General features: G+C 51.0%; 1 protein-coding gene and 1 pseudogene across 1 annotated transcript; both read left to right on the top strand.

Annotated features, from left to right (window-relative positions):
- The first annotated feature begins 27,928 nt into the window (after positions 1 to 27,928).
- MYT1 (myelin transcription factor 1) lies at positions 27,929 to 67,547 on the top strand. Its single transcript, XM_006873324.1, has 22 exons — positions 27,929 to 28,021; positions 36,249 to 36,303; positions 36,977 to 37,007; positions 44,836 to 44,898; positions 45,454 to 45,701; positions 46,790 to 47,524; positions 48,541 to 48,675; positions 49,080 to 49,170; positions 50,024 to 50,137; positions 52,110 to 52,324; positions 54,133 to 54,257; positions 55,141 to 55,401; positions 57,275 to 57,429; positions 58,706 to 58,768; positions 58,893 to 58,961; positions 61,661 to 61,723; positions 62,001 to 62,084; positions 64,561 to 64,782; positions 65,607 to 65,698; positions 66,204 to 66,307; positions 67,030 to 67,173; positions 67,407 to 67,547. Exons 2-22 carry the CDS (start codon positions 36,249 to 36,251, stop codon positions 67,545 to 67,547), a joined length of 3,210 nt encoding a protein of 1,069 aa, XP_006873386.1. The 5' UTR covers positions 27,929 to 28,021.
- On the top strand, positions 39,160 to 39,417 carry LOC102834765 (annotated as a pseudogene).
- Positions 67,548 to 70,477: the final 2,930 nt, after the last annotated feature.

The raw sequence follows: 70,477 nt of genomic DNA, 5'->3' as shown, positions 1-70,477 counted from the left end.
TTCTTTGGCCTCTGCAGAGCTCATCAACCCAGCCCCCTCAGATGTCTGTCAGGGGTCGGTGGTCCTTCCTTCCTTCCTCCCACACACCCATCTGCCCAGCACTTTCTCTGTGTGGCCCCACACTGGGCCTCTTTGGACACATGGTGATTCGATGACATGCAATTCCAACTGTGACCAGGACTGTCAGACAGAGAAGGGAGCAGGGCCGTCTGCTCAGGTGGGTGCAGGGGGTGGTCACATGTCCAGTAGTTCCCTGTTTCACATGAGAGATACCATGTGGACAGAGCCAACGTGGTGTACAGGCATGCTCCAGGGGTCTATCCTAACTGGAGGAGGCAGGCCTCTTGATCAAAGGAAGCCAGCCCTGCCCCCACTTGTTACGTGGACTCCAGGGCCACCCACCCTTCAGGGAGCTTCACCAGGATGGTGCCTTGCGGAGGGGACCCCAGTTTCTCACAACCCAGCACGGGCCCTGAGAGGTCCAGTATCTCACAGCACTGATGTTCAGAGATGTCAGCTCCACCCAAAACTCCTGTCTTGAGTCTGTGCTGGGTCCTGAGGTGGTAGGTATGCACTGGCACACACACAGATGAACACACAAAGGCACACAGATGTGAGAAAGCACTCATGTATATATGGCATGTGCACACACACAGCCCATCTGTGCAACTCTGCTTTTGTACCTGCCTCAGGTTGGAGCCATTCGGTGAATGTGCCTCCCGCCTCTTCCTGCCCCGTGACCTCTGGAGCTCTTGTCTCATCTGTGCTTGGCTTTGGAGCTTTGCTGACAGACGCTAGCAGAGGAACTTCCCTGTCATGCTGATGATCACGTGATGTTGACCTTGTACAGGGTGGGCTGGGCATTGAGGTTGGGAAGCAAGGGTGTTGATGAGGGTCCCAGTGCCCAGCAGCCCCTGGGTGGTGGCATTCTTGGCTCAGACACAGCGGGTATGCAGACTCGGTTCCCTCTTGTGGTTCTGATTGGTCCTGTCCACCAAGCAGCTGAAGCTCAGCAGGCTGACCTCATGCCAAGCTCACATAGACCCCACATAAACCCTTGGTGTGGGGCACAGCTTCACTTCCTGTATTGTGCCCAGTTCCTGCTCATTCTCAAATGTGAGGAGGAATCAGTGTCACAGAGTCCTCGGGTAGGGAGAAGGTTCCAGACTCCTCCTCCAGGATCCTGCTGTTCATCCTTCCTGGTGCAGCTCCAATGAACTTCTGCACTCTGGCCACCGGCCATCTCCCTCCCAATCCACATATAGGTGCTGGTGGGGTGAGTGCAGCTGATGTGTGTGTGTGACCTGGAGCACAGGTAGCTGGACAGTGAGCTGGATCTTGGTAGGAGGGGTAGGCTGAGGTGTCCGTCAGTAGGACCATTGTGTGCCAGGATCATGGGGCTCTGGGGTGCCACTGGCTTGACTGTGTGAAAGGAGCCCAGACACTACAAGGGTAATAGGTGTATAGTGGTGCACTCCAAGAGGGGTGTCTGCATGTCAGGGTAGGGATCCCAGCAGTCGCAGGGGGACCTCTTGGTTCAGGCTGCATGTTCACAAATGTCCTCAATGAAGACTTCAGGGTTCCCTCTGAAAGAGGTGGCACACAGCTTGCAGATCCTTGGACTGTGATGTCCAGGGTGCCTCCCCCAGGGTGTTCTTGATGAACTACACAGTCATAAGAAGGGATGGATTTTAAGATGTTGCTCTTAGTACCCCCAGCCCATGTAGCTGAAAGTTCTATGGAGCCGAGTTCTGCTCTCTGACCTCCTCAGGTCCTGATGTGACCAACTTGCCTTATCTTGTCACCAGCGTGAAGGTTCTGGACACTGGCATCCTCTCTGCTGGCCATCTTGGGCTTGGAAAGTGTTCTCCACTCCTTGCCTTACCTGGATGTGTTCAGGGCTATGGTGTGTGGTGGTGGCCAGGGACTGGGGCACTCAGGGCTCTGGGGCCTGGAGAATGGCGCACAGTTACCCTGCTTTTCCATCCACATCCAGGTGTGGGTTCGTGTACAACTCCTCATGTCCCCCTGAGCCTTCTGCTGGAGAAGGAGAGCCTTATGGAGCACAAGTCCAGACCCACCAACCTCCTCATGTCTAAGCTGCATGTGTGATGGCAGGAGAAATCAACAGAAGCTCTGCAGAACTGAGCCTCATTTGAATTGCCAACCCACAGAGTTATTGTTGTGAACAAATAGCATGGTAAATCACCACTACTACTTTTGAATGTTTTGTTATGAGTTAATAATTAACTGACATGCTGTCATTTACCCATGAATTCAGATTTAGGTTGCTCCGTCCTGCCTGCTTGGGATAGGTGGTGACATTCCAGGCTCAGGTGGGCTGCCCTGTCAGGGATGTATTTATTTTTATGAGAGACTCAGAACTCTGAGTGTATGGTGAAAATAGGCAGTATCCCTCCTTCCATCAATTTATTTGTGTCAATGATTTGTCAGCTGTCTTAGGCTGGGTTGTCTAGAGAAGCAAACTTACATATATATGTATATAAAAAAGTTTATATATATCAAGGAAATAGCTCACACAGTTGTAGAGATGGGAGAGTCCCAAGTCCGTGTCGGATGAACCAAGATCAGCAGGTCGGATGGCAGGCAGGCAGGTCAGTCAGTCAGTCAGTCCGTCAAGTAGGTAACAGAGCAGGTCACTGGCTCAAGTCCAAAGAACCGGAAGTCAGAGGATGAATCAGATGTAAGATCCAGACCCAGTAGAAAGCAAGTCAGCTTTGCCTGAATGTCTAAGATATTGGAAAAAGGTCACATCCCTGAGTAAACACCCTTTCAGTTGATTGGCTGTTCACGGAAGACCTCATTATGGAATTAATTACATTATATTAGATCTTGTTATGGGAATAACTAACTAAATCTCAGCTGAGATCCCTGATCCAGTCAAGTTGACCCCAAACCTTAACTATCACATCAACCCCAACATCTCACCACCTGGTCATCCATCCATCAGTCCATCAGTGCTTAACCATCTGTCTGTCTACCCACCACCTTTCATCCATCCAATCATTCATCTCTCCATTCATCCATCAGTCTACCTTTTCATTCATTCATCAGTTCACTTACTCATCATTTCATCTATTCCACCATCCACCCACCCTTCCATCTACTCACCCACCCGTCCATCATCTGTCAATTTATCTATCCTTCCTTCCACTCTATCCATCCACCCATTTTTCACATACCCAGCCAGCCACCCTTCCATCCATCATCGTCCACCCAAGTGCCCACTCACTTTTCCACTCATTCAACTATCCATGTGTTCATCCATCTACCTACCTTTCCATCCATCCATCCATCCATCCATCCATCCATCCATCCATCCACATACCCACCCATTTTCCATTCATTCAACCATCCATGTGTTGTTCATCCATTCACCTACATTTCCATCCATGTGTCAAGACTCAAGGATGTTCAAGATGGAAATGTTGGGCATGGGAAGTTCAGGGCTATCTATCAGAGCCAGGATTCTGTTCTCTCTGTGTATGTTTGGATTTGGAAGGTTTCAACTTGCAAAATCTGAGAACTTGAATGGGGTTGGGGTTTAGAGCAAGCTGTGGCCTTGAGACCCAGGGTAGAGCTGTCAGGTGGGGTTTAGCTCAGACACACTGTCAGTTGGGCAGTTCCAAACTGACCAGAGCCAAGGCCCTGGAAGTTCCCCACAGGAATTCTGTGATTGTCCCTGTAGGTGTGTCCTTCAGGTATTGTCCAGGCCCCCTCAACTGCTTTCTCTCCCCTCCCCCAGCTACCCACCCAACTTTGCTCATGTTTTCATTCTAACCTCTTGCTTGCTCAGGGGTGGGAACTAGGGTGAGGTGAATGAGAATATGAATACTTCCCTGGTCCTGGTTCTGCTCTTTAAAGTCTAGCTTGGGACCCCCTCACCCAGAGCCTGTCCTTGCCTGTCCCAAGAACCCTGTGTGGTATATAGACCCAGCTCCCAGCTTTGGTTCTAGACAGCCCTGGGTGCCTGACTCTGCCACAGGCAGCAGATGTCTGCAGATTAGGGGTGACCCTGTGACCTTACAGGACTCACAGACACAGTGCCGAGTTCTGAGGAACTTTCTCTGACTTGGGGGCAGGAACACAGGGCGAGAGGGACTGAGCAGAGAGTCTAGCCCAGGGGCTCAGGGTATGAGATGGCACTAGGTTCTGGGTTCCCAGGTGGGAGAAAGTCCCTCAGGGCCCAGCACATGTCTGTAAGTCCCATCAGCAAAACCGTAAGGTCGCAGGATCATTTCTGATCTGCAGACTTGGATTCCTGTGGCAGATTAGGGGTGTAGACTCAGGTTCCCTTAAGGGTGTGCCTGTGCTGACCATGGGGATGGAGGCTGGAGCTGACCGGGAACTTCACTCACCCAGGAAGCCATTCTTGTCACTCAAGTGCAATGTTGGGGGTTAGCATATCTATCTGGGGATAGAGTTTGTCCCAATGTGGCCATGCCATCAGGAATGATCTCCAAACCTTGACTGAGCTCTGTTTTTAAAGTCTAGCTTGGGACCTCCTTACCCAGAGCCTGTGGGGGTGGGGCCAGGACCCATTCCTGTGAGGAGTGTTTCCCTCTTGGTGGTGAGGAGGTCTGGGTGCCCCTCCCCCTGGGCCTGCCTTGACCATAATGAGCTGACTCATCAGCCCAGGACGCCATGGCAACCACCCGCCAACCAGCAGCTTATCTCCAAGGCCATCTGTTCTGGAGCACAATTCCAAAGTCATTTAAACAGGCTTGGATCAGGCAGGCTCAAGCCCCAAGTCCTTTTACACGCTTGTGCATACGTGGATACACATACATAGGTATAGGACCTCAGCAGAGTAGAGGGAATGAGAAGGCACACCGGCGACGCCACCCACCTGGCCACTCCTCCCTGCTGCTCCTGATGGTGCTCAGGAGCCATGAGCTCTACTGTCTCAGTCTGGGCCACCTCATTCTAAGCACTCCCTGCCTGGCCGTCCACGCTCATTCCTGTCCCCTCCCTCTCTCCTGTTCCAGTGCCCTTAGTTCTCCTTCCCCTGACCTCTTTGTCCTGGCAGGGCAAGGTCCTCAGGGGGCTTCTGGCCCATCCTCCCATCCTGGGCATTCTAAAACTGTCAGTCCAGGCCTGGCCCTTGCTGTCTATCTGACCACAACAGCCAGGCCAACTTGAGGATTCTGGTTCATTACCTTCAGCTCCCTGGACCTCCAATGCCCAGGGCAGGCTGCCTACCATGCTCTCTCTGAGCCCTCTCCCACCCACCGAGTCCCCAGGGGCCTTCCCTGTGCACTAGCAAGTCTTTGGAAGCTTCTGTGTTCTAGGGTGACACCCTGTCCACATTAGAACTCCTGCCTGGAACTTATCCCCTCTAGGAGACTGTGGGTAGATGGGTGTGGGAGGTTTCTTGCCCTGTAGGTTTCTGTGAGCTCCTGCACACCTTGATGGCTTCTGGAATGGCCTCCTGTTCTCCCTCAGGTCTGACCTCAGTTGTTTCTGCTACAGAGGTGTGCTGGCCACCATGTCTGTGACCTTCCAAGCTGATAATAGAACCTCCTTCTGTTCGCCTAGTAGCCACTACTTGTGGGGCTGGGGCTCTTGTAAGATCTGCTTTGAAATGCTTGGGCTCAGACCCCCACTTAGAGGGCTAAGGGCCTGAGTCAGTCTGGCTCAGAGTCTGGGTGGGCTTTAGGCTGGCGCATGCCAAGGTGTGGGGCAGCAGTTCTGCCTGTGTGTGACTCCAGCCATCAATCCTAGGGCCCCTCCCTTCTTAGGAAGGGAAGGTCCAGGAGGGTAGGACACTGGCCTCTGGAATAGCCAATGTTGAGGCCCCTCTGGAAACATCCTTGTGCATGTGAAGAGTCCTGGAGATAGTTGCTGGTGGGCCCACCTGTGCATCCATTGCCTGTGGGGTACTGGTCTGAGTAGCCCCCAGGAACTTTCAGAGAAGCAATATGTCCCTGTCTCTCCTGATTGTAAAGATGTCCAAGGGGCTCTCTGAGGCGATGAAGCACGAGCTGTTTGTTCTATTAAAACCCTCATTCACAATCCTGGTGCCTCATGTCATTTTAAATAATCAGTCTTAATTCCAATATGGATCATGAGAGGATTGGGAACCACCAACTGGAGCACCTGATATCTGATACCAGCAGGGAGCCTGGAGGGGGGGGTCAAAGCAATCACTTGACACCAACCCCTCATGGTAGCCCCACAAGAAAGATCCCCCCGCCCCCTGTCTTCAGTTTACAGATGACAGTATGAGAACAAGGGGTGGGAAACCTGGCCAGATGCAAACATATCATCACTGATAGAGAGACAGGGGGTTGGAAGAAGGGAGAGAGAGACACAGAAGAGGCATAGAGGCAGATGGAGAGGAAGACAGAGACAGGGGAAAAGAGAGACAGATTCATAGAGAGAAGCAGAGACAGAGATATAGAGACCTAGAGAGACAGATTCAGAGAGAGGAAGAGAGACAGCAGTCCCAGGCCATCTCAGGACATGACATCCAACCCCCTTCACAAGCCTGGGATCACATGGACTTTCTCTACTCCCACATCCAAACCATTGGCCACAGTTACAATAACACCCCAAAAAGCTTTGTCCAAGTCCTGACCATGAACCTATGAACATGACCATATTTGAAATCAGGGTCTTTGCAGATGCTGTCAATTACCATGAAGGAGAAGCCACGTGAGCACAGAAGCAGAGGTTGGAGCAATGTGGCCGCAGACTGAGGAAGTTTGGAACCACAGAAGCGGGATGAGGTGAAGCAAGATCCTCAGGAAGGAGCCTGGACTTCTGACCCCTGAAATGTGAGAGAGTAAGCTTCTGAGGTCCTAATCTTAGGACACTAACAGTCTGTTTCCTAGCCAGCTTGAGATCATGTGACCTTGCACCCATGTCTGCCTCCTCAGGGCCCCTGAGAGAGGACAGCCTGACTGACATAGCCCTGCCTTTGCCCCTGCACTACCAGCGTCCCTCCTGTCCTCACACTCAGCCTCATGGTGTCCTTGTCTTCTGATTGCTCTGCTCCTGTCTGTTTCCAGTGAGTAGGAGGTTCGGAAGACCTACCATGAGAAGCTTCAGGATGCTTTCTGACTGACTTTGAGAACTGTTACAGACCATATTTAGGCTGTGACTCTCTCCCCACCTGACCTCCCATGGTCCTTCATAGCCCCCTTTGCCCTGGAGTTGTATCTTTTCCATCAGGAAGTTGAGCATGCATCTGCTGCCCCATCACGTGGCCTGGGAGAGTGGGACCCCAGGACCCAGACCCTGAAGGAGGTGGCTTCCGAGTTACCTTGAGCTGGGAGGAGGGCAGTGAAACTGCTCAGCTTGGGTGAAGCATTCATCACCCTGGGACAGCTGACTCCATCCACCCCAACTTCTATGGTTTTCCCCTTCTGTCCCCTTTCATCTGTCCCCAGAACTGGACAGAGTTTCTGGGAGGTCCAAACCCAAGTTCCTCCCAGTGATGCTAACACTTCATCCACTTGCTCCCTTTCTTGAGGTAGCTGGGTTCCCCCCACCCCTTCTTGGGATGTTCTCCTTCCACAGTCCTCCAGGACCCCAAGTCCTTGAGCTGTGAATGCTATGATGGGGAGAAACCCGGACTTTCCCTGACCCATGTTTACCCCAACTTGCCTGGCTGTGTGGCCCTGAGTTTCCAGCCTGCTCTGGCTCTAACAGCCCCACCCACAGACAGGCAAACTTGGGAGAAGCCTGTAATTATTGGGGGCACAGTGGGGAAGGACAGAAGTCTCATCTCCATTAGCACCCCCTCCCCATTAGTGGGGCTGCGCCTAGGCCTCCCTTCCCAGGCGGGGCCCATTGTCTTGCCATCTTTGTGTGGGGCGGGGCTTTACCAGCAGCTGCCAAGCATCCTGCGTGATTGTCCGCTTAGGTCCTGATTGGCTGCTTCTGGACTCCCAGGCTCAGGGGCGCATAAGTTTGTGCAGAAACTTTTCCAGCTTCAAGTGAGCTGTCCCGGCTCTGGAGTGGAGTCCCCAGCCAGGATGACTCTCTGCGGAACCTTCCTGGGTGCGTACACCTCCACTTGTGCTCCCTCCCCCAGTGCTTCATTTGCTTTTTCCAGGCAGCTTCGGAGGTGACAGACTGCTCCCTACAGATGGGTGGGGTTCTCAGGCCAAGTCTCCTAACTAATTCATAGGTTCAGAGATACTGAGGCCAGAGCTCTGCCAAGGGCCCCTGATCAGAAGACTGGAGGGGGGCTCCAAGGGGGTAGGGGGCAGTCAGTCAGAGCATTCTTCCTGGTGCTAGGCAGGCTGGAGCACAGATTGGGGCTTCAGGCTCTGAGAGGGAGGATTCGCAAGTCCATCTTGAATCTGAATGTGTGTGGCAGAGGGGATGCCACCTGCTGGGACCATTGCACCTCAGCGTTCACCTCATCCAGGGTTACTGTGTACTTGTGCATATGTGCACATTTGCATGTGTGTACTCACATGTCTATGTATGTGTGTGTTCACACGGTCAGCCTAAAAGCCTAGCGTGTCTCAAAGCTCAGGTGTGTACGTGTGCTTGTGTGGATGGGTGAGAGACAGCCACACAAAGTCAGCCTAGAGTGTCGGAGAAGTGGCTCCGGTTTTGTTTGCTCCATCTGCCACGGCTGCCTGAGGCAGCACCCCCCCTCCCGTCCCAGCCCTCAGCTGTTCGTATACAATATTAATGCTGACCATCTCGCTCCGCACACAACGGCCCTAATTGTAGTCTGCAGTACTAAGGCAGGCGCCCATCTGCGGGGAAGCTTTCAGAAAGAAACAAGAAAACTCTCACCCCCAGCTGGTCACTGGAGAAGGTGGTGCCAATTACAGATGCAGAAAGTTTAGACCAAAATTACTTGAAAGAGTTTTTATAAAGCAAATGAACTGACACTTGGAATGTCTGTGTGCAGATTTGCACAAGTAATTACACTTTATTTGAAATGATCTTACCAGTTAAGCGGCCATTAAGCCTGTCTCCCCCGCTCCCTCCCCACGGCTCACACAAAGCGCTTTCCCAAGTGAGTGCAGTCTGCAGCCCCAAGTTTGAGTCTACAAATCTCCCTTTCAACCAGGGTGTAGAGTCCCAAGGCCCACCAACCAGGCTAGGTTTGCCTTCTCCCCCGCCCCCACGGGTCTTCCCAAACGTAGAAACAGAAAGTCATCTGCCCGCTTATGGAAAATAGAAAATAGCTTACTATTTGAAAAACCCTGACACTTTTTCAGCTCATGAAAAGAAAAAAGTTTCAGATTCTACCTGCTGATGCATCTCACAAGTGGTTTGCCAGGGTCTGGAGCCGTATTTGGATTCATGTCTCCCAGCCGAGGACAAAGGCTCTGCGCACGGGGAGCGCTGTCCAAAGTGCTGATCAGACCCCGACGCTCTCCCCAGCTCTCTCAACCCCATGCTCAGGTCTACCGGCCAACCCGGCAGAGTCCCTCCCGCCCTGCTCCTGTCCTTTGTTCTGTTGGCGTCTCAGCTAATGATTTTGAAGCTTTGCTCATCAAAGTCATCATCTGAAGCGGTTTGTACAATTTTTACTGCCCAGTGTGGCCCAGAACTCCCCTGGATTCAAACACAGGCACCGATTTAAGTCTCCAAGTTTGTTCTGAATGCTCTGGAGGCCCCGTGCGCAGCCACCACAGCCTCACACCTTGGGAAGTCCATTGTTATACAAAGAGAGGACATTAACCGCTGAAAGAGTTGGGCTTGCACAAATAAAATTTCTGTTACCTGAAAAAATAACTCTGCCAATTGAGGTATTTTTGGTGCACATATGTATTTCTCACTGTTGTCACCTCTGCTTTGTTGTTGTTTTTAAGTTTGATGACTACATATCTGAATTAAATAGCTTTCATGAAGCACTGGGTATTGTTGGGGAATAAGGCTGATTCAGCACCAACCTCCCTTTGATTCTATCTTTTCGGTACAACAATGGAGTACTGAGCTGCCCCAAGCCTGCAGCTTGCCGATAAGAGTTTAATAGAATTTCTGAATGGCAAAGATTCAGGAAGTAAAATATCCCAGCACTCACAGCGTGTCCAAAGGAGGTGGAAAATGGCTTTTCAGGCATGCTCTCAGCTGAATATGTTCTTTTATGCTAATGGATATGAGCTTAGGAAAGAATAAAAAAAAATGGTAGGCAATCATTGTGGGAGCCCCAAGCTAGTCTCATTTGGCTAATTAATATTTCATTCTAAGTTTGACCAGTACAGGTTTGTGTTTATTCCTTTTTGCCTAATCTAGGAGATTGTTGTGTATGCATTGTGTATTACATTTGTTGAAGATAATGTGTGTGTGTGTGTAAGAATTAAAAATTATATGAGCCCACGCTGTGTGTCAAAAACCAGTGCTCTCAGAAGAGGAGTTTTAGTTGATTTTCAAAACATGTTCTTTTAGAGAAAGCAAAATATTTGAGTTCTGTTTCCTTCATGTTTTTGGTGGCCTGAGTTCTTTGTGCCAATTAAGTTGGGGGCGTTTGTTCCTGCATAATTTGCCAAGAAATAACATTTTCTGTGAATTGAAATCTGTGCACTGGACTTTTGTGCTAATGAGTTTTGCTGAGCTCCCATGCTGGCCTATTTGGTTGTAACAGCAGCATCTTTGCAGGGTCCAACATTTGCTTTGTTGGCTTGTATTTCTAGTATATCCTACCCTTATGAATATGATAATGGACAGTTCTCAGCTTGATTTATCAGAAGGAAGAGAAAATGTGGACAGTTAGCAGGAGTAGCCTGCCTCTTAGGCAGTCTTGGGAGGAAATTCTTCATTTTTTTCCCCTGAATGTGAGGGAAAGGAATCACAAACTGACAGATTAGGAAGTGGATCGTCAGGTTTGCTGAGAGTGGGTGGGACTTCCATTGTGTGTGTTACGGATTTCCCCCCTCTTGATTTTCATTGGGTAGCTTATTTCAGGATGTATAAAAAAGACTAGGCAAAAAACAGAACCCAAAACTTGAGCACCGTGCTTCCCTCTGGTGGGACAAATGTGATGTTTTTAGGGTTAGAATGTCTGCCCCTCATGGAGATGATTTAATTCTTGTAAAAAAAAAAAAAAAAAAAGAAAACAAAAAGAGAATGCGTGAAAAAGAAAGGTGTCTTTTCCGAATTTGCTCTTTGGTGAATGTAGTCCTAGGTGTCTTTTAAGTGATTGAATATACAGATTTGCTAAGATGTAGTCCTGGAGTTCATTCTTTACGATGGTAGGTCATATTCCTAACCACCAATAAATATTGTGAAGTGCCTTGGAGGTAGCCAGCTCACCCAGGCATCTGTCATCCGGCCACTGCTATTAGGAATTATTGGACTGAACCATCGGTGAACGAAGCAGAGGGGGGTGCATGCGGTTGTTGTAATGATCCCTGCCCTTTTGTGTGTTTTGCATAAAAGAGCTCCAATCATGCTGCATATTAACTACGAGTCAGTGTGGGCCAGTGCAGGTCTCACTGCTGGTTGTGGCTCTGGATGGGCGATAGGGCTTCTGTCGGCCGGGGCGCCGCCCGTTCCCAGAGTCAGCAGATCCATCTTTCTGATGCTGTACTGTAAATTTATTTCACCTCGGAGAGTAAACAGATATATTGGAGCCCCAAGGGTTCATGGGTAGCGTATTTACAAAGGAGCCTCTCGCCAGCCCGTGCCACTGCTGCTAATGAGCGCAGTCATTAAGTAAATGAGAGGACTCGGCGAGCTGGCTTCAGAGTTCGCACTCTGAGGGGAGAAGGTATTTAATTGAGCCACACACGGTCCCCCACATGTGACCCTGCGAGGAGGCAGCTGCCTCTCTTCCAGCTCCTGCACCCCCATGTAAATTTCATGCTTGCTTCCCATGATGTCATTTTGAAGAGGACAGACAATAGCTGTGGGGAAAGGTAAGTCAATATTGTCTTCTTTCACTGACAAAGGCTTTTCACCTTGGGCCGAGCAGGAGAGGGCGGGGAGCAGAGTTAATTTCTAAGATGAAGGCTTCCTTTGCTGGGGAGGCAGATTGGGGGCTGGCTTTTGAAGCAGCTTTGGTCTCTGGGCTGCTTTCCTCTGTCTGCGTCCTGGCTCACGCACAGCCCCTCTGGGATTCTAGTGGACATGTTATGTGCCTGACAGAAAAGACGCTGAGCTGGGGAGCTGGTGTGTCAAGAGTAGAAACTTTGACTGTATTTCTGGAGGAGGAACGCAGTTGTTCCTGCAACCTAAGAGCTTGGAGGTACACGTTGGAAATGCTAATCCTGAAGTACAGGTGCTGTCATGAGGGACACCCCCCTCCAGATGGACTCACAGCGTCCTGAGCGGGTCCTCCCTGTGAGCTTTGGATGTCTGAACTCGTAGAAGAGCGTCTCCATGTGTGTCTTTGGGATGGCAGGGATGCCCATGCCTGTTCTTGTCATGTTTGTGGAGCTGGGGGGTAGGGTGTTGGTATGATTCATGCAACTTTCATATTTAAAACTAAGAATCAGGGCTTGCAAGAAGTCATTTGAGTATTAAGTGAACCCATGTGCTGCCCCTGGGGTGTGCTCTGGCCCACGGCTTTGCTGTGCTCAGTGCCTCCTCACCACTGGTGACCTGCTTTGTTGGTGGTTGATGACCCTGGCTGGTGGAGCCCCTGCTCTCTTGTCATGATCTCCCCTTTGAGCTGTGGACATCAGTGGCGGGTGAAGTTGGTCAATGACATTTCTGAGAGAAGCTGTCCTAGAATGGGTGGTAGTGGATGTGGGCTTGTCTCTGGCTCCTCTCTATGATCCTTTTATGGTGACAATGACAGTGATCCTCATAAGGACCCTTTTGGGAGAGGAGGGTGAGGAATCCACTCAGAGGAGCCTGAGGGTGTCTCACAGGCCGGTGGGTGATGATGGCCAAGTAAACAAAGGCCTGCTGGCCGTCTGAGCAAACCCAGAGTGTAAGCAGGGAGGGGATCCCCAACCTGCTGCAGTCAGCACTCTGCATTCTCCTAGGGTGGGCAGAGCCCACCCTGACCTCTCTCTGGCCTGAGGGACTGCCCTGGCCTCACTCACGCTCCTGGCCATCATGCAACTCTGGTGCGATGCAGCCCCCTCCATCTGGCCCCTAATTAGTGGTAAACAAAAGAGTGGGAGTGGAAGTTGAGTTTGCTGTGTTGGGGCTGTCACTAAACGGGAGGCAGGGCCGGTCCGGCTGGCAGTCTCCCCATGGGGGAGGGAAAGATGGCTTGTTTGCCCAGAGGAGGAGCCCCCAAGAGCTCCCAGGTTTGTAGGTTATTGGGTCCTTTGGAGTCTCCAATCTAGGGCTGAGAGGAGCTGTGGCAGGTTGGAGGGTGGATATGGGACCTGGGCCTGGTTGCCTCGACCCTGGACTCCGTCCAAGTGCTCTCAGGGGCCTGAGCGACCTTCTCTGGGAAGATTCCGGCAAAGGCAGGTCGCCTACTGCCTCAGTACTTCCAGTACCTCAGGGTTGGGCCTGTCTGTGACACTTTCACAGAACTTACTGGCTGAACAACACAAGAACATGGCCTTAGGGTCTTAGCCGGAAAAGGCCACGGTTCCCAAAAGAAGTTGGCTGCTGAGCGGTGTGTCCGGTGACAACCTCCTCAGACACCCAACTCGCCCCTGCTCAGGAAGCTCCTTGCCATGGGCTGCCGGAGTCCATGGGTGGTTTAGGGATGAAGGTCTTGGGGTGTTGAGGGCACTCCTGTTTCTAACAGACTTTGGGCTTCCCCAGATGTCACTGAAAGCACCAGCTCAAACAAGGGAGACAGTCCCACCTACTTTCAAGGGTTTTGGTTTCTGGTCTCTGAGGTGGCCACAGAGAGGCCAACAGACCCTCCCCAGTGAAGACAGGCTTGAAGACGTCTTCCCTTTTGTGCTGAGTGCTGTACAATATCCAGTGCAGACCCGAGCCCCTAGTCTAGGACTGTGTGGGGTGGAGCTTCTGCCAGGAGGAGCCTCACCCTCTTGCCTCCCTTTTAAAATTTGCACTTGAAAAACCGCAATGTCATTTTAATCAGATAGATTGAAAAGTAAGCCAGAGGTCCGCACACATATGCAGCTAACGGCTTAGTCTGAAAGGAGTGAGTGGGCACTTAAGTCTGCTTTCTGACCTCCACCCCACTTGGCCATGGACCCAGTCTGTTGGTCAGGCTCTAAGTCTGGGTGGCAGTGTGGTTGTGGGGTCACTGAGCTGTGACCAGGTGGATGTTTGGTGGATAGCAGAGAAGGCATGTCATGTGGTCACAAGTCTGAGGGAAGCTGTGATTGCCTATCTGGCCTAAAAAGCATGCATTGGAGGTGTTGTGAGGTTGCCAGTTGTTGCTCTTGGAATGCCTAGGCTAGGCCTGAACCCAGCATCCCAGGCTCAGAGGTGGGCCACTTATCTACAGAAGGACGGTATCTGGGTCAGGGTCTCGCTCTGACAAGACACACACTGATGTGCCCTGAGGAGAGTCCCCCAGAATGCAGACAGCAGAAGTTGTCGCTCACTGGTCTTAGAGTGACCCAGGCTGGGCACCAGTGGGCCTGTGCTTACCTACTGCTCCCCAAAAGCATCTGACTACCTCATGTCCAGTGCGGGACAATGCTGTAGCCTTCTGCTCTTGGGCTGCCTGTATGACTCCCGAGAGAAGGGGCCCCTGAGCCCACCAGCAGCACACATGATGACCTGGGCTAGGGGCTTCAGGCTTTGACTGCCTGGTTACTCAGACTCGGAGCACCTCAGTTACCAACGACTCTTGGGAAACTGGCATGTCAGCTACTGGTTTGCCTGTGGAATTTGGAATTCTGCACACATTTCACCCTTATCAGAGTTCAGCATGGCACTGTTGGTTAATGCACTGGAGTACAAAGTCAGCTAGAACCACAGGTTGGTGGTTCAAGCTCACCAGCCGCTCCTTGGAAACCCTATACAAGGTTGCTATGGGTTGGAACTGACTCGATGGTACATACCAACAACAACAACAACAACAACAACAACAACAACAACAGAGTTTTATTTAGGCTAAAAACAGGCCTGAAACAGGCAGGTCAGAACACTGACCTTGGAGCCCCCAGGACTGGGCCATTGTCTGCAACAGGGCTCATGGGGACATGTTTCATGGTGATGTTTTAACTGGAATCTGGTACCCATTACTTCTCATTAACGTCCACTGTTGGGGATGAGGGAGGGAGGCTGCAGCTGGGATGTCCTCCTCCTTCCCACCCAGCCTTCCTACCTGGCGCCCAGTTTGTTTTCTTCTCCATCCTGCAGCTGTATCACTCCACTGCCCTCCACCCTCCCCACTCTCTCACACTCATCCTAATAGATGTGTCATTGCTGAGGGCCTGTCCATCACTTGGTGGCCTCCCTGGTGTCTGCTGGCCCACCTTGACCACCTGCACCAATGCAACGTGTGGAATGTGATTCCTGGGGTGCCTTGGAACACGATGACCCCAGTTTTCAATGTGGGAGGCATAGTCTCCCTGAGGGCTGGACATGCCAGGGAGGCTGTGGGCTCTGCTTTGAAGGAATTTCAGGAGGGAAAACAGTCACTTGTGTGCTTAATTATCCCCCTGCCCACCATCGAGTTGATTCAGATTCCTACTGAGTGACTGTAGGAGACAGAATAGCTCTGTCCCATAGGGTTTCTAAGGCTGTAAATCTTCATGGGGACAGACATCCCCATCTTTCTGAGAAACAGATGGTGAGGTCCAAGCGTAGACCTTGAAGATCAACCATTAACCCCCTGCACCACCAAGATGCCTGTGCTCAGTTGAAGTGGTTTCAGTCCTGCCTGCCCCTTCTGGGGTAAGTGTCTGCTTCTGCGTGAGTCTAGACCTCATCTATGTGTGTAGGAAGTTGTGTTGTTAGATGGACCCAAGGCCTGTTTTGTTTATGGTTTTGTTTTATCTAGTGATACAGGTCTTTCAAGGAGCTCTGGTAGTGTCTTGGTTATGAGTCGGGCTGCTAACCTCAAGGTCAGCTGTTTGAAATACCAGCTGTTCTGCAAGAGAAAGATGGGCTCTCTGCTCCCTCAAAGATTTACAGCCTTAGAAATCCTATGCAGAGTTGCAATGAGTCAGAACCAGCTCCACGGCACACCACTACCACCACCACCACCACCGTGGGTCTTCCTGCCACAACTCACTCCATGAAGTCTGTCACTGCCTTGGGTGGTCTTGTTTGGCCTGGCCACTTGGGATCTTGCAGTGACACAGTGAGGTCAAGAGTGAGGACCCTTCTCTGGGGCTTGGGTATGAGGCACTGGGGCTACCACCTGCTCTTAGCACCTCTTCACACTTTCCCGGAAATGCCTCTTGGAAGCCAGAGAACCCTACAGAAGAGGGTTGGGAAGTCGGGGTCTGTTTTCCAGTTGTCTTAGCCAGGAGGAAGAAGGAAAGAGAGTTTTGTCATTTAAATTGAGCATGCAAGGGTGGAGCTCTCTGGCCTTGACCTCCTCAGACTATGGTCCGAATGGGTTCAGAGCCTCAGGCTCCAGGCCTGGCTGGAGCCTTCACAGCCTACATGCTGGCTATTGGAGGAGTCTAAACCCCTGACACAGTAGCACATGACTGTGAGGTCCAGAATATGCCAGAGGGAGACTTTAGGGGGCTTTGGGGCATTAGCTTCAGCGGAGGTGGGTGGGGGATGTTTCTGTCACCTACTGGAGTTTCTCCCCCAACCACTTCATCCTACCTGACCCCGCTCCTTCCTGAGGACACCTCACCTAATGGCACCAGAGTCTTTCGGAGCTCGAGGCTCTTGCCTTTTGGAGGATCCATACTTCACACTCCACTAGGTGTCTGCTCCCTGGAAACTGGGCCCTCTAGTCCAGCCCTGAAACTTGGCATACTTATTTGCTCCCCAGGGGCTGGGTAGTGCTGGGGGCAGATGAGTGGATGGTTCCAGGAATCAGGACCATACATGGGGCCACAGTGAGCACTAAGGCCACAGTGAAGCTTGGGGCGTTCTCTGCCAGGATCTGTGCCTTCATTTATCTGCAGGAGGATCCTGGAAGGCCCTGAGCAAACACTTGGAGAGCCTCACTCACTCATTTATCCCTTAGCTGGGTGTGTCCTAAGGGCCTGATGAATGAGCTTTCCCTGGGCAGTTCTGATGGAGAGAATTTTCTGTTACTCAGGGATGGGAGATGCTGGGATAAAATTCCAGAGGTACCTGCTTTTATCCCCTAGGGTGGGCAACATGTCCTCTGAGGGCTTCCCAAGGACTCACAAACTGACCTGGACATGGAACAAGGTGGGCCATGCTGGATGAGGCCGATGACTCAGCTCTCGGTCACCCTGTGACCCGAGTTCAAACCTAGGATCTGTTGGACCTGGTCTGGTGTTTCTCTGAGCAGTCAGCCTGTTTGAGCCAGGAGGCCCCAGCATCCACCCTTGTGCCTGTTCAAGCCTGTGTGTGGGCTTTGGCCAGTACAGGGCTTGGCCAAGATGAACATGGGTGTTGGAGTGGGGGGCCACATGGTGGACTTGAGGGGGCTGGAGGACAGGGAACCAGCAGATGGGGTGGGTCCTAGAGTCAGGCCCTCGGCTCCTTCCACAGTCTGATATTGTCAGTGGGCTGGTGGCTGTGTGCCCACTTGTCCCAGTGCCCCCCTCCCTTGTTTCCTCGCCATGGAGGGCTCCAGACAGCCACCTTCCTTTCGGTTCTAGGTCACCCCACACCCCTCTGACTTCCCTGGAAGGGTGTCATGGGGGTTGGTCTCATCAGTGGGATAGGGATGTGCTGTCTATGGGGCTGGGCCCCCATCCCCACCCCCTACTCCCTGCTGTCCTGCCCCCACCTGCACTGCCCCTCAGCAACTGACCAGTAACTTGCAATCTGGTTTGAAAAGTCGTGATCGCTGATGAGCAGCTAGCTGCTGTTTTTACAGCGCTGGCAAGGTTAAAAGAAATAATAATAATAATAATATAAAAAAGACTCAGCTCAAAAACTGCCTACAACATGCTATTTGCATGTTTAAGGGAAGGCTTCTTGGAGACAGGCTGGGTGAGAGGTTAGCATTTGCATATAAATGGAAAGAAAGTGTGCTACAGGAAGTTACATCTGTATTATTTTCTCAGCGGTGAGCTGCTGTTGGGGAGATTAGGGACACGGCTTGCATTTGGCTTTTATTGAATAGAGAAAGTTCCAGCAAGGCTGGTTTAGAAGCAAAATAATGAGAGAAATGTGCAAAGCTGTGAACTGCCAGCCCCGCCCCATCCCCCTTCTCTCGCTTTCACCTAAACTCAGCAGAAGCAGGTCTGTCTCTGATCCACTCAGCAAGTCTGCTGTTATATTGCTCCCAATTCCAGCTTAAAAAAAAAAAGGAGAGAAAAGAGCAAAGCTTGCCCTCATTTCCCTCTAGGATCTGTTTGTGTTTTTCTGCCCAAAGTTGCTTCAGTGTTGTTGTTGTTGTTGTTAAGTGCTGTTGGGTGAGTTCTGACTCAGGGCTAGCCTGCATAGGATTTCCAAGGAGCAGCTGGTGTGTTTGAACTGCCGACCTTTTAGTCCAATGCTTATTGTATACTGTCACACCAGGACTCCAATGTGGAGACACTCCGACTGCCCTCAGCCTAGGACAGAACCCCTGTCCATGGCATCTCCCACCAGTGGCTCCAAGGCTGGAGGAGGGCAGGGAGTGACGATCACACTGTCCTCCACTGGGCTCAAGATTTTCACTGTCTCCCCAGGCCCCACCGCTCCCAGGGTCTCTATCCAGTGGGGCTTCACCTGGCTGAGTCCGCTATAGATGCTGTGGGTGTTGTAACACTCTGGGTGTTGTGACAATGTGCAAGTTGTGGACATTGTTGACACTGTTGTGGGTGTTATGGACGCTGTTGACACTGTGGGTGTTGTGGACCTCGAGCAACTGTCCTGAGACAACAAGAGATGTTGGCACGGCTCAGGAGACGCAGTCTCACCTTGTACTGAGGTCACGTCTCTGCTCTTGAAACAACCTTGAGCTTACAGAAAAGTTTCAAGTACAGGACAGACTTGGAGAGTAACTGCAGGCGGGATGCTGTTACTCAGTCAGAGGAAATTGACCGAAGGCTCTGTCTGGTCATCAGCACACCAGGTCTTGCTGCATTCATGCCTTACTCCCCCCCAGTGTCCTCAGCCTCCCACAAGAAGAGCTGCTCAGCCTTGCACCTCCCTCAGTAATTTCCTCAGTCTGGAACGTTCTTTGTCCCTCCTTGCCTTCTGTGGCCCCTGAGGTCGCTGCTCAGTGATTCTGTGGGGTGCCCTTCAGCTTAGGTTTGCCCATTTCCTTTGCTGGGTCAGGTTACACAGGAGCCCTGGCGCCAACCTGCCTGGGCAGATGAGCCACTTTGATTGCATGATTGAGATGCAACCCTTTCCCTTTGCAGCGAATTCACATCAGGGAACACTTAGAAGCTCTGGACATTCCCATTCTTCCTCTCTCATGGGCATTTGCATAGACTCATAGTTTCCTGTTTGATTGGATGGATTATGATCTTTGTTTGATGCTACTTTTGTGTCCTACATCTCACCACCATCCCCTGAGCATGCCTTCCTGGCACTATGAGGGGATACTCAATCCTGGATTTGGTGTCTTCCTCAGCCTTGATTTACAACATTGTTTTGTAGAAACATACTCTCCGGTCTGATACAGGAGCGTGGGAGGCACATTTTTGAGATCGTGCACATCTGAAAGTATTTTTATCCTACCATTTCCTCTGATGATATTTTGTCTCCTATAGAGAGAACACAGGTTCCTTTTTATCTAGAGACTAGAAATCAGTTCCCCTGACATTTGGGAGGTCTTGGTCTGTCACTGTCTTTTAGTCTCATGCTGTGATTGAGAAATCTGGTGCTGTTTTGAGAATCTCTTTTGTTGGTGACCTTTCCCACCTCATGCAGTCTTTAGGATCTTCTCTTTAAACTGGGTATAACTGAAGGGTAGGACTTTATCAGTCACTGTGCTGGGCCTTTTTATGGAAAATATAATTTCTGGGAAGTTATTCTTTGCTGGTTAATTCTAGACCCCCCAAATTAGATATTGGGTCCTCACTTTACCCAGCCTTTTCTCCTGATTCCCATCTCCCTTTGTATTCACAATCTAGCTGTTGTTGTTGTTAGGTGCCGTCGAGTCGGTACCGACTCATAGCAACCCTAGGCAAAACACAATGAAACACTGCCTGGTCCTGGGCCAACCTCATAATTGTTGCCACGCTTGAGCCCATTGATGCTGCCACTTTACCAATCCATCCCGCTGGGGATCTTCCTCTCCTTCTCTGACCCTCCACCTTACCAAACATAATATCCTTCTCCAGAGACTTGTCCCTCCTGACAATATGTCCGAAGTATGAGAGATGAAGTTTGGTCATCCTGACCTCCAAGTAGCACCCTGGCTGCACTTCTTCCAACACAGATCTGTTTGTTCTTTTGGAAGCCCATTGCACTTTCAATATTCTCCTCCAGCACTGTAACTTAGAAGCATCAATTCTGCTACGGTCTGGTCTTCCTTATTCACTGTCCAGCTTTCACATGCATATGAGGTTTTTGAAAATACCATGGCTTGGGTCATGTGCACCTTAGTCCTCAAGCTGACATCTTTGCTCTTCAACACTTTAAAAAGGTCTTGTGCAGCAGATATGCCTAATGCAATACATCATTTGATTTTTTGACTGCTGCTTCATTGAGTGTTGAAGGTTGATATAAGAAGAATGAAGTCCTTGACAACTTCAGTCTTCTTTCTGTTGATAAGGAAGTATTTATTGGTCCAGTGGTGAGGAGTTTTGTTTTCTTTACATTGAGATGCAGTCCATACAGAAGGCTGTGGTCTTTGATCTTCATCAGTAAATATTTTAAGTCCTCTTCACTTTCAGCAAGCAAGGTTGTATCATCTGTATATTGTGGGTTGTTAATGAGCCTTCCTCCAATCCTGATGCCACGTTTTTCTTCATATAACCCAGCTTTTCGAATTATTTGCTCAGCATACAGGTTGAATAAGTATGGCGAAAGAATATGCATACCTTTCTTAATTTTAAAACGTTCAGTGTTCCCATGTTCTGTTCGAACAACTGCCTCTTAGTCCAGGTACAGATTCCTCATGAGCACAATTAAGTGTTCCGGAATACTCATAATATGCAATGTTGTCCATAGCTTGTCATGATCCACACAATTGAAAGCCTTTGTGTAGCCAATGAAGCACAGGTAAACATCTTTCTGGTATTTTCTACTTTCAGCCAAGATCCATCGGACATTAGAAATGATATCCCTCGTTCCATGGCCTCTTCTGAATCCAGCTTGAACCTCTGGAAGTTCTCTGTCAATGTACAGTTGCTGCCATTTCTGTATTACCTTTAGTAAAACTTTACTCGCATGGAATAGCAAAGATACTGTCCGATGACTTCCACATCCCGTTGGGTCACCCTCTCTTTGGAATGGGCACATATGGATCTCTTCCAATCAGTCAGCCAGGTAGTTGTCTTCCAAATTTCTTGGCACTGATGAGTGAGTGCCTCCTGTGCCACCTCACTTTCTTGAAAGATTTCAATTTTTATTCCATCAATTCTTGGTGCCTTGTTCTTTGCCAATTCCTTCAGTGCACCTTGGACTTCTTCCTTCAGTATCATTGGCTCTTGATCATATGCTCCCTGTTGAAACGGTTGGACATCAACCATTTCCTTTTGGTACAGTGACTCTGTGTATTCCTTCCATCTTCTTTTGATGCTTTCTGCATCATTCAATAATTTGACCTGAGAATCCTTCAATAATATAAGTCAAGACTTGAATTTTTCTTCAGTTCCCCCAGCTTGAGAAATGCTGAATATGTTCTTCCCGTTTGGTTTTCTGGACTCCAGATCTTTGTACATTTTGTTATAATATTTGACTTTGCCTTCTTGAGCTGACCTTTGAAATTTTCTGTTCAGGTCTTGGACCTCCTCATTTCTTCCATTTGCTTTAGCATCTCTACTGGAGAGCAAGTTTCAGCGTCTCTTCTGACATCCATTTTGATCTTTTCCTTCTTTCTTGTCTTCTTAATGACTTTTTGCTTTCTTCATGCTCTTGATGTCACTCCCACAACTCTTCTGGTCTTTGGTCTTTAGTGTTTAATATATCAAATCTGTTCTTCAGATGATCTCTAAATTCAGGTGGGATATATTCAAGGTCATATTTTGGCTCTTGTAGACTTGTTTTCATTTTCTTCAGCTTCAGTTTGAATTTGCATATGAGCAATTGATGGTTTGTTTCACAATCTGCCCCTGGTCTTGTTTTAACTGATGATATGGAGCTTTTCCATTGCTTCTTTCTGCAGATGTAGTCAATGTGATTTCTGTGTATTTCATTTGGTGAGGTCCATGTGTATAATTGCCTCTTTTGTTGTCGAAAGAAGGTATTTGAAGTGAACAAATAATTGTTTTTGCAGAATTCTATCCTGTGATCTCCAGCATCATTTATTTCCATCACCAAGGCCATATTTTCCAACTACTGATCCTTCCTCTTTGTTCCCAATCTTTGCATTTCAAACACCAGTAATGATCAATACATCTTGATTGCATGTTTGATCAATTTCAGATCAAAGAAGTTGGTAGAATTCTTCTATGTCATCCTCACTGGCTTTAGTGGTTGGTGGGTAAATTTGATCTAATAGATAATCACAATCTAGTAGATTCCTCCAATTCTGTTTCTCGACACTCCTATTGCATTTCTTATTTTGGCTTTACATCTTATTTCCCAACTGAAGAAGACAATACAACAATATTTTGCCTTCCAGAATATCTGCCATACCAACATCCACTTCCTGACCATCTTAGCCCCTTCGCCTAGCATCCCAGTATCCCTCATTGCTCCAAGTCACCATCTGCACTGTAGGTGGAGTAAACTTCCCAAAACATTCACCCATTTGTTTGTTCAACCACCCACCTACCCATCCATCCATCCACTCATTTATTTACCCACCCACCTATCCATCTAATTATCCATGCATCCATCCATCCATTTATCTATCCTTCCATCTACCTACCTATCTATCTACCTACACCTCCATCCATCCATTCAATGCAAGTTTCTGGTTGCATTCTCACAAGTGTCTGGCCCATTACTCCCCCAAGTGTCTGGCAGGCATTGTTGAGTTCCCTTGGGGTATGGGGCTGGACTAGAGACCTGGTTCTGTGTATTGTGGTCTGAGTGCCCTTTAGGACCTTGTCTTGTGTCCTTGGGTCTCTCTGGGCTGGGAGGCCTCCTCAGATCTTCACTGGGATTTATGGTCAAATTTTGTGTGGGCTTTGAAAGACTTCTACACTTCTATTCTGAACCTTTTTTCCTGCATTGCTGGGCACAGTCTCATGTCTGAAACTGTGAAGTGAGGATGGATGAGAGGGAAAATGAAAAGTAAGAGAACATTTTCCCTTCAATTGGCAACATGCAAACACATATACAACTCCAAAGTGATCAGTCTTTCAGACTGGACAGTAAGCTTATGGCGTCAGTGGTTTAGAACAGTGAGGTACTGCATTACCAGTATTTCCTTCTGTAGAGGCAGTGAGGAGCCTGGGATACAGGGCTGATGGGCACACCAGCCTGAGTGCAGGGCAACCATTAGGCAGAAGCCATGGCTTAGGACTGGCCAGTACAGTGAGAGACTTGTCTGTGTCCTCCTGGCTCACACTGCCCCCTAGCCCTCTCATGGGCACAGAGCCACTGTCTCCCTCTGCCCAGCCTGGGTGCAGTCCACGGGAAGCAGTGCTGAGGCTGGCCATGGGTGTCACTGCTGACCAAGGCAAGGGATTGTCCAAGGGGGCTATCCTGCCCTCTATGTGTATTTGCTGCTATTCATCCTGGACACAGCCCCTGGCCTCCAGGAGCGGTTGGGTCCACATGGCCTGATTTCGATATGTGCTGCCCTCCCTCCACTTTCCTCAAGGTTCCTCCTCCTGGGTGAGTAGACCTGTGAGGTGGCTGATGGTGTGGGCCTGGATTCTGATGTGGTTACCAGACCTATGTGTGCCTGTGAGAACGTCTCTGGCTGTGATGAGTGTGGGCATCTGGAGAACTCACATATGTGTGCCACTGACTTCTATTTTAAACAGCTTTGTTGTTGTTGTTAGGTGCCGTTGAGTTGGTTCCAACCCATAGTGATGCTGTATAGGGTTTCCGAGGAGCAGCTGGTGAGCTTGAATCACTGACTTTGCAGTCCAGCACCTTAACCCACAGCACCACCCACACCAGAACGATATTAAATGTACCCATTAGAAGTGTACAAGTCAGTGGTTTCCAGTTAGGTAGATAGGCATCTCTAGGTTAACATGTCTGCAGTGAACTGAAAGATAGGAGGTTTGAGGACACCCAGAGGGACTGCAGAAGAAAGGCCTGAAAATCTACTTCCAAAAAATCAGCCGCTGTGAACCCCATTGGAGCACAGTTCCACAGTGAAGAGCATGGAGAGGCTGTGAGTCAGAGTCTGCTCAATGGCAATGATAAGCTATGTAGCCATCACCAAAGTATCAATTTTAGAACATTTCATCACCCGAAAAGAAATTCTGTCCCATTAGGGTCATTTCTCTGTCCCCCTCCCCAGCCTCAGACAACCACTAACCCACTTCCAGTCTCTGTGGATTTGCCTTTTCTGTGCATTTTGTAGAAATGGAATCTCACTAGATGATGTTTTGTGACTGGTTTCTTTCATCTGAAACAACGTTTTGAGGGTTCATCCAAGTTGTAGCATGGATCAGCGCTTCTCTCTTCTATCTTTTTTAAAAAATGTTTTATTGTGACTTACGTGATAGTTTACATGGGAGAATATTAGTTTTACATTCATCCTATCGTATGTTGTTTCATTGCCATGGTTACAATCCCCTCCATGCATCATCAACCAACTAAAGGGTATACCCTGCAAGCCTGTCCCCTCCCTCCCCCAATTCCGGTTATTAGTACACAGTCCCTCTATTGTATCTTGTATTGTCCACTCATCAGTTGATAAGAATGAGGGTTGTTTCTATTTTTTGGCTTGTTGTTATTAAGGGCCGTTTAGTTGGTTCTGACTCATAGTCCTTACAGGGTTTCTGAGGAGTAGCTGGTGGGTTTGAACTGCCTACCTTGTGATTTGATGAGCAGTCCAGTGCTGAATAAAACTACTATAACAGTGTGCACAAGGCTATGTGTGGATATGTTTTCATTCTTGGGTTGGCACTTTGGAATGTAATTGCTGGGTCATATAGTAACTCTATGTTTAGTGTTTGAAGCACTTCCAACCTGATTTCCAGAGCGTCTACACCATTTTACATTCCCACTAGTGACGCATGAGAGGTCCAATTTCTCCACATCCTCACCAACATTGTCTCTTTTTTTCTTTAAATGATTCGAGCCACCTTAGTAGGTGTGAAGTGGTATCTCATTGTGGTTTTGACTTGCATTTCTCTGATGGCATACAATGTTGAGCATCTTTTCATGTACTATTGGCACACACACTCTTTAATCAACTATTTATCAACAGCAGTCCTGGTATGGTGCTGTGGGTTAATGCACTGGACTGCAAGGTCAGTTTGAACTGCAATGTTGGCAAGTCAAGCTCACCAGCCTCTCCTCAGAAACCCTATTCTAGGGTCGCTATGAGTCAGAACTAACTCAACAGCACTTAACAGCAACAACATTTATCAACTGGAGGACAGTACTAGTGTGGCACTGTAGGATAAGCACTGCACTGCAACGTTGGTTTGAGTCACAAGGTCGACAGTTCAAACCCAACCAGTCATTTCTCAGACTCTATGAGTTGGAATGGACTCAACAGCACTTAACAACAACAACAATTTATCACCTGCGGGGGCTGTATTGGAAATTCTGATTTGCAGCATCCCCAACTCTACCCCCTCACACTTTTGAAATGGGGAAGGAAAGGTCACCTTTGTGAGAAGCAGATGTTGTGGGTCCCACACCTAGTAATACTGGGCTCCTGCCTCTGCCATGTCTCCTGGTGCTTGACTGGGTAGGGATTCTGTGGTGATCTAAGTGCTTGAAAGGAGCAATTCTGAGGAGACCTCTGGGAGTCGAACACCACATGGCAGTGGCGTGTGGTGCTAGCTATGCATACTTGTCCACATTTCTCACCCCCAGAGCCTTCCTTCCTCCGATTCACATGCTTTGAAGGGTTAATCCTGGAATGTCCTGTGGCCAGGTGTGACCAGGGCCTCTGAATACTTCCTTCCTGGGTCCAGGCAAGGTACATGGGGGGCAAGGCCGGGTCAAGGATAAGAAGGGTTGGCTCTACTGAACTCTGGAAGTGGTTGCAGTTTGCTGTCCAGCAATCCTAAGGAAGAGGGCAGGGCCAGGCAGATCTGGTACTTTGCCAGAGCAGATGTGGGCCAGGTGGTGAGGGTGTGTAGGGAGAATGGATCTCACGGGAGTTCCTCCAGCCTCTGAGGCCATGGGGGGCTGAGGAAGCAGAAAGCATGTGAGGAGTCACCTGGAGTGGCCTGGCAGGCTCAGGGATGACTTGTGCACCCCTGTCCAGCATCAGTGTGATGTATGCCAGCCACTCACTCAACATACGTGTTCCTGATGGTTGCCATGATGAGGACCCACTGTCACCTGCAGGTCCCAGGTGTCCTTGGACCTAGATGTGAGAGTGGAAGTAGGCTCCGTGCCTCACAGCCGGCCATACCCAGCCCCACCCTCCCTGTGGAGGAGATGAAAGGAGACCCATTGGGGCCTCTCTTAGTGCCCTGGTCTGCCTCACACCCCCTGAGTGAGGTTACCCCTGCTCACCATGCTAGCCCCATGTTCCTAACCCTCAGCTTCCTTCTCTCTGTGGGATCAGCTCCCTAGGTGGCGTCTAAGTGTCTTAACTATGTTCTGTCTTTGCTTTGTGATCTGAGCACACGTCAGCCCTAATGCCCTATTCTCTGGCTGACACAGTTCAGTATGGGGAGCTTCAGTGGGAACACACAGGAGGGACCAAACCCTGGTGGGTTCATGAGTCCCTTGAAGATTGCCTTTGGCATCTGCCATCTCCTTGGCAACCAGACCTGTGTCCTCTGCGACTGTCCTCCCTGGGGAGATAGTGAGGGCTGTAATGGGATGGAAGTGTTTCTAGGTAGCAGGTGGATACTGTGGCCAGCCTGAGGGGCATTGTGGACCCAAGAGCAGAAGAATTCTAGAGAAAAACAGCAGGGAAAGATACTGGCCCCAACAGTACACTGACCTGCCTTTAGCAGAATCCAACTCACTTCCAAAGAGGAGCCGGGAACAGAATCCAGGGATATTCATTTCCTGTTTTTATTGTTGGTTACTTAATGACCTTCTTTTGAAACGCTGCAGAGGAGAGAGCGGTTGTCGTGGCAACAGGAGTGACGTGCAGGGTTAGGTGCACAAAGCACGTCTCTGTCACGTCCAGCGATGCGTGCGGCCTCTGCTTGGACGTGGGTTCATGTGAGGAATTAAACATTAACGGAAGGCCCTGGAGACAGTATGCATGGGGAGGGAGCTATTCATCCGAGGGCAGTCGGGAGGGTGCAGGACACAGAGCTCTGAGATGTGTCCCAAATCAGTGGTGCTTTCCCCCCAAAATCCCCTTCCTTGTCCCCAGAACAGCCACATGGTACCAGATGTGTCTGTTATCTCAGGGGCTCCAGGAAGGATGCTGTTTCATAGGGGCTCAAGCTCCCTCGTTTCATTTTTAGCTAGACTGATGTCATCTCTCCTTCCCTGACCCTGTGATATCATGGTGTTTTTTGTTTTTTTTTCAATATCTGTGTACACTCTAGTTAGTGACTTCCCTTCCCTCCTCTTCCCACTCCTGTAACCATCAAAGAATATATCTTTTTTTGTGTGAAAACATTTTTTGACTTTTTATAATAGTGGTTTCATACAATATTTGTTCTTTGTGATTTATTAATTGATTTTACTCCCGGATCATCCATGTTGTGAGGCATTTCCCAGATTCATCATTAGTCTTTAACATTGCAGAGTATCCCACTGCATGTATGTAGCATATTTCGTTTATGATCCTATGATTTTTTTATTTAAACCCTCAGAAAATGAGTTCCGAGGTGAGCTGCTGAGCCAGAGGTGGACCCACAGTGACAAAACCAGCAACTGCAGGACCTCAGAGAGCATCCTGGGCAGACACCGCAAGGTGAGGTGCTGGAGGGCCTGGGCTGTGGCAGGAGACATTGCTAGCCCCTGAGCCATCTGTCAAGTCTTTCCAGTTCATGGACATGAAACACAGAGGTGACCTTTGGTCTAGTCCTCACCAGAGTCCAAATTTGGTGAGGAGAAGTGGTAAAAAGGACCACCAATGATCTGATCACTTTTAAATTACAGGAAGAATAATGACATTAAAGAGACTAACATGAGACAAGACTTGCCTCCCATCCAGCTCTGCTTGCAGATGTTGCCACACCTGGGGTCCACTGCACACCTCACTCAGGTCTTCCTGGGGCTGCTGAGCTCCACAGGATCCAGCACTCATTTGTTAGTGTGAACCCCACTGGCTGTGGTACTTTGACTCTGATTCCCCTTGTGAAGGTGGGTGGCAGGTACTCTTTACAGACCTATTTGAAACTCTATGACTGAGGTGCCCACCATGCCTCATGAATGTATAGCCTGTGATTCTGTATAGCCAGCTTTGATGGGTCAGATCCTGGGGTCAGGGGCCCACTGGAAACAGAGCTGGACCACAGACTTGGAGGATAGTCCTGTCAGATGACAGACTCTAATCTCCTTGTCCTGACATGGTTTCACTTGAGGATAATAGTCAAAGCCCTGGAAAAACCTAACCAGGTGGCATCCAAACCCCAGATGAGAAGGTACTTAAATGTTGAGGTGTGAGCCGCTCTGAGGGGTTTGCCTCCTGATGCTCAAACCTTTCTTTGGGCTCTAATGTCAATCAATGTTCTTACCTGGGTCATGCACCTGCCTTGTGAAAGTACTGCCACCCGTCCTTCCCCTGTGGATGACCAGAGGCATAGGCAACATAGGACTATTGAGTCTATCTTAACTTAAGGATTTTTTTTTTTTCAACATTCATTTTGATGTTTTAAAATATTACATTAAAATATTATTTGTGTTTGATTGTTGAGTGATTAGTTCCCTTTAGATTTTTCACCTGAATTGAAGACCTCAGTCACCTCACTTGAGCCCAGTCCCAAGGTTTTAGATGGGGATCTCCTGGTTGGGACCACTTGATCACAAGTCACCTGATTTGAGGCCAAGGGCTCTGGGTGCAGTGTTATCTAAAACTGGGGCCTGTGTAAGGGATGGGTAGGAGATTGAGGCCATCATCCCTTTGTCCAGCAGGATGAGGTCAGGGCAGCATTTGTGACTGCTCAAAACGAAACTTCGGTGAACATGCAGGTGCCTATGCCTGGGCAGGACTGACTGTTTCTTAATTGCTCCATTGGAGAGTCCTTGTCCTCAAGCTGGACTGTTCTGAGCAGAGAATCTAAAGCGAAGAGGGGTCCAGGGAGGACTTGTGCATGAAGGTCGATTTCCAGCAGTCTGAGGAGGTGCAGGTGTAGGAGGGACCTTCAGCACTCAGCCAGATTGAGGAGGAGAAGATGACGTGGCAGCTGTGCAGTGAGGAGAGGGCCCTTCGTGGAGGCGGTCATGACTACCGCCCCAGTTTCAGCACCAGGGATTCGGACAGCGTCACAGCAGCGGAAGCTTTCTGAGAAACATCAGGGTGATTTTGTTTCTGGTAAAGAGAAAAGGAAAGGGCGGCCATGGCAGTTCGTGATGCTCTTTCTTGACCTTGAAGAATGAAATATTCAGGCCAAAATTACGCAATGGTCAACGAATGACTGAAAAGTATGGCATCACAGGGAAGGCTGATGATTGGATGGGGGTTCAACCTGGCTACCTCCTTTGGTGATGAGTGGAGCTCAGCAGGTCAATGGGTAGACACTCCTGATGTCTCACTGGAAGCCACTGAAAACCTCGGGGAGGCAGAGCCTGTTTACATTGGGGCTTTGACATTTGAGATGAAAAGGCTTGGCTGCTTCATTAGGTGCTTGTTAAACAGCTGTGGTTTTAAATCTGAGGTTGGAGGGAGTCACAGTTCCATGCTTAGAGGTGACAGGAGAAACCTCCTAAAACACAGAATGAATATATCTCATGGGGGGGGGTGGTCTTTGTTCAGCACCAGGAAGAGCATAAAGCAACTGCTGGTTTATTACACTGGAGTAGGCGGCACAATGAGTGGGTATAAGAATTCCAAAGCCTGGCAGGGTGTACACCAAGGGGGGCAGAAAATGTTGCTGCAAGGGGTGGGGGTCTGTGATGGATTCTGGGGGAGCAGGGTTGTGGGTGTGTAATCCAGACTCAGAAGCCCAGAGAATGGAAGGCAGGGTGCATATCTGTTAAGCATAGGGTTGCCTCATGGGGAATGTGGGTCCCAAGAAGATACTGCTTGCTTTGAGACTTCACAGGTGTTATCCTGTGCAAGGTAAGAGTACATAACAAGCCAAAGCCATTGCTCATCCCAGAACAAGGGGAGCCTGAGTATGTTGTGCTGGAGAATCTGAGCAGGCTGATCTGGACTTGGCTCCGTGTCCCTGCTGTGTTCTTCTGCCCCCTAACCTCTTGTCTCCCCCATCTCTTCCTTCTGGACAGGAACTGTCTGAGGCCTCCAGGAATTGTCATACATGCATACTAGCTTCCCAAGCTTGGATGGCTTCCAGAGCACATTTCAAATACAATCCTAAGCTGCCTCCTCCTCCAGTCCAGGCTCTGGGCAGTGTACCCTTTGCATCTGATCACTGCCTTCTGGTCCAGGATTCTGAGATGTTCCAACTACATCGATCTGTTTGTCCTTCAATAATACGTTTCCTTGGCACCAGAGACAGCAGTGACCACTCCTTCCCTTGGGGCTTCCTTCCTTCTGCAAGAGAGGAGACTGTGTTGGTGTTGTTAGGTGTCATTGCGTCAGTTCCAATTCATAATGACCCTCTGCACAATAGAACAAAACACTGCCTGGTTCTGTACCACCCTCAGAACTGTTGTTACAATTGAACCCATTACTGCTGCCACTGTGTCAATCCATCTCCTTGGGGGTCTTCCTCTTTTTCTTTGACCCCCCCATTTTACAAAGTATGATGTCCTTCTCCAGGAATCACTTGTCCAAAGTATGAAACACAAAGTCTTGCTATCGTGGCTTCTAAGGAGCATTCTGGTTGTAGTTACAAGACAGATTTGTTTGTTTTTCTGGTCATCTGTGGTACTTTAAATATTTTTCTCCAATATCATAATTCAAATGCATCTATTTGTCTGTGGTCTTCCTTATTAACTGTCCAACTTTAGCATACATTTGAGGCAATTGAAAATACTATGGCTTGGGTCAGGCACAACTTAGTCCTCAAAGCAAAAGCAAAATTTTTGTTCTTAATCACTTTAAAGAGGTCTGTGTAGCAGGTTTGCCTAATGCAAAATGTTTGATTTCTTGACTGCTTCTTCCACGCGTGGTGATTGTGAATGAAATGAAGCAAAATGAAGTTTGTGACAACTCTAATCTATTCTCCATTTGTTGTTGCTAAGTGTCTTCGAGTCAGTCATTCAGGGAATGGCTCGTGAATTTGAACCACTCCTGCGGTCCAGTGCATTATCCCACAGCACCACACCAGGACTCCGTTCTTCATTTACTCTGATGTTTTTTATTGGCCCACTTGTGAGGATTTCTGTTTTCTTTACATTGAGGTACAATCCATACTGAAGACTGTAGTCTTTGTTCTTCATTAGTAAGTATTTTAAGTCCTTTTCACTTCCAGCAAGCAAGGTTGTATCATCTGCATTACCAGGTTATTAATGAGCTTTCCTCCCATCCTGATGCCACGTTCTTCTTCACATAATCCAGTTTCTCAGCTTATTTGCTCAGTGTATTGATTGAATTCTTGTTGTTGTTAAGTGCCATCGAGTCGGTTCCAATCCACAGCCCCCCTGTGTAGGGTTTCCGAGGAGTGGCTGGTGAGTCCGAATTGCAAACCTTGAGGACGAAACTAACTTTGCAGTCCAGCATATTAACCTACACCACCACACCAGGACTCCATTGATTGAATAAGTATGGTGGAATGATACACCCCTGCTGCACATTTTCCCGGATTTGAAACCATTCCGTATCTCCTTGTTCTGTTTGAACGACTGCCTCTTGGTCTATGTACAGGTTCCTCAAGAGCACAATTCAGTGTTCTGGAATGTGCATTCTTCACATTGTTATCCATAGTTTGTCATGATCCACACAATCCAAAGCCTTTGCATCGTCAAAGCACAAGTAGACATCTTTCTGGTTTTTGATATTAGAAGCTTGAAAATACAACTGAGGAGGTCACTTTAGGTCAAGATGAAGACTACAGCAGAAATTAGCAGGACACAATGGAATAGAAGGAAGAGGGAGCCCTCCTCAACCCCTCATGCCAACCCCAGACCCCCTTTGCTCCTCTGGAGCCTCCTCCTCCAGGAAGCCATTTCACAACCATCTCCTCCTCTCTGCCTGGAGCACATGTGGTATTTACACACTCATGATGTGGCTTGGTGTTTGTATCTCTTCAGCAGCCTTTTAGCTTCAAGTAATAAAATCCTAATAAAAGTGGCTTAAACAATAAGGAAGGTTTATCGTCTTATATTCCAGTGTAGGGGTACTTCAGCAGCTCACAGTTGTCCAATACCTTCCACACCTTACTTCCCAAAATGCTGCTTCCAGGTCACAATGTGGCTGCTGCAGCTCCAGGCATCACATACTACAGAGAGAAAAGATGTCTTTCCTGTGGTCACTTGTTGATGAACCAGTAAGCCTTGCTTAGATGACCCTGCAGACACCCTTGTGACTCACTGAGAATCAGCCCTCAGTTATGCACTTGTTTTGGAAAGGAGATGAATAATTCTTGGCGGCTACCAGCAAATGTGGCTGCTATTGAGTTGCACCTACTCTTCACAAGGGCCTGGCCCTGGTCTCCTGGTGTCAGTGGGCTTGGGGCCACACTGCCATCCCTGTTCTGTTACTCACAAGAATGTTTGCACCTGCTCTCAAGTGTGCGAGCACTAATGTCCACTTGCAGTGGCTACTGGACAGCTCCCTGATGTCCCACTGGTGTCCTGTGTGTCTAATCCTGCTCCCTCAGACTCCTTTGTCCTCAAGTCTGACCATCAAATAGGAGTCCAGGCCAGCCATGCCTCTCCTCCCTTACACTTCGGATCCATCTCCAGGGTGGCCAACTCTGACCTTGATTCCTACTGCTTTATCCTTGTTGGCACCATCTTTCTAAAGACAAGTCCGATATGCCCCTTCAGCCCTTGTGGAAAATGCTGCTGGGCTCCTTTACCTGCAGGGTAAGTTCCTACTCTCACCTGGCTCACTAGGTCCTGACCTGCCTGAGCCTCTTCAGCCTTATCCTTCCCATGCCTCCCCAAACTCTGCACTCTGATCTCACATCTAGCTGTTCATGGATTCCTGAGCAGTTCCATTCGTCCTCAACCTTTGTGAGAGCTCATCTTTCCATCTTTAATGCTCCCAGCCTGTGTGACCTTAGCTTCCTTTAGTTCTCCTCCAAGGATACCTCCGCCAGGAAGCTCTCCAGGACCTTCTTCCATGTATCCTGGGCATCTGTGCCAGCCTCCTTGCCACTGCATGGAGTCCCATAAGTGAGCCAGAGATGTATCTACACCTCCTAGGGTGGCCAGGGAGACAGCCAGAAGATGGTCACCTGGTGGTGTTGACACTTGGTGAAGTCGGGAGTTAGGTCCCTACCTCAGTGGACATGCCACTGTGAAGACACTCGTGAGGGGTGGGCTGCTCCACTACTTCCCATTGTCTGCTCTCTCAGTGCGGAGTGCTGACGGCTTCCAGGTGAGCCTCACCCCGAAGCACCTTTCTCATCACCTGAGGACCACCATGGAGCGTCCTTCCTCCCTTACTGCTCAGACCGTCTTGAGTCCCCCAGGCACTTTGCTTTGATGGGGACTGTAGCCAGTGGACACCTGGGAGGAACTGATTAGGGGTCTACTAACGTTGGCAGAAGTGGCCTCACAGGTTGGGGATCTACATTGGCCACAGTTCCCGGATAATTTGAGTAGAAGGGGAGCAATGTTCTGGGATAGTCTGATTTCAGGGTCATGCCTGTGGATGGTTGTCATACATTTCAGGATCCTAACTTAAAGATGCCACTGGGCTCTTCCTGAACGAGCAAACTGCCAGGCCTGGAGGACACCGGTACCAGCTCAGATCCTAGCGGCACTGGAGCCTAGACAAACCTTTGTCCTTCTGAGCTGCTCTTCACTGGTCTTCTGGGCCCCACATTTGTAAAGATCAGGGAGCTCAGGCCTGCAGTGTGTGTGTGTGTGTGTGTGTGTGTGTGTGTGTGAGGGTGTGTGGGTGGCGGTGGTGATCCTTGAAGGCAGCCCTTGTGAGAGCCATATGCATTTAAAAAGAGCTATGTGACTAATCTTGACTTCATTGAAAAATTACAAAACAGAGCAAAGCAAAAGGCCCTCTATGATGCTGATAAAGCACCTTGAACTGAGCTGAGGGACAGCACCTTCTGTGAGCAGATTTGGTAGATAGGGAACATCTGCCCCCCCCCCCCCCACCCTGTGTGAGACTCCTCAGAGTTGGTCTCCACATCAGAGGCCCTGATATTAACCAGGGTGATGAGGTGGCTGAAAGAGGGCAATGCTTGTGACACACTCATCGGCAGAGTAGAGGCTCATAAAGGCACAGAAAGAAAGCACAGTGACCCTCAAGAGAGAGCTGGGGTCTCACAGTGAAGGGTCAGCGTTCTCTGTCTGTAGTAGCAGGGGCAGCAAATTGTCTGTTAGCTGAACACAACATGGACAAGTCACAGGCTCGTGGTTTTGTTTCGTTTTTTGTTTTTTTTTCATAAGATGAACAAACATTGGAATGTGACTTCTTGTCTTAGCGTCATAGAGATGCCCATTAGGGTAGAGCAGCATGGTTGGCATGTGGGTAGCAAACATGGCACTGGGTGCTGGGCAAGGAAAGGAACGTGGTGTTGAGGTGGGCTGCTGGTTCTGCTCAGAGGCGCCTGCACAGCCAAAGTCACTAGTTCCATACAACTCCGAAGTCAAAGTCTCCTGTTCACTGCTGAATTCATGTCCTAAGCCACCAAGTTCCACAGACCCATTCTCACATCCAAGTCTGATTTTTTCCTCCTGTAGTTCAGGGTTTTTCCCTTTTAAAATCGAAGCTGCACAAGCGGAACGGAAGAAAATCTCTTGCTTATTGCCCATTTTATGCAGATAAATCGCAAATGGAAGAGGTGTGCCTGGATGAATGTGCAGCTGCCGGCTTCCTCAAAGTGAGCGTGGTTGCAAGCAGCGCCTATTACGAATCTCTGCAACTCTCTCTGTTCTCTGCTTTTTGAATAATTTATCTGCAGGAAATCCAAATTGCCAAGACATGCTTTAACCTAGCAGAATGTTTGCCAATTTCCTTGGGAAAACTGACGAAAAGGACTGTAGATTGCATTTCAGCTGAGCCCAGGCCTGCTAATCAGGCACATTAGCTCCATTGTGGGTCAGCAGAGGCACACGCTCGGAGTCTGTAACCTTAATGAAAGCCCTTTGACTCTGTCCCTCCTTTTACATGGGAGCCATTGACCCATAGGGAACCTCCACTTTAAAAATCGAGAGTACAGTGATTTTCTTCCATGTTACTGGAGACTGATGAGCACACAGCTCATGGTATGGCCCACAGCCTGGGCTCACAGGATCCATAAATTACCCTGGGTTTTTATTTTTCTTCCTTAACCAATCACATAAATCATTTTGTGGTAGCACTGTCATGTGGGGGGTGATTTTCTTTGCATGTTTTGTCTTACTAATTTGGGGGATTCCTTTTGCTTTTCTCCTGGGTGGTACCTGAGAGACGTGACTCTTGCTGGCTTTTAGGAATGAAAGTTCTTGCAGATGTGATCCTGTTATCCACTTCTCCTCATGCCTGCCCTTTCCGGTGATAGTCTCACAGCCCTGGTTGTTCCAGGCATATGGCCGCAGGGAGAGATGCTCTGGTGCCACCCACCTCTGCGGTTTGGTGGCCAACAGACATCCTGATTGTGTAGGTAGAGTGGGGATACCAGGGGCAGCCAGACTCCGAGCATACCTGACTAGGGTGACCCCAGTACCTCAGCCTTCAGGCAACTCCAACATTGTCACTGGGTGAACTCCAGGGGTGTGGGGCAAGGAAAATGTGTCCTCACCCCCAGGCAGAGGCTCCTTTCCCAGTGGAGTCCCCACATGCCACTTCTGTTCCCAGGCCTCCCCTCATTCTGGGGATGGAGGCCGCCTTCAAGGCCAGTACTTGAGCCAGAACCTGCTCAGACCCAGTTCTCACTAATCTTGGGTTCTTTTGCTTACAGATGAGCCTGGAAGATGAGGACAAGCGGGCTCGAACGCGTTCCAAGGCAAGCCGAGGTAAGTGATCCAGGCTGGCTGCCACCTCACTAAGGGTGCATGAGACTCTCCCTGACAGTGTCCTCAGGGACAAGCCCACAGCAGGATGCACATACCTCGAAGGCCCCTCTAGAAGCCACTGGAAACTGTTTGGTTCATCCCTGAGAACAAAGGGTGCCTGATATAGCATGTCCATCCTTGCCCCCGTCTCTTCTAAGACAAGGTGTTGGTGCTGGTGGAGATTGGAGGTTAGGGCCTGGAACGTCAATGGGAAGTCTCGTTCAGTTGTGATGAGCAAGGATGAGTCCAGCCAGCACCTGGGATGTGTCACACTGAGGATGCACTGGGTGAGGTGTGGGCTGGGTTCCTAGCCCCTCAGGGTGGGTGGTCTATCCCAAGACTGGCTACTTGGTCTGTCTGTCCTACCCTTAGTTTGGTCCATCTTGACATCTGCCCTGGCAGAAGAAACCTACCTGCTGTCAGAACTCCCTTCACACCTGGTTTCTGTGGTGGGTGTTAGCATAGGTCATCAGCACTGGCTGGAGGAGGCCACTTGCTCGCTTAGAACTTGGACAAGGTTCTAGAGGAGCAGGAGACAGCTACCTGCACGCGCACTGGTAGAGTGTCACTCAGGGCTGGGAGGAAGAGTGTCTTTCTGAGCTAACACCCACCTATGTTTTCCTCCTCTCACCAGCGCCCCCAGAGACCACAGGTGCAGACCTCAGGTAAGGAAGGCTCTTGTTAGCACCACATTAGAGCTGGGCTGGTTGCAGGGTTGATGAGCCCCCTCTCCCCCAAACACATGTCCAGCCTCTGCCCTTCTCACTCAACTTCCAACTCATGACAAGGGCAGTCTTGCTCAACCACCCTGGTCACCACCAGAACCTGGTCCAACCCCAGACAATGCCCGCTGTGTGGGTGATGGACACCAGTAGGTCTAGGCTCCAGTGCTCAGAGACAATATCCTGGGCACAGCCTCACCTGGAATGAGTGGGCAGCAAGAGCCCACTCACTTGGGTGTCTGATTGAATGCAGGAAGGGGTTTCCCTAGAGGCACATAGCTGCCCTTGGCTGGGTCCTTGGGTGGGCAGGGGGGCAGCATGGGAAGCCAGGGCAGCCTTGAGGTCTGGCTTCAGGGCCAACTTTGAGTACCAGAGTGGGCTCTTGTGGTCAGGTTCCCTCTGGGTTTTCATGGTGCTGTTCCTGGTCAGCATTGCTCAGAGCCCAGCAAAGAGAATGGGCCCCTATAACTTTTTTTTGAGGAGGGTAGAGATGGTGTATTCTGACTGAAAGTGTGAGAGGAAGGAGGAGGTGGTGTTGAGGTCTCTGAGGGCCAGACACTTCAGGAATGTACAGTGCAGGAACTCACCCTAAAGCAGCAGTTGGTGTGGACAGAGCAGTCAGACATCAGATGTGGTGAAATTCATAGAACATAAGACCAACTTTTTCAAAGCAAATAAGTCAGTGGCTCCAAAGATACATTCTCTGTCTGACCTGTCTGGGTTAGGACTCCAGCCACTCCCTCCTCCTTTAGCACTTGCCAGGACTAAGGAAGTCCTTAGCCTCACTAAGGTTGTTCAGTCATGGAGAAAAAGCCCAGAACTGGAGGGGACACCAAGGTTTGCCCAGTGACCCTTGCAGCCACACTCCGGACCCACCTGTCTTCTGGTAGGTGGATTATCCCTGTGAAGTGGGGAAACCTAGGTTCAGAGGGTTAGTGTTCATCCAACCAGAGGGCCACATAGCACGTCCTGCTGCCCAAAGTCCAGGTCTGGGTCACAGTGGATGGTCCTGTATCCTCAATTCTCCCCCCAGGTCCTCCTGAAGGGAGAAGCCTAACCTGGTGGGCTGAACAATCAATGTTGAATTACCCAGGTAGAGGTTCTGAAGGTGCCCTCCAGTGTCCACCTTGAGGGCCTTGTGGGGATGGTGGTAAAGACGTACCCAGGCAGAGGGCAGGGAGGGCAGGGAGGGCAGGGAGGGCAGGGAGGGTGGGGCCCTGAGGACTCTGTGCTTTTGTGATGACAATCAGCTTCGGCTGTAGATGAAGTCATAAAGTGAGTTGGAAAGGCAGACCCTTGTCCCTTTGAAGCAGTAGGAAGAAAGTGACCTTCCAAGTAGACTTGTTTCTTAGGAATGGAAAGGACAGGGCAGTGAGGGCTGAGGATGATGCTTATTTCGGAGCGGACTCTGCAGAGCCCTGTGATTCCACCGCCCACTGCCTAGATTCTAGATCTGAGCTAGTGAAGATGAAATTGAAGAATTCGACCAACTTCTTTCAGTCTGTAATTCATCAAACATGTAATAAAGATATTGATAATAATTAGTGACTGGAATGTGAAAGTTGAAAACATAGGGATTGGTAGTTTAAAAATATGGCCTTGGTGATAGAAATGATGCTGGAGATTTCGTGATAGAATTTTGTAAGACCAAAAACTTTTCGTTGCAAATATCTTTTGCAACAACATAAATGAAGACTGTACACTTGGGCCTTACCAGATAGAATGCACAGGGACATAATGAAATACATCTGTGTGAAGAGATGATGGAGAAGCTCAGTACCATCAACGAAAACAAATCCAGGAACTGATTGTGGAACAGACCATCAATTGTTCACATGTAAATCCAGGTTGATGCTGAAGAAAATTAAAACAAATTCACAAGAGCCAAAATATTACCTTGAGTATGTCCCACCTGAATTTAGAGACCATTTCAAGAACAGCTTTGACCCATTGGACACTAATGACTGAAGACCAGAGGAGTTGTGGGGATAACATCAAGAACATCACACGTGATGAAAGCAAATGATAATTAAAAAGACAGAAAAGAATTCACTAAAGTGGCTATGATGAGCATGAGGGTCCAGCACTCTACTACATGGACTATTTGGTGACCTTGGCAAAGGCTCCTTTTGTAGCCCATGGTTATGGTGACTTCCTGACTCTCAGTATCCTGGATAGATATACTATACACCAACTATCTCACGTGAGAGGGCAGTGGAGCTTCTTAGGAAATGTCTGGAGGAGCTCCAGAAATGCTTCATCCTGAATCTGCCAACTTTCAGCATTTGAGTCATTGACAAAAAATGGCATCCATGACCCAGAGAACATTTCTTTCTCTAAACTGGGACCCTAACATTGTGGTCAGGAACGTCTTTGATGAGCTCCTTTACTTTTTTTTTTTCCTACTTTTTGACTTGCACTCTGATAGATGATTGATTCAGAATAAAGTTTAGTATGGATTTAAAAAAATGGACTAAAGTATGAAGAGACTCTGAAAGTAGCTTTCGAAGTAGCTAAAGAAAATGAAAGAAATGATGAAGTAAAGAGCTGAACAGAGTATTTCAAAGGACAATTCAAGAACAAAAAGTATTATAATGAAATAAGCAAAGACCTGGAGTTGGAAAACCAAAAGTGAAGAACATGCTCAATATTTCTCAAGCTAAAAGAATGGAATGAAACATTCAAATCTCGACTTTCAATATTGAAAGCTTCTATGGGCAAAATATTGAACAATTCAGGAAGCACAAAAGAAGATGGAAGAAATACACAGAGTCACTGTACCAAGAAACGTTGATTGACATTCAATCATTTCAGGAGACTGCATGAGACCAAGTACTGATAGTATTGAAGGAAAAAGTCTAAGCTTCTCTGAAGTCATAAGTGAAGAACAAGGGTCCAAGAATTGGTGGACTACCAATGGAAATATTTCAACAATCTGCTGCAGTGCTGAAGGCACTCACTGCTCTGTGCCAAGAAATTTGGAAGAAAGCTACCTGGCCAACTGCCTGGAAGAGATCCATATTCCAAAGAAAATGACCCAGCAGAATGTGGGAATTACCGAACATCAGTAATATCACATGCAAGTAAAACTTAGATGAAGATACTTTTTAAATGGTTGCAGCAATATACCAACAGGGAGCTGCCAGAAATTCAAGCTGGATTCAAAAGCTAAAAGCATAGAATACCAGAAAGATGTTGATTTGTACTTTATTGATTAATCAAAGGCATTCTACTCTGTGGATCACTCAGACCTTGTGAAGAACTGGAATTCCAGAACACTCGGTTGTGCTCACGCAGAACCTGTATCATAGGACAGCAGGCAGTCGTTTGAACAGAACAAAGGATTCTGCGTGGTTTAAAATCAGGAAATAAGCCTTAGGTTGTATCTTTTTACTGTACTTATTCAGTCTGTATGTTTTTGCTGTTGTTAAGTGCCTTGGAGTCGGTTCTGATCCATAGTGACCCGGTATGGGGTTTCCAAGGAGCAACTGGTGAGCTTGAACTGCCGACCTTGAGGTTCAAACTGACTTTGCAGTGCAGTGCATTAACCCACAGCACCACTCTAGGACCCCTCAGTCTGTATGTTGTTGTTGTTAAGTGCCGTCGAGTCGGTTCCGACCCATAGCGACCCTGTACAGGGTTTCCGAGGGTGTTAATCTTCATGGGAGTAGATGTTGTTGTTAAGTGCCGTCGAGTCGGTTCCGACCCATAGCGACCCTGTACAGGGTTTCCGAGGGTGTTAATCTTCATGGGAGTAGAAAGCCTCATCTTTCTCCCACAGAGTGGCTGGTAGTTTTGAACCGCTGACCTTAAGGTTCGCAGCCCGATTCAATTCAAGAAGCTGGGCTATATGAAAAAGACTATGTCAGAACTACAGGAGGGCTCATTAACAAGCTGTGATTTGCAGATGATACAATGTTGCTTACTGGGAGGGAAGAGGACTTGGAGCACTTGCTGATGAATGTCAAAGATTGCACCTCGATGTAAAGGAAGTGAAAATCTTCACAACTGGACCAATAACAATACCAGGATAAATGGGGGAAAGATTGAAGTTGTTACCGATTTCATTTTACTTGGATCTGTAATCACCTCTCATAGTAGTAGCAGCCAAAAGAAATAGTGTATTGTATTGGGCAAATCGGCTGCAAAAGATCTTATTCTAAAGTGTTCAGGAACGTGCCAGTTTGATCCAAACCATAGAGTTTTCCGTTGTCTCAGATGCATGTGAAAGTTAGACAATGAGTAAGGAAGACCAGAGAAAAACCGATGCAATTGAATTATGGTGTTTGAGAAGAATACTGGCAGTATCATGGACTGTCAGAACAAACAACTCCATCTTGGAAGAAGTACAACCAGAATGTTCTTTAGAATAGAGGATGGCGAGACAGCCTCACATAGTTTGGACATGTTATCAGGAGGGAGCAGTTCCTGGAGAAAGACCTCATGCTTGGTAAAAAAAAGAGTGTCAGAGAAAAAGAGGAAAACTCCCAGTGAGGTAGATTGACCCAGTGGCTGCAATAATGGGCTTAAACAACAATTTGAGGTTAGTGTAGCATGGTGGTAGTGCTTCATTCTGTTGTGCAGAGGGTTGCTGTGAACAAATTTCATGGCAATTAACAATGACAACAACAGGTGCTTGTGCACGGAGACCAGGTTTCTAACACCTATCTCCCCAGCAACTCTTCAAGCTTGAAAAGCAATGCTTAGGGTTCAACAGAGCAAAGATGCAACAGGTATGAAAACATGTGCCTCGTGGAGGCATCGTCTTTGTGTGTCCAGCAGATGATTACTGACCCCTGGACACACGGCTGATGCTGGCTGATGACCGCTGCCTCTTCTTGATGTCACATTGCAACTTGGATCCGTGTTTATACCTCAAACGTGGACCCTAAGCCCCCAAGGTTGATGCACAGCACACCCTGCTATGCTCCCTGATCTGCTGGAGTTCACACTGGGGGCTCACACTGTGGGGGCTTCCCACCACAGAGCAGTGTGGGGAGGGCTGTGTGGTAATGTGACGGCAGAGGACACCTCCATCATCACTGTGGGAGGAAAGTCATGTTCTAGATGCAAAGATGATGGAGACACTGTGCTGGGGTGAAACACTGTGTGTGTGCAGGATGAACACAGCCCCGCAGTCTACGCCCATCCGTCAGTCTCTCCTGCCACTCAGCAGAGCCCCAGGGATCTAATGATGGCACTATGGGACAGGCCAGGCAACTTCTCCCACCTTATGCGTGGACAGTGCGTACACAGTGCTCTGAGTTCAGTGTTCTGAGAGAGTGAGAAGATTGGTCATCCCTCTGCAGGAAGAGACAAGCTGGTCACTTCTGCCTGATCTCAGCAGAGTCCCCAGAGTAGGTGAGCAGGGCAGCATGTCAAACTGGTTTCTGCCGCCCCAGCTGCCGACTCTTTCTCACAGAGGCTGCCTGCCAGGGCTCCCCTCCACCTCACAGATGTGCATTTCTGGAAGTTCCTTGACACCCTCACTAGTACAAATCCTTCTAAAGTCCCAACACCCACGCCAGGGCTAGCTGGTCTCATCAGCTCAGAGGTACGCTGTCTCATCAAGTGCCCTGCTCCCCCACAAGGAGTGAGGAGGGGACTCAAGGACCGTTTGCCACTTGAAGATGCACTCTTCTCCCCACCAGAGAGGTCCCTGTGGCTTCCAGACTCTCCCTCATATGGCCATGGGTGGGATAGGGGCTGGCCCAGTCTTTGAGGAGACGGTGGGGGTGTGGCTATACCAGTGTCTCACAGAGCCACCACTGCAGCTGTCATCTAATTGCCTGATTAACTGGCTAATTGGGAGGTCGGCTTCAAATCCCAACAACAAGGAGCTTTTTGTGAAAAGTCTCAGAGCTGGTTCTTGAGAGTGCGAAAGCGAAGACAGCAGTGTGGGGGGAGATGTGAGGACTGGACATGCGTGGGCAGCTGGGGAGGGAGGGGAATGTGTGGTAAAGAGCAAGAGTTCCCCCCCACCCCCAGGCTCCTCTCCCCATACCTATTCTCCCTTCCTTCCTTCTTCTTTAAAATACGATTGGTTTATTTTTTATGATAGCATACACATGTCCACTCACAATTTCTGCATTACCAGTTCAGTCATGTTGGTTACAGACTACTGTACCAACAGTCTCACGCTCTCTGCTCACATTGTTTCGGTACTATGAATTCAAGCTCTCTGTCCCTTCAAGTTCTCATCTAAGCTTTAGATTAATTGTTGTCAGATTAGATAGTATAGACACATCTTTGTAAGAGTGCTATGCTTTGTTATTGTTGTTGTTAAGTGCCATTGAGTCGATTCTGACCCTTAGTGACCCTGTATAGAGTTTCCAAGGAGCAGCTGGTGAGCTTGAACCACTGACCTTGCAGTTCAAATAGCTTTGCAGTGTGACGTATTGGCAAATATTATTGTTGTTATAATAACAACTGAACCGTTGTTTAGTTTCATAATGGGTTCATGGGATAGTTTTCGTTCGAGGTTCAAAGATTATATTTGGGTATTTGTTTTGGGGGTTCCTCCAATCTCAATGAGCCCAATGAATCTGGTTTCCATGTGAGTTTGGAGTTCTGTTCCACAGTTTTCCTCCTTTCGATCAGGATCTGTTGGTTCTTTGATCAAGCTGTTCAATACTGATGGTCGGGCACCATCCATTTCTTCTGGTCTCATGGTAATGGAAGTAATAGTTTGTGGAGGCTGTGAACCCTGCAGGCCATTTACTTCTCCTATTCCGAGTCTCCTTCTTCCTCTGCCGCTCTCGACAGAGACCAGCCTCTGTCTGTTTAGTACAATGAATGCGGCACGAGGGTTGCTGCAGTGGCTCTTGGTCATGGTTGTTGTTGTTGTTGTTGTTGTTAAGTGCCGTGGAGTCGATTCCAACTCATAGCGACCCTGCACAGGGTTTCCCAGGCTGTAAATCTTTACAGGAGCAGAAAGCCTCATCTTTCTCCTGTGGAACCTCTGGTAGTTTCGAACTGCTGTCCTTGAGGTTGGCAGTCTGACTCGTAACCACTACGCTAAGGGTCCCCTTTCCTCCAGTGGCTGTGATGAAGCTTGGGGGTGGGTGGGGCTGCATCTCAGTCAGTAAGCATGTGACTAGCAGGGTTATTGTCTGCTGTTGGAACAGGGTAGGGAGGTGCTGGCTCCACACTTTCGTCCTCTCAGCCCCAGGGAGATGTGCCCTCATCCCCTTCTCTGTGAATATAGGTTTTAGGGTGGTCTGACCTGGTAGGACCCAGAGTCATGTTGGCCTAGTATTTCGTCCCCCACAAAGCCTACAGCAGGGTTCTCACTGTCTGAGCTGGCTTGCCTCACACGTGACCCACTAAACAATGGGTAGATCCCTCACAGCCCTTGCAGCTGCCCAGAAGTGACTCTGGGCACAGTTCTGCCCTTGGGGCTGGGCCTGGACCAGAGCACTGGACACTCCACTCAGTGGGCTGCATTGGAACCAGGTGTCACCTCATGCTGCCTCTAGTAGGGCTTGGAGTCCTGGCCAGCTGTGCACACCTACTTGTGCTATGTGTCCAGGTAGTGCTGTCCTGGAATTGTGAGCCCTCCACCCACCCTGTTCATGAAGGGGTGGGAAGGGTCTTGTGACACTTTAGATCTTCAGTTAAAATGTTCTCAGTGTCTGAGTTTATTCAGTTCTATCACACACACTGCGGTTCTGCTGTCCTCTGCTTCCCAGCTGAGGGGTGGGGTGACCCCTACTTGGATCTCCCTCCCCATATGACCACACCTAAGTGACTCCCCTTTTGTCTCCCATAGCTGCCCTACTCCGGGCTGCACGGGTTCTGGACACGTCCGGGGAAAGTACTCCAGGCACCGGAGGTGAGAGCCTTGGGGAGACTTGACAGAACGTGGTCCCACACCCCTACTTTGGGTCTTTGGGTCTTTGAAATCCCCGCCTCTGCCCCAAGCTGTGGGGTCAGACTAGAGCAAGTCCTAGTGCCTAATGGGAGGGCTTACAGCTTCCTGACACACATTGGTGGTACACACTGGGGTAGGCTGGGGCGCTCAGGTTGGGGTGCATGATGCTTGGGGGAAATGTGAGGGGTGGCAGCAGTTGGTTGTTGTCATTTGGGGAGGTCAGCTTGGCCCCATTTGATCTCAGTGTTCTCAGTGCAGTGTCAGGTTTGGGTGGGAGTAGGTTCCAGGTCAGGAGGTGGAGAAGGGACCCCTTGGTGCGGTGGGGCCTGATGGTCTGTCTGTTCAGGGCAGCCACACTCTGAGTAGATGCTCCAGTAATGAGGAGGGAGGCAGGGATGGTACGTTCTCCTGCCGGCCTGTCGGCTAGGAGGTGGACAAGGAACGGAGGCGAGAGCAAGGGAACCTTCCAGACAGTGCGAGCCTGGAGGGAGAAGGCCGCCCTCACCCCCCTCTCAGCCTGCAGAGCTGCCCCCTGGCCAAGAAGCGGAGGCTGGGGGGCACAGAGGCGGAGCACCTGATGGCCAAGCGGAAGCCGCAGCCCCTGAAGTTGGCTCTGGACGAGGGCTATGGTGTGGACAGCGACAGCAGTGAGGACACCGAGGTGAAGGACGCCTCTGTATCGGACGAGTCGGAAGGAACTCTGGAGGGGGACGAGACTAAGATGTCCGGGCAGGAGGGGACGCAGTGCCCCGAGCCAGCTGAAGGTGCTTTGTACTCTCCCTCCCAGAATAAAGGGCGCTCAGTGTGGTGATGGCGTGCTGAGCTAGGGGAGGGCGCATGGGGGCAGGGAGAGCCCCCGAGAACAAGGGGTTCTTGTCCGGATGTGGTGGGCTTCCTAGGAGAGGGGCTGTCCAGGGTGTGTGTCCCTCACTTGTGTGTGTCTGTGTGCATCTCTGTCTCCGTGCATGTCTGTGCATGTTTGTGCATCTCTGTGAACATATCAGTGCGTTTCTGTGTATGCGTCTCCCTGTGAATCTGTATTTCTGCATGTTTGTGTGTCTTCTTCTGTTTGTATGTTTGTCTGTGCACAGGTGTAGCCCAGATAGACTGGGTCTTGGGTCTCTGTGAGAATCTGGAGCAGGTCTGGTGTCTGCTTGGCCCCAAGGGGCTCATAGGGCAGATGTTGAATGTTTGGTTGATGCCATGTGGGATCCTCTAAAGACAGGGGACCAGAGGAGCTGGGACAAAGCGATAAAAGCTGACAAACTCCCTTCTTGTACCCTATTCCCTGTGGATCCCCAAGGACTGGCAATGTTGAGACCACCAGCCTTGCCAGTGCTGGTTTAAGCGCCTTGGCCTGGGGACATCAGCCCTCATCTCTGGATCCTGGTGGAAGTGGGTCTTCTGTGGGGCATCCTTGTCAACTGGTCTCCAGCTTGTAGTAGAGGGGGCTCCTCCATGGGGGGTCCCCTTTGATTGGTCCTAGGCCTTTGTCTAGGGTCAGAAACACACAGACACTCAGTACTTAAATCTGGCTTCTTAAGAAAATAAAAGTTTATTATTGCTTTTAAACTAGAAAATAATTTTGGGAGATCTGATTTGCACCTTCCTTGGGGATTAGCTCCACTTCATAAACGGAAGCGTGCTGAGAAAGTTCATGTAGAGGAAGAGGAACCTGAATCACAAATACCAAAGTCATTCTTAGCTTTAACTAAAGTGTGCCTTCATGACCTCTATGTCCAGGAAAAGGCTGAGGGCGATGGCAATGCAGACAGAACCTGGCCCTGGGGGAGTGATGGGGTCTGGGGACTTGTGTGCCCTGCTGCCCACACACTTGATCCTGAATCCACAGGAAGAAGCCCAGTCATGTCACACTTTGGAGCCAGCCCCGCCAGCACCCCCAAGGGCAGCTACAGCAGCTACCAGGAGATCATTGCCACGTCCCTCCTCAACCTGGGCCAGATTGCTGAGGAGTCTCTAGCTGCTGAGGACCTGGGCCAGGAGGAGGCTGGGGAGGGGACCACAAGTGATGAGGGTGAGAAAGATGTCTTCATCCAGCCAGAGGATGCTGAGGAGATTGTGGAGGCCACGGGTGAGCCGCCTCAGGAACTGGGCCCCACATCCCTGGAAGGTGTGGCCATCGAGGAGTCTGGCAGGCAAAAGGGGGCCCTGGGTCTTGAGGAGGAAGAGGAGGAGGAAGAGGAAGAGGAGGAGGAAGAGGAGGAAGAGGAGGAGGAGGAGGAGGAGGAGGAGGAGTCCACTCGTGCAGTAATCTGTGAGGATGCTCCCCACGCCTCTAGCCAGAAGGTCCCTGAGCCCCTGCGTTCCGAGCCCGAGTACTCAGTCATCGTAGAGGTACGTTCTGACGATGACAAGGATGAGGATGCGCACTCCCAGAAATCGGCAGTCACGGATGAGTCGGAAATGTATGACATGATGACCAGAGGGAACCTGGGTCTCCTGGAACAAGCCATCGCACTGAAGGCTGAGCAGGTTCGCGTGGCCCGGGGCCCAGTCGAGCAGGGTCCAGGCGAGGGGCAGGCAGGGAAGCCCCTGGACACCGTGCGCAAGAGCTACTACAGCAAAGGTAGGGCCCACATCCGTCCCTGCACTCCTCTGTCACTGATCCCACACAGGTACAAAGTCTGAGGTCAGGGAGGAGCAGGCAACTAGGGAGAACCCGGACCCTGGCATGGGGAGAATTCGGTGGGACCTGAACTATGGGTGTGGGAGACAGACACAGGCACACTGGGAGGATGCAACTGGGCTGCTGGAAGAGACACACATGTGCCCAGGACAGAGGTTGGGGGCACCATGGCTGGGAGGTAGGCAGAGACTCAGGGGACAGATTCTCTGGGAATACCTGTGCAGATGAGATCAGCTACGGGAAGAGATATTGAGGGAACACAGATGGGGAAGAGTGTTCCAGGTGAGGTGGACCTGGAGGACAGGTGTTGAGGGGTCCCTGTTGAGTGCCATTAGGGGCACAGGTTCATCCCCAGATCAGGAAGGACATTAGTGTGATGTGACTGGGGAGAGGCATTGACTAGGAGACAGATACAAGCCTGTCTAGACTCAGGCGGCACAGGCCTGTGGGAAGGGAGCACACTGGGGGACTCAAAAGCAGGGTGTCTTGCTTTCAGGGATAGATTCTGCGGGCACGGAGCCAGCAGGATAGACTGGGTCAGGTAGAGAACAGGGCGAGTGGGGAGCCCCAGGAAGAGCCGGGAAGGTGGGGTTAAGGGGTGAGAGAGTTTAGCAGTTTGGGTTTAAATTCCTGCACGGCCATTCTGAGTTCCACAGCCTCAAGTTAAGATTCTAGGGTGTCCCCTGGCAGGGCCACTAGGCCTCCACGTCTCTGTCATTTGAGGAGAAGGCTCACATCTGGGAATGTCTGGTCAAGTCTGGGTTTCCCCTTTCTGTGCAGACAGCCGGTGTGGGACTGCTTCTCCAGGGACCCCCTAACTGCCCAGACTCTGGTCCCCTACCCCCTGGGCCCCTCTCTGGACAACTAGAGTGAGGAACCATGTGTGCCCAACTTGGCCTGCCCACCCCCACCCTCATCCTGGCTGCCCACTCACCGCTGCTTCTCACTCATCTCAGACCCTTCAAGAGCCGAAAAGCGTGAGATCAAGTGTCCGACCCCAGGCTGTGATGGCACGGGCCATGTCACCGGCTTGTACCCACACCACCGCAGCCTGTCTGGCTGCCCCCACAAAGACAGGATCCCTCCAGAGAGTAAGTGGCTCTGTCAATGTCTGCCTGAGCTAAGGGTACTCAGTGTGAGCCCTGTGAGGCTGGGACCTGGAGATGCTCGCAAGACCCCCTACAGAAACAATATAGCTGGCGTTTTGTGGGAGCAGATGGTGGAGGGACAGGCTGGGGATTGACAGAGCTTGGGAGGAGGGAGACAGTCTGTCCTGGGCTCCCAGAAGGCTCACCTGGAAGCAGCAGTAGGGAGAGGGTGGGAACACACCACAGCCAGCTTCTAGAGCTGTCTGGATTCTGCCTCCGGAAGACAGGAGGTAGGGCTCACAATAGAGAGGCTCTTGGCCAGCCTGGGGCGACCCTGGTGAAGCTGTGGTCTCTCTTCAGCTGGTCTTCCCACATAGTCACATTTACCACCTCCTCCCCTCTTACAGTCCTGGCCATGCATGAGAACGTGCTGAAGTGCCCTACTCCTGGCTGCACGGGACAGGGCCATGTGAACAGCAACCGCAACACCCACAGAAGGTACTTGGCTAAGCCAGGGCATGATGTGAGTTGACCGGGGCCTGCTGAGAATGAGGGTCCTGGGAGAACAGAGGGCAGGCTCTGCGAGTTTTGGATGTGTTGGGGAGGGAGAGGTAGAAGCTGGCCGGAGCCCAGTGGCTCAGTCAGAGTCAACGTTGCTGGGGTGGGCTGCTGAGCTTCTGGCTGCACATTGGCACTGCCCAGGTGCTGTGTGCCGATCTCTATGACCAAAGAGGCCTGCAATTTGCTCTGTGCCACATTGGCCATGACCATGATGAGATGTTCTGTCTGCCTAGGCAGGGCTCCTGCCTTTGCTCCAAAGGGCACACGTTCTGGTGCAGGGGCACCTGGGAGAGATGGGCTTCCTTCGATGGCCTTGTCACCTGCAGGTCAGGCCAAGTACTGTCCCCAAGCTCAGTCCTTTCACTCCTAACTGAAGCCTCTCCTTCCTGAGGTCTCTGGTTAGGGTCTGGAAGGGCCAGTCCCTTCCTGCTTGCCCTAGTGTAGGCTTAGGTTACCCAAGAACCTTTGCTCTTCAGGGTCAGAGCCCAGCGCCCAGGCTAAGGGGCTCAGTGGTGGCTGCAGAACTCATCACTGGGAGAGAGCAGGAGAGGCAGGACTGCCCATGCAGGTACCCAGAGAGGTGCACTCCCGGAGCCTTGGAACCTGGTGCCCGTTTCCTCTTTGTGTATACCTTTGGCTCTGACCTTCCTAAAGCAGATATTGTTCCAGACTGAGTACCTTCTAAAATCATGGAGTGCACTGTGACCTAGGAAGGAGCCCACATGTCACCCCCAGCACCCTTCTCTTGTGATGGTGAGAGCTCTGATGTCCCTCCTTGTTCTTCCTCTAGTTTGTCTGGCTGCCCCATTGCTGCTGCTGAAAAGTTAGCCAAATCGCATGAGAAGCAACAGCCACACACAGGAGACCCTTCCAAGAGTAGCTCCAATTCTGATCGGATCCTGAGGTGAGTGAAACAAGTCACAAAACAGAAGGGGCTCCCTCCCGCAGGGTCCCAGCTCCCTGGCCTTCAAGGAATCGAGGGCCCCGGGGGCCAGACTCAACCTGGGACGTGGCCTGCCTTACAGGGGAGGAAACCAGAGCTAGAGACAAAGGGCATGTCCCATTCCGAGTTCTACAGCCTCAAGTTAGGTTTCTAGGGTGTCCCCCGGTCTCAGAGGAGCTGGGCTGGTTCCCCGCCCCTCCTCACTTGAGTCAACTCCTCCTTATTTCTCTGGAGGAGAACAGTTTAATATTTGTCTCCCCACATGAGAGTGAGAGGCCAGGCCCAGTGGACCCTCCCCATGCCCCCTTCCTTCTGACCTCTCCCCTACTGCCTTAGCCCTCTAGCACTGTTATAACAAATCCTTTAAGTGGGCAGCGTTAACACATAGGAATGTCTTCCCTCACAACCAACCCTGGGGAAGGCTTCTTTTCTCTGTTGGCTCTGGGGCAAAGTCCTTTCAATGTCTGTGTGGCAGGCTGCTAACCTCAAGGTCAGCAGTTCGAAACTACCAGCAGTTCTGCGGGAGAAAGATGGGGGCTTTCTGCTCCCGTAAAGATTCACAGCCTCGGAAACCCTATGCAGGGTCGCTATGAGTCGGAACGAACTCCTTGGCAGAAACCAACAGCCATAAAGCATCATCCCTTGGGGATCATTACAGAACTGTCAAACCACTGAGAAGCATGGCCAAGCCAAGCTGACACAAAGTTTGGGGGACACGGTTCAATCGGTGCTACCAATCCTCTTCCTCCATGGCCCTTCCTGGGGTTCCCTCACCTCCTTCCCTCAGGTACCCACCCCTGAGCCCTCTCTGCTCTGTTCTCCTTCTCACACCCTCTCCCCATCTTGGAGTGCACTTGGCAAAACCCCAGTCAGGTGAACTTGGTCCCCCTTGCTGCCCCCTGGCCCTGTGGTCATCTCCAGGCACATTCAGATCCCTCTCATGTCCTGGGGTCTTTTCTCCAACTTATTTCCGCTTTTAGGGATTTGTTACTTTCCTGCCTTGATCTAAGTACTGATGACTAGAGGGGTCAAGGGCAAAGGGCATGAGGCATTCTTGCAGGCGGGGCCACTGGGAGGTGGGGCATTCTTGCAGTCAGGGTAAACCAGGGAAGGGGCAAAGCCGAGGGTCATGGGACCCCCAGGGATCTCCTAATTCGGAGTGGCCACTCTTATGCCTTTGATCTCAGTTTGTTCACTTGTAAAGACAGAACGTTGCCATAGAAAAGGTTTCTTATGAGATGTGAGTAGGACAGTGCCCTATACCTATCCTAGCCCATAGTAAGAACTTGCTGACCCTCAGCAGTTGTGTCCACGCACAGACAACTCTGGGTCTCAGGTCACCTGTGTCCTGTGCACAGGTAGCCCTGGGTTTTCCACCTCCCCTCTCCCTCATGCTTGGTGCACTGACAAAGCTTATTTCCCCCAGAGCTCAGGAACATAATGCGTACTTGAACAGTGCCTGAAACCGGGCTGGAGTCTCCCATGATTCAAGGGGCCCCTCTGCCTTGCCAAAGTCAGGACAGTCTAGGAAGTGAGGAAGCATCTGCTCCCCTGCACACTGGGGTTCCTCCACCTGCCTCTGTGCTTAAATGCTCCATACCTGGGAGCCAGGTTCCTAACGCGCACTGTTAGTGGAAGTAGGTGAAAGGGGCTTCCTGACTCTCCATTTCAATTGTGCAAGGGTGTGATCAGCTTTCCCTCCCAGCTCCTATCCTCCCTCCTATCCCATGAGTGTCTGAGTCTGGCCTACCGCCCTGTCCTGGGTCACCTAAAGAGGCCTGGAACTTCACATGGAATGGAATTCTGACACTGCTTTAGTGGTGGGATGTGTATGGGGTGGCGGTGGGGGGGTTCCTAAGGGTTGAGGTGAGAAGGGTTAGGGAGCTCAGTCCTGGGGCTCAATCTCATGACCTCTCTCTGTCCCTGCCCCCAGGCCCATGTGCTTTGTGAAGCAGCTTGAGGTCCCTCCATATGGGGGCTACCGGCCCAGCGTGGCCCCCACCACGCCCAGGGCCAACCTGGCCAAGGAGTTGGAGAAGTTCTCCAAGGTCACCTTTGACTACGCAAGTTTCGATGCTCAGGTTTTTGGCAAACGCATGCTTGCCCCAAAGATTCAGACCAGCGAAACCTCACCTAAAGCCCTTAAATGTAAGTTGGGGAGAATGGTCCTTACTTCTTTTCCTGTCTTGCTTCTGAGGTACAGGACTTGACGGGTTGTTGAGGAGATCTGTCCCAGGCAACTCTCCCAAGGGTTGGGTTATGTGAGTCTCAGCCGCCCAGACACCCCGGGTGTTCCCGCTGACCTCTCGGGAGTCTGAGTCCCTGAGCCACTCTCTCCATGTTCTCCATTGGTGTTCTATCTCCTCACTCTTCCTGGGTGTTTGTGGGTGTGTCTGTCCAAAGACTTACCCTAACTTTGCTAACAGGTCCCACCTGTGAGACAAACTTCTAGTCATTCCCTGTTCAACCCCAACTTACCTTGATAAGGAGAGCTTGTGCTTGAAATATGTTGTCTGTTGGACTATGCCCTGAGTCGGGGAGGTTTCCCTGGGTGGGTACCATCTTGCTGGATATAACATGTTAGTCATGATGTTAGCAACAAATCTGTGTCATGGTATTGACAAGAGTTACCCCTGAAAACAATGCTTTTTATCTTTTCTTGTCACTCACATCACAAATTTGTGAACCACAAAGTTTGGTTGTAGTGGAAGGGCTCCTAAGTGTGCACGTGGGATTGAGATAGGAGCTCCTCGAGGGGGTCTCTGGCCCCCACTTACTGCTGAGCAGCGAGGAGTCCCTGCATGCTAACAATGAAGAAGAAATCCGGCAGAGGCAATGCCTACGTCCCCCCTGCTTGAGGGTGTACTGAAATGGTGCCACAGGACATGGATGAACTGTTTCATTTCCAGAACACACGAGTGGCCTTGTGACTTTATGGTGTAGCACAGATGCTAGGAGACAATATGAAAACGTGAAATCAACAGTAACATTACCTCATTAAAGTAGTGATGATTACTGGGGACCAGGAGCTCAGGTGGCATAGTGGTCAAGCACTTGACTGCTAACCAAAAGGTTGCCAGTTTAAATCCACTGAGCCTGGTGGTGGTGGTAGTTGTGTCAGGGTTGTGGAGTTAGTTCTGACTCGTGGTGACCTTAGAGAGGGTTTCCAAGTCTATAAATCATTATGGGAGTAGGAATTCTCATCTTTCTCCGCAGAGCTGCTGGTGGATTTGAACTGCTAACCTTGTGGTTTAGCAGTTCAATACACAACCCACTATCCTACCAGGTTCCTTCCTGTAAAGACTTTTGTTGTTGCTGTTAAATACCATTGAGTTGGTTCCAACTCATAGCGACCCTGTATAGGGTTTCTAAAAGCGGCTGGTGACCTTGCAGTTCAAATTGACATTGGAGTCCAGCGTCTTAACCAGCAGCGCCACACCACCCTAGAGGGTAGCTCTACCCTAACAGGTGGGGTTGTTATCACTTAAAATGAACTCTATGGTTTCTAATACAGCAACATTACTGGGGACATCAAGGTCAGCCTAATTATACTGACATGCTTTTGACATTCTGCTACAAAAGTTTCTTCCTTGAGTGACATTCAAGCCACTACACTCTGCATATAGAATTTTAGTCTCTTAGTGGTTTGTCTGCAGACAAACTGTTTTGTTTGAAATGCCAGGCAGCTTAAATGCCTTTACTTTCTCCACTTGGTGTGATTGCCAGAAATGTGGTTGAAGAGCAGTCTGGGAGTGGGATATGTGGGTTGTGTGAGCGGGTTTCCTCCCTGGCCAGACCGGAGCCGGTCTCAGGTCTCTGTGCCCGGCCACTCTGTCCCTTGTGTACCACCTGGTGGTGGTGGTCCCTTTTGCAGCCAAAGGTTTTCCCGAAGGCCTCCTCGCCCCAGGCCCAGCTGCTCGGGCAGCTTTGTGGCGAGCACCCTGTCCTCTTTCCAGGCTTCGATTATTCACAGGACGCTGAGGCTGCCCACATGGCTGCCACCGCCATCCTGAACCTCTCCACACGATGCTGGGAAATGCCAGAGAACCTCAGTACAAAGCCGCGGGACCTCTCTGGCAAGGTGGGTCTGCCCAGGGCCCTACTGAACAGGAGGGGAGCAGGGGGTGGGGGGATTTGCTGCCTGCACAAACATCCTTGGGTGCAGCCAGTAGCTGGTTGCTACTTATTCCTTTCTTCTTCCTGCCTCCTGGCCAGATCCCCGAGAATCAAAAATCAAGAAGGTGGACGGGTCCCCTCTGAGGGAGCTCTGTGTGCTGTTGTTAAGTGTGACCAGGTGGCCGAGCACATGTTGTGCCCCTGACTGGGTCCAGGGTTCTGTACACATAGAGTCCTTATGAGCCCCCTACTGAGTCCGCAGGCAGGGCACATGCTGCGGCCCCTTCTCTGTACATGCCATGTCCCCACATTGTTTCCCCAACAAAATCCCAGGACTGCGCACCTGCTGAGTCCCCATGAGGTCCCCACTGGGTCTGACGGCTCTATAACACGTCCCCACTGAGTTTGAGTGCTCTGTAAACACCATGTCCCACACATCTGGGTTCTGTATATGCTATTCTCCACAATCCCTTACTGAGTCTGGGGGCTATGCACACGCCATGTCCCCACACATCCACTGCTGAATCGAAGGATTCACAGGTACATACCATGCATGGTGCCACATAGTCACTAATGAGTCTGGGGACTGTGCACAGGTGGTATCCCTTCATGTCCCCTGCCGAGCCTGGCCACTGCACGCTTGGCTCAGAGACAAGAGTCTGACCATATCCCTCAGGTCTGAGTTAGTGTGGATGGGAGGTAGAGGGAGCTAGACATGTCTCCCCATGTGCCTCCAGGAAGCTGGGTCTCAGGGTGACTCCTCCTGTCTGTGCAAGTTGGCCAGGGCCTCCGGGCCCTGTGGTTTGACTCAGGAGGCACCTGGCATGAACCCCCCTCTCTGCGTACAGCCCATGGACATCGAAGTGGATGAGAATGGGACGTTGGACCTGAGCATGCACAAGTACCGCCGGAGAGACAATGCTCTTCCTGGCGGCAGCAGCAGCCCCAGCGTGAAGTCACCTGATGTGACCCCGTGTCAGGGTAGTGTCAGTGCCACCAGCAGCTCCATGACCTCACCCCAGTCCAGCCAGGCCTCCCGCCAGGATGAATGGGACGGGCCCTTGGACTACACCAAGCCCAGCCGCCAGCGAGAGGAGGAACCCGAGGAGGTGGGTGCTGCTGTTCAGAGCGGTGAGCACAGAGGCTGCTAGAAATCACTGCTTCTCCGGGCCACCTGCTAGGTCCCTAGCAGAGCTTCTGGGAGCCCTGTGTCCTGGGGCCACTGGAATGCAGGGGCCCCTGGTACTTGGCAAACAGCTGATCTCGCCCCTAGAGATCATGTGTGTGCGTGCACTGGTGTGGAGTCAAGGCAGAGGAGAGGGGGAAACCTCCTCAGGTTCCGAGGAAACATTTGGAAAAACTGCTTGTGCTGCCCAGGGGTCTGCATTTCCCTGGTTTGTGGCCACCTGCTGGCCAAGTAGAAGGGGACGCCCTAGCCAGGAGCAGTGTGGGTTGTGGATTGGGTCTTGAGTCCAGCCCAGACTTCACAGGATTTACTGAAGCTGTGCTATGGGACTATGTTTCATTCTCTTGTCTGCTTGTCTGGTACCTCATGGGGAAAACAGAGCTCCAGGTGTGTGTCCTGAGGACGGGCAGCAGGGGAGCAAGGGGCCACTGTGTGATGACACTCCATCCCATGGTCCACATCTGAGCAGTGTCTCTACTGTCTGGGGTTAATTTTAGGCCTAGAACCTCCCAACATTGGGGTCAGACCCCAGGTCTGATCCACGTCTTCCAGAGCCCTCAATGGGACTGAGCTGGGCCCCCTCTCCTCGACCTCTCCTTGGCTTCCCTGTACTCACACTGCTTTGCTCAGCTGAGGTACTGCCCTGTCCTCATAAACTATGAGAGGGGACATGACCAGCAATCCCTATTTTCAGGACACTGTCCCTCCTTGGTCTTTACCCATGTTCAGTGCTAGCTCGTCTTCTCCTCCCAGGATGGTGATTTTATCTGTGAAGCAGGCTCTGAACTCATAGCTCTCCTCACTTCAAGACAGCAAGCCCCCAACTCCACCCCCATCCCAGACTGCTGGGACCCCCAGGACTGAAAGTCCCCACCCACCCCAGAGTTGGAACCCCACCCTGCTGGCCCATGGTGCTGCTAACTTAACTCTCCAGCTAGAGGCCTCAGGATCATCCCAAACCCTTCCTTGCCTCTTCCTCTCTCTTCTTTCTGTGTGTCCACCAAGTCCGGTGACTCAGCCCTAGAATTACTCCCCAAATGTCACCCCTTCCCCACCTCAGACCACCCTCCTAGCTCTGCCCCAGGGTTCTGGGAGAAGACCCTGTTACCTGCACCCCAAGGCAGGAGCTTTGGGAGACCCCCAGCAGACCCCAGTTCTCCCTCTGCCCTTATCTTGAGGGAATGACCTCCCTGTGTCCTGGGGAGCTTGTCCAGCACATCCAGGCTACTTGAGCATTTTCCCCAGCAACAGTGACAGAAGTTGGAACACAGCGCTTAAACAAGCCTCATCGACTCACAGACAGCCTGTTCTTCCTTACCTAGTCCTAGGGTGGACACAGAGGACCTGCAGCCATCCAGTACGTGCAGCTGGCCTCCAGGAGGTCTCAGCCAAGCCCGAGTCCAGCACATGTTTCGTGATCCCACTTCACACTTAGTCAGATGGCATGAGGTGCTGGGGGTTGGCTTGGCGTCACAAGGCTGAGATGATGTAACCAAGATATTGACGCATACTCGAGTGATTGCATTTCGCCTTCTGGCCCTTCTACAGACGTCTGCCTGGTACCCCTAGCCCAGACCCCACTGGGGAGGAAGACTCTGACAGCAGTGTCAGAGAGCAAACATGCATAAGGCCTCAGAACTGTGACCTCTGTCTGAGCAGGACTCCATCCTCAGAGCCAGGGGAGCCACCTCTTAGAGAAGACCTGAGCCTCTTGTACCCTGAGGGTGCCCCGCCCACCACCCGCCTGTCCCCACAGAGGTTAAAGGTTAAAACGTGTCTCTGCTGGTTTTTTGCAGTCAGAGCCAGCAGCCCATTCTTTTGCTTCTTCTGAAGCAGATGACCAGGAAGTGTCGGAAGAAAGTTTTGAGGAGCGGAAATATCCAGGGGAAGTCACCCTAACCAACTTTAAGCTGAAGTTTCTCTCCAAGGACGTAAAGAAGGAGTTGCTTACGTAAGTCTCCCTCCTTGGCTGGCAGGGCCTCTCTGAGAACCTTCTAGAGAGAGAGAGACTGTGTCTTTGTCCAAACTGGGTCAGCAGAGTATACCCATCCAGAGCCTCCTCCTCCTCACAGGGCCCGACAACAGGCTACCCTTCATCTACTCTCTTTAGATCCTGGTGTGCGTGTGTGCATGCACCCACGTGCAAGGGCATGGTATGTGTAGGTGTGTTGGATCCTGGTGTGTGTGTGTGTGTGTGTGTGTGTGCATGCACCCACATGCAAGGGCATGGTATGTGTAGGTGTGTTAGATCCTGGTGTGCGTGTGTGCATGCACCCACATGCAAGGACATGTTATGTGTAGGTGTGTTAGATCCTGGTGTGTGTGTGTGTATGCACCCACATGCAAGGGCATGGTATGTGTAACTGTGTTGGGGTGTGCAGGCATGTGAGTGTGTGCTGTGTTGGAGGGCATGTGAAGGCATGGCCTGTGTGAGCACCAAGGCTAGGAGTTCTGTGTGTGAAGATGCACTAGGGTGTACAAAGTTTTGTCCTATGTGTCTGTGGACCTATGAGGGACATGGGGTGTATTGTGTATGAGGATGTGCCAGGGTTGTGAGGATTGTGTAGGTGCATCAGGGTGACCCTTGCCTCAGTCCTACCACTGGTGGCTCAGCTGGCCCCTGGGCTGCCCCTCTATGCTGTGAGTGATCACATTGCCCTCGCTAGTCACGGGTGGTCTCTGTCAAGTTCATGTGGGGCTCTGGGCCACCTCCTTGGAGGATTCCTCGGCAGGCGTAGTACTGGCTTCCCATAGGCACTGGGGACCAGCTCTTTCTATGTGCTTAGGGCTCATTCCTGGGTTCCTTTGGCCCAGCCCAGAGCCCCTTATTTAGTCTGACACTGTTGCCACAACCCAGACAGCCACCCTGCTTCGGGGGCTTGGAAAGGGGATTCTTGGCCTCCATGTTCATCAGCACCCGTACGTGTGCACACATCCCACACGTCCCTCTCAACCATATGTACGTACAGGCCCCTTGTGCAATACACAACATGCCTCACACATTGACATATAGACACTCATGTGCATATGCACACACGTGCTTCACCGTGCCCCAGAGGCACCCTCATGATAAACGTAGGTCCCTTTTCTTCCTCTACTTAAGTGTTTAGGGAGAACCAAGCAAAGAGGTATGGGCTGAGCCCAAGGATGAGGGTGGGAGGGGAGCCGGGTGGGTGCTGGCCTGGGTGACCAGCAATGCTGTTCTGATGATATCTTTCTTTGTCCAGCTGTCCTACCCCTGGCTGTGACGGCAGTGGCCACATCACTGGAAACTATGCTTCCCACCGCAGGTTCGTCTGCCTGGGTCCGGCTGAGGCTGCGGCTGGGTGCTACGTGGTGGTGGTGGGTCTGCTCCCTCTCTCTTTGCTGCACTCTCCCTGTGCTTACCCCTGTCTTCCGTCTCTTCTCTTTCAGCCTTTCTGGTTGCCCTCTTGCTGACAAAAGCCTCAGAAACCTCATGGCTGCTCACTCTGCTGACCTCAAGTACGTCTGCGCTCCCTCGCCTCCTGTCTCCCGGTGGCACCCTTGCTGGCCTTTCTCCATGAGGCTCCAGCCACGATCCGCCTCTCCAGGACCTCTCCCCTCCTGGTTGGAGGAGATGGGGCCATGGAGGAGCAGAATCTGCTTGGCTGGGGTCCCAGCTCTGCACTCCCTGCTTTGACTCTCTACTCTGTACTCTTACTTTACATCCCTGATCTGCATGCCTGCTCTGTGTCCCCTACCCCAGCCCTGCTCCGCACCAGTGCTACCGTCTGCCCTCAGAGACTGCTGCTGGCTCCTTCGCTGCCATGAGGCTTTCACATCAGTTGGAGCCCTAAAAGGGTGCAGGACCCATCTCCAGTGGCCTAGCCTCTCTTGGCAGGTTTAGGGACAGCCGCATGTGTCTGGGCTTGTCAATCCTCCCAGCCCAGCAGCCACCACCTGTGGCTCCCTTTGGGTGAAACTGACATAGAATCGAAAGAGAGGCTGCCTTCTGTCTGTCCCTGAATCCCTGTTCTCCGGGCTAGTCCTGTCTGCCCCTGCTCTCCTCTATCTTGTTCTCACTGCCCTGTCCATCTCCACTGTCCCCAGCTGCTGTCTGACTCCTGGTGCCCAGGCGGGCCCCTGCTCATTGTCTTCTGAGTTACCTCCTGCTTTTGTTGAGATTAGCTGGCCTGCTTTGACCAGAGGTTTCCCAGGTGTCAGTGCCCTTTGGGGCTGGAGGAGGGGACTGTCCTGAGCCTAGTTCTCCTCCTGGCCACCAGAGGGCCCACTTCTCCCCTCAGTCTGTCCCTCCCCAAGTGTGTTGCCACTAGCCTCATGGGCTCTTCTGCCCTGGGACAGATGAGGGTCTTAACTCTGAGTTGGTTGGAAATAAGACAGAAACCTAGTGCCCCTGGGCCTGGGGCCGACCCAGCCTGGTCAGGGAGCTCAGGGTGGCTCTTCTCAGGAAACTGTTCTGAGGCCCAGATGCATTTCCTGCCACGGCCCCACTCTCTCCTCGTCCTCTCTCTAGCTTTCCCTACTTACTCTTCGAACTGGTTTTCTGGCCCAAGGGACTAAGATCACAAGAAGACCGTGGGTGTGGTGGCCAGAGGGGACAGGTGGAAAGCCCTGGGTGTCCAGCTCCCAACTGAGCTAACCAAGTACCACCTGTGAGATGGCTACAAGGGGTCATCTTCATGTGAAGTCCAGTCACTCTTAGCCTCAAACCTGTCACTGGTGACCCTTAACCCCTTCCTACCCAGGTCCTGAGCCATCTCATTGGGCTGTCTTGTGTGGGGCGGGGGCAGCCCACGAACCAGACACTAACCCTAACACTGCCCTGTACGTTTTCCTGTCAAGACCATGCGGAGTGGCCATTCCAGGGGACACTACTCCACCACAGAGGTGGCTCCCAGAAAGAACAGTGGGATTGTCTCAGGGTGGCCATGCATGCAGCCAGTCTGGCCCAGCTCCGAGGCGGACCCACCGGGCTAGCCTCCATCAGAGCCCAGATCATTGAGTCCTGGGTATCTCCTGGGTAGCTGGCTGTGGAGGTCCATCCATCTCTCCAGCACAGCCTCTAGGGGTGGGCACCACAGAGACCCCAGGAGGCTCCTGAAGCTGGTATGCATGAAATCTCCAGAACTAAGAGCCTCATGAGGCCTTACCTGCTTAGCAAGAGGATGTTATAGGAGCTGGGATCTGGGAGAAGGTGAAGCCCATCTCAAGCTGGTGGAAAGGAAATGCTGCCTCTCCCCAACTGTGATATGAATGTGACCCACACACGGAGGGAGAAAAGTGTGACTAGCTGACAGACCAGGGACTGGCAGGCTCAGGGGGAGGCCACAGAAGGTGAGCAGATGGGAGGGACTGGCCCTGAGGAGGTCTTCAAGGGCCAGGAGCTGCCAGCCACTCGATCCTAGAAATGGGCCCCAGGCAGAAGGCCCTGGCAGACATCACAGCCCCCAATGGGCACTGAATGCCATGAAGTCCTGTGCTGGGCAACTCTGGGTGAAGTGGTCATCTGGCCACCCCTCCAGTCAGCTCTGTGGTTTTCACTAAGCAGGAGAGATGGACTCCCTACGAAAGGCCACCATGGCTGCCTGGAGGGTAAACCCTAGATGCCCTAGAAGATGGAGCTGTTGCCAAGTCGCCTCACTGCCTTCACTGTGACTTAAGCAGGAACCCACGTTCTCCTCGGTGATCGGAGTGTTCTCTTTGACACAGTTACTGTCCACCATGGCTCAGTGTTGGTGTTTGGTTAGTCCTCTCCCAGCACACTAAAGGCACAGCCTGCACACAGCTGGTGCTCAATAATGGCTGCCCTTCACTTGTAACTACTGCGACAATCTTCCTGTGAGGACCTGTTCTCCTAGGCTCCCAGGGTTGAGTCTGTGGTCAATGGCTCATGTGTCCATTGACAGCAGATGCTTCTTGTCCATTTGGAACCCAACAGAGGCCGAAGTGTCCCATCTTCTAGGAGGTAGAGACACACTCCCCATACCAGGTTTTCCCTGGATGGCAAACTGCTGAGATCACTGTGTTCAGACACATGTTGTGGGCATGTTATTGGTGTGGTGTTGGTGTGCAGCTTGGGCATCATCAGTGGCTCTCATCTAGAGAGTGAGACCATGGTGCTGGGGAAGAGGGTGGAGGGCTTCCTTCTGGATTGGGTGGGCCTGTTCACAGACTGGCCCCAACTTTGCTTCCCTCCACAGGTGCCCCACTCCCGGTTGTGATGGCTCTGGCCACATCACGGGGAACTACGCCTCTCATCGGAGGTGAGCCCCTGGGTCAAGTGGGGGCCTCAGTGAGTCCCTTGGTCAGGCAGGTACCCTTCCGTGGGCAGAGAATGGGGTCTACACCAAATACTGATGTCATTGACAATGAAAGCCTGTTTCCTCTCCTCACTCCGAGCATTGGGCTTTTCCAGAACTTAGTTTGCTTTCTCTGAAGGGAGACAGAGTGGACATCCGGGTCAGGGATCAAACTCAGTGGACTCAGTGGGGGCAGAGGGTGGGGACTGCTGGGGCTGAGGTGGCCCATCTTTCTACACAGCCTGTCAGGCTGCCCTCGAGCAAAGAAGAGCGGCATCAAGATCACACCCACCAAGGACGACAAGGAGGACCCTGAGCTGATGAAGTGAGTGTTGTTCAGGACTGTACAAGCTCTGCCCTGGTGTCCTCTTTATTGACGGAGTGTGGTATTGACCCTAACAACCGTCTGTATCTGCACACCTATGAGCCTACACAGGCCTCTCACATCCAGGAGGTGGTAGTGAGCCAGAGAGGTGGCCCTCCCAGACATTCCCAGGCACCATGGTTTGCACCCCTGACTGCCTAGACCCGTATGTGACCACTCAAGGGGGGAGCGTGTCCCATTGCACACTTATTTTCCCATTAGGAACATACCCCCCTACCACCAGGCAGTAGGGGCAGGAGAGGAAGTGCCATTGGAAGTGGGGGTAAGTGCCATTGGAAGTGCAAGGGCAAACACAGGAACCATGGGGCTTCCTGGAACTGGAAGTGGCAGCTACAGAGTCGGGAAAGGGAACCCCCGGCCCATGAGATAGAAGGTGCTTTTCCCGGGATTCAGGCCAGTGGCTCTCTTCTTGAGAAAGGCTCATGGGAGGCAGGGTGGTCACATGCCTGCCAGGGAAAAAGCAATGTATTGGTCTTTGCCAGTCCAGCTGCATGGGGTCTGAGCACTTTGCACGCACCTTCGGGAGCCGTGCGGACAGCTGTCAGCATCAAAAGGCTGGTGCTTGTCTGTGTATGAATTTGTTTTCACAGCAAAGCTGTGATGGTGGTGGTGGTATTCCAGGGAGTCGGTCTGACCCATAGCGTCCCTGTACAGGGTTTCTAGGGCTGTAAATCTTTTAGGGAGTAGAAAGCCTCATCTTTCTCTACAGAAACTACAAACAGCTGTAGTTTTAAACTGCTGACCTTGAGGTTGGCAGCTCTATTCATAGCCACTACGCTACCAGAGCTCCTGACAGTGAGGCTGTAATGAATGTTAAATTATAACGTCAAATGTGTGGTCTACACAACATGCAGTGGTGGAAATATCCGTCCTCCTGGGATTTCAAGAATTTGCTTGCGATCATATATTTCTATGCTGTTGTGAATTGAGGAGGGCCCCTGCTGGCAGGCGTATCATAAGTGAATTGTGCTTCATTTGCAAATGATTAAATCAGGATCAGCAGTTTTCAAATTAACTGGGAAAAATGGTTTTCCCCTTTCTAATGTGCTGTCGACTGTGCTTTGAGAAAGAAAAAGAAGCAGCCTGGTGGAGGGTGGGTTCTGGGTTTTGGGGTTGCTTCTGTTTTATCAGGGTAGATGAGGCCCTGATTTCCCCACCCTCACCCACCCCAGAAGGCTGCCTAGCCCACTCAATGCCTCTGTCTGTGGCTCCCAACCATGAACTTCGACTGTGTTTGAAATTGACCCACACCTTTAAATAAGTGCCCACAATAGCTGCTGGGTACTGGGAGGTGAAGCATTCCCTTGCACAGAGAGTTTGAAGGGGCCAGTGGAGGATAACCCCTTCTTTCTTGCTCATTCACCCATGGCCTGCAAAGCCCAATGCCCACCTCTCTAGAGTGGAGGCACCTCCTCACTTGTCTCTGCAAAGGGTTAGGGTGGGGCTAGGTGGGCTGGGTGGGGTCATGGAGGTTCAGGCAGGTAATGGAGGACGGTGGGGTAGGACCACTGATGGGGTAGGGAGAGGACAGAGAGGGTTCCAGCAATGGAGAAATGGCACAAGGAAGGGGACTGCTATGAGCTATGGGCAGGGTGGGGCCTGGGATGCCCCGGGGAGGGGAGGGCCCAATGGCAGAGGAAAGTGGGAAGGAGTGTGCCTGCTGCATGAGCAGGTATCTATAAGGTCGCCTCTGACTCATCCTGTCCTACATGGGTACTCTCTGAGGTGCTCCCGACCTCATGGGTGCCCCCATTCATGGCCATCTGTCTTGGAGGCCGCTGGGCCTTGGGACATGACTGGTATTAGACTTGGAAACGTGGCGCTGGGCTTGGCCGCAGGCAGAGAGCAACTAGCTAGCCCTTCTATCTAGGGGCACAAGAAGATTGAGGGTCTGGTCCTGGGTCAGGCACTGGTCCATGGCGTTGGGGCCCAGACCCTGAATCTTGGAATGCCTCTGGCCACGTGCTTTTCCTATGGGGTTCATGCCTAGAGTCCCTCTCAGCCCTTTCCAAGTTACCCCCTATAGTTATGTAATTTTCCGAAGGGCTTTCACCCCAAAGGGGCAAGGTGACTTCTGGAGCATGGGGCAGGTGCCCACACTCACTCCCAGGTTTGCTGTGGCTGTGTGCTCTTCCTGCCGCCACAGATGACCACAGAAGTCACACCTGTGGCAGTGAATGGTCCTGTGCTGCTACGGTCACCCCACTGCTGATGGCAGGAACCACGGCCAAACCTGGGACAGAAGACAGACACTAGGCCACTGCCATGCAGGGAGTGAGGCAGCCAGTGGCAGGCGGGACCCAAGTTGTGGTCTTTGCTCTAGTTGTATTGGGTCTCAGTTGGTGCTGCCTGGGAGGGTTAGGCTGTCAGTGTTCCTAATAGTGCCCTGGGATCATCTCTAATCTCTTGTGTACAGGTGCCCTGTTCCCGGCTGCGTGGGGCTCGGCCACATCAGTGGCAAGTATGCCTCACACAGGAGTGCATCCGGCTGCCCGCTGGCAGCCCGCAGGCAGAAAGAGGGGTCCCTCAATGGCTCGTCATTTTCTTGGAAGTCGCTGAAGAACGAGGGACCCACCTGCCCCACGCCGGGCTGTGATGGTTCTGGCCATGCCAATGGGAGTTTCCTCACCCACCGGAGGTAGCGTCCCATAGGGTGGCACCTGGCCTGGGGCCATAGGGTGAGACTGCAGAAGGGAATAGAGAAGTGTTGTCCCCAAACTGGAGATAGCCCTGGGGAACTCTGGTGTCAGGCGGTGGGATGGGTTAGGTTTTCACCGTCTGTATCTGTGATTACACACCTGATGTGTGCCCTCCTGGCTAGGGCTCTAGGACCCATCCAGGGGCGGCACCTTCCTGTCTCACCCCAGTCCGTCACCTGTTCTCTGCCCTTCCTGTGCAGGTCAACACCTGGTCCTGTCAAAGACCTTGCATCTGGGCAAAGGCAGGCACACGCTTCTCTTTTATGCCTTTGCCTCTCCCCACAAGATGGTCTAGCTTCTTCCTCGTCACTCTCGTGATCGAGGCCCCAGAAGAGGCTGAGGCAAGAAATAGATGAGAGCATCTATTCAGCCAAGTGGAGACCTCAGCTCTGCCCTGAACTATGACCGCAACCTGTTCTGACCTTGACCTTTCCTGACACATGACCTCAGACCTGTGCTGAACTGTGACCGCAACCTGTTCTGACCTTGACATTGACCTGTCCTGACATGTGACCTTAGACCTTTGCAGAATGGTGACTACAGACTTGTCCTGATCTCTGACTTCAACCTATGATCTCTGACCTGTCCTGACCTGTGATCGCACATCTTTCCTGACCTGTGACCACATCTATCCCAACTTGAGCCTGCATACCTGTCCTACCTGTGACCACACACCTGTCTCACACCTTTCCTACTTGTGACTATATATCTGTCCCAACCTGTGACCTCACACCTGTCCTGAACTGTGACCTTTTGCTTCTAGCCTCTCTGGCTGTCCCAGAGCAACTTTTGCTGGAAAGAAGGGAAAACTCTCAGGGGAAGAGATTCTCAGCACTAAATTCAAGACGAGTGATGGTAAGCTGACCCTTACTGTCCACAGAGATGTCTGTATATGGGAGACTATGGGCCTCAGTAACCAGGCCTGGGAGTTCAGCCCCGCTGGACCAGCAGGAATGCTAGGAGGTGTTATGAAGCCTGGGAGCAGCCTGCTGTGGTCTGGGGCACCCATGACTCCTCGGGAGCTGGTGAACCACAGGTAGCCAAGGAAGTCTTGCTGCAGACACTGCAGAGAGCTCTGGTTGCTCCTGGTGGACCACAGTAAAGACAGGGCTGAGGATGGTCAGTATCGTCTGTAAACAGGCCTGGTTTAGCCCAGAGGCTCACACCTTCCTGACTGAGACAGACCCAAGAGTCTCTGAAAAGTGAATTCTCCAAACTCTTGCCCTAGTTCAGGTTCTCAGTCCTGTTGGTATGTGGGCCTGTGAGCTGTGGACAAAGATGACCGGCCAGGTTTGGTGGGACCTGCTTGATGTAGGGCACTGGTGTATCCACTTGGGGCAGAAGGCAATTTTCTCTGCAGTGCTGGAGAATGATGAGGAGATCAAGCAGCTGAACAAGGAGATCCACGACCTCAGTGAGTCCAACTCGGAGATGGAAGCTGCTATGGTCAAGCTGCAGTCTCAGGTGGGCCTCACAGCCTGTGTCCAGCTCTCAGGGGCAGCTGGTATGGCAGGTTCCAGTGACACTCAGCCTCCTCTCTTGGGAGGTGGGGGACAGTTGGGCCAAGGTTGTCACGAGGGCTTGACTGGAGAGAGGGTCCAGGCACGCTTGTCTGTAGGGCATGCTCTGCGGGGAGCTGCGTTATCAGAGGTGGGTTCTATCAGAGTGAGGGGTCTCCCTCAAGGAGAGTCACCATCCTCTCAGGGTCAAGAGCCCCTCAGGGTTAGGATACTGTCAGGGTTAGGAGTCCCTTTCGTTTCTGCCAGGCACAAGCACACAGAAGGAGTGTATCTGTCTGACACACTTCTAAAGCGTTGGGCTATTATTGGTGTGTTTGGTGAGGTATCCCAACAACCTCACAGTGCAGTTGTTCCCCTATTTTACTGACAAGGAGTGCAGAGAACAACCACACAGTAGAGGTCTGAGGTCCAGCTTCCCCTGACACTGGCCTAGCCACCTTGTCCCCGCCCTGCTTCCCTGGGTTCAGGCTGTGTGCCAGGATCCCCCTTTCCCTCCCACCACCCAGTAGCCCAGGCCTCTACAGCGCCTCCACTGTTGACAGCACCACTAACCAGAGGCCAGGTAAAGAAATGGTGCGGGCATAACTGGTGTGGTATCTGACAAGCTCCCAGGGGATGAGAGGGATGTGGAACCGGTACAGAGAGGGCACGCCTGTCTGCCTGCAGATCTCCTCTATGGAGAAGAACCTCAGGAACATCGAGGAGGAGAACAAACTCATTGAGGAGCAGAATGAGGCGCTGTTCGTGGAGCTGTCTGGCCTGAGCCAGGCTCTCATCCAAAGTCTCGCCAACATCCGCCTCCCGCATATGGTAGGCAGCCGGGACTGGGAGGGGCCCTGCCACCTGGAAAGCCTGACCCTATCTACCAAAGTGGCTGGGTGCTGGCCATATGGCTGTGACACTGAGCGGCCCACATTCTCTGAGGCACGTGTGTCACCGTGGGTCCAACTTACAGCCGTGTCTGTGGGGTGGGATTGGTGACCTGGGAGCAGGGCCCTGGGGTGGTGGTGAGTATTAACCTGGTCCTGCTCTCTTGGGTCCAGGAGCCAATCTGCGAGCAGAACTTCGATGCGTATGTGAGCACCCTTACCAACATGTACACCGACCAGGACTGCTACAGGAACCCCGAGAACAAGGCCCTCCTGGAAAGCATCAAACAGGCTGTGAGGGGCATCCAGGTCTAGCCTTGCTGCAGACCCAGCCCAGTGCGCACCTGTCCCACAGTTCCTCTGGGACTCCTCCTGGCAGCGGTGGGGTGCAGGAATGTGGGGGGCCTCACCGGGCTTATCAAAAGGGGTGCCTACAGGTCAGTGTTCCCCGAGGCTTTGTGCCCGGAGGCCACGGGCCACTGAAGTGTTACAAACTGATGTATTTTTGTTTTCTGAAAGAAATCTGAAGAGCAGTTCGAAATCTCCAGTGGAAAGCTCTATGGCTAAGGTTCTCAGGGAAGCTTCTGGAGTTTGCAACCACAGTATTCCTTGTCTGTAGTGGCTGGAGGGCACCGTGGCGGGAGGTCCGGTGGGCGCGTCTGCCTCGAGGGCTGTGCGTGCCAGTGTGTTTTTCACCATTTTGTTTGATTCAGTTTTGTGTTGAGGACGGAATAAGCCTGTCCCAGGGAAAAATTGGGAATGGGCCTCCCAGAGCTGCTCTGCCTGCCACCCTCGGCTCAGAGAGCCTTGACGGTCACTCAGAGTCACCCGATGTGCAAGCAGCAGCAGTGAGACTGACCCGAGGCACCGGTGACAGCTGGTACCCTCAAACTGAGTTGGGTGGGGCCTGGGGTCAAGTCCCAATGGGAGACCACAAAGATTTCACTTCCTTTTAGATCCACTTAAGAAGTAAAACGGGAAAAAAAGGCAAATTTTGATTTAATGTGTTAAAAACACAAATTTCCTACATGTAAATAGAGTCCAAATTGATTGTGACTGCCTTCCGAGTTAGTCTTTAAAAGTAGAGAAATTGCACTTCCTGGAAGAAATAAAAAAGTAGCTAGCTTAATTATTCTGTAAATTATTTAATTTTTGTCAAGATGTAAGTATATTCACAACCTCCTATGTTGATGTTCGCTATTTATTTTACATTTTTATTTATTAATTTTATACTATTTTAACCAGACCCCACCCCAGGGCACCATGAGAGGGAAATGAAAGCAAACTAATGGTTTGACTATAAAGACAGATCACTCAAAAAATCTTGATATGACTTCGAGTTATAATTTTGATGCAACCAAGTTATTTTTATATATTTTGTTATTTATTCTTTTAATAATGGAATTTTTTAAAAAGTATTTTGTAACTGAGGGATTTTGATAATTTGGGGCTTTTCCCCTTGGCCCGATGGAGAGAGACTTTTTGGTTTTTCTTTTTCCCTTCTGGGTTCCTGTCACCCTAGCACTATGGCAGGGTGGGGCTCTGTGTTCTGTTTATTTACATGTAACGCAGCAGAGTGTGCGCTGGTGTCCTCGTGTGTTGATTCTGTGATGGCTGCGTTTGTGTTTCTGTGAAGGAATACTGCCAACTGCAGTACCAGTTGCCTCCGCGTGGCGGCAGGCTACCCACCTGTTCTTCTGACAGCTCTAATAATACTGTGACCCTCCTTCCTCAGGAAACGTGTTAAACCCACAGCACTTCATGATGTATTTGCAGGGTGATTTCCTAATAAAAGTCCATTTCTGATTGTGATCTTGGTGTGTGGTCTGTTGTGAGTCACGTCCTGTATCTACGTTGAAGCCCAACTCTCACTAAACCATCCTGGGAAGGGGGGTGGCAGGAGGGGGCGGTGGCCGTGGGAGGGGCCTGAGGGAGGGACTGGGTAGAAGGAATCCTTTGAACTTGTGCTGGATTCTCATCAGTGACCATTTTTTGACTTGGCCAGCGGATCTCCCCCTCGATGTGGTTCTGTGGATTCTCAGTCATTGTACCACGCCCCTTAACACATGACCGCACATTTATAAATCAGAGTTTTCCCCACAAGTTTTGTCTTGGCATTAAAGAGGAAGAGCCTCTTTGCTGGGGACATTAACCAGGGGAATTGGGACTGGGCCGTCTTTCCTTGCTGCTGGAAGGAAGCCATCTGTGGTTAAGACTTCAGACTTCTGGAGTGTGGTAGAGATGAGAGATGGAGAGAGAAAGATGCGGGTGGCAGGGAAGGAAGTGAGAGTGAGACCGACATCCTCTGAGTTGATCTTGGATCAACTACGCCTGAACCCACTCACCGTTTGACTCCACTTACGTGCAGAAATGGATTCTCCCCGACCCCTTCTTTTTAGCGGTGGCACCTCAGCCCTGCTACACCGTTTCAGATGGTGCTCTAGAAGACTTTGGTTGAGGCTTCTAGACAGACTCAGGCCGAATGCCAGTACTGGCCTCCCTGAGAGTCAGCCTCTGCCTGCAAACACAGGACTGTGGGCATGTCCCTGCCCACATGGGAGTGGCCAGCGGAGGCCACTTCCCTCCACCCAGTGGGTCTTGTTTCTGCTGAAAGGTTTACCTGATCCCCTCATCCGTTTCAGCAGTAACTTGCCTTTTCCCAGAGCCTTTACCTGCTCCATTCCCCTCTCTGTTCACATCTCACATCACCCTCCTACACACCCCACCTCCACACCCCTCTCGGCTCCACACAGAGGGGTGGCCCTGGGTGGCCAAGGTGTTTGTTGTACACCTTCCCCCAAAGTCTGAAGGGCAGTGGGTGGATGTTGATGGATGCGCGATAGGGTGGTGTGTTCAGTGCTGTGCGCTTGTCTCTGTTACCTAGCGCTGAGCTCAAAGTCCATGCAGCATCCTGGACAACGCCCAGTTCCCCGAGCGGATCTCTACCCCAGGCTCCCATCTCATGTCCAGAGGACACAGTGGACACTGGCAATTGGATCCCTACCCCAGGCTCCCATCTCATGTTCAGAGGACACAGTGGAGACTGGCAAGGGAGAGGTGAGGTGAAGGGTTCCAGATTATATGAATCGCAGCGGTGTCAGCTTTTTGGAAGCACTCCGTTTTCATGTGGACAGACCTCTTCCGTGCCCAGATGTTAATTTTTTTAGGTGGTTTATTTCTTATTTTGTTCTTGTTATTGCAAATGTTTTTATTCCCTCCACACACACACACACACACACACACAC

The sequence above is a fragment of the Chrysochloris asiatica genome, unplaced genomic scaffold (genome assembly GCF_000296735.1).
Source record: "Chrysochloris asiatica unplaced genomic scaffold, ChrAsi1.0 scaffold00238, whole genome shotgun sequence".
Classification (NCBI taxonomy): Eukaryota; Metazoa; Chordata; class Mammalia; order Afrosoricida; family Chrysochloridae; genus Chrysochloris; species Chrysochloris asiatica.
Note: the sequence above shows the minus strand (reverse complement) of the source record. Positions and strands in the feature narration are given on the sequence as shown.

What these genes read in the sequence shown, in the direction of transcription:
- MYT1 (XM_006873324.1), top strand. Translation starts at nt 36,249, where the DNA reads ATGAGCCTGGAAGATGAGGACAAGCGGGCTCGAACGCGTTCCAAGGCA. An exon ending in CGCGGGACCTCTCTGGCAAG is followed by an intron (nt 54,258 to 55,140) that starts GTGGGTCTGCCC and finishes CTCTGCGTACAG; the next exon opens with CCCATGGACATCGAAGTGGA. An exon ending in ACATCCGCCTCCCGCATATG is followed by an intron (nt 67,174 to 67,406) that starts GTAGGCAGCCGG and finishes TCTTGGGTCCAG; the next exon opens with GAGCCAATCTGCGAGCAGAA.